General features: G+C 34.8%; 1 protein-coding gene across 6 annotated transcripts; it reads left to right on the top strand.

Annotated features, from left to right (window-relative positions):
- The first annotated feature begins 26,009 nt into the window (after nucleotides 1-26,009).
- Nucleotides 26,010-62,569, top strand: LOC131069023 (protein DETOXIFICATION 42). Of its 6 annotated transcripts, none has more exons than XM_059219931.1 (15): nucleotides 26,010-26,290; nucleotides 27,337-27,630; nucleotides 27,878-27,999; nucleotides 28,391-28,492; nucleotides 33,533-33,748; nucleotides 33,922-34,118; nucleotides 46,067-46,202; nucleotides 49,679-49,775; nucleotides 50,051-50,151; nucleotides 57,704-57,867; nucleotides 58,431-58,502; nucleotides 61,370-61,486; nucleotides 61,576-61,671; nucleotides 61,751-61,872; nucleotides 62,033-62,569. In XM_059219931.1, the coding sequence occupies exons 2-15, from the start codon at nucleotides 27,536-27,538 to the stop codon at nucleotides 62,082-62,084; spliced, it is 1,689 nt and encodes a 562-aa protein (XP_059075914.1). In that variant the 5' UTR covers nucleotides 26,010-26,290; nucleotides 27,337-27,535; the 3' UTR covers nucleotides 62,085-62,569. The 6 variants fall into 6 exon arrangements, with proteins under 6 accessions (XP_059075914.1, XP_059075916.1, XP_059075913.1 ...); XM_059219933.1 differs by lacking the exon at nucleotides 26,010-26,290 and adding an exon at nucleotides 26,315-26,433; XM_059219930.1 differs by lacking the exon at nucleotides 26,010-26,290 and adding an exon at nucleotides 26,440-27,138.
- The last annotated feature ends 9,520 nt before the right edge of the window (nucleotides 62,570-72,089 follow it).

The raw sequence follows: 72,089 nt of genomic DNA, 5'->3' as shown, positions 1-72,089 counted from the left end.
GTCTTCCATTGACTGATCCATCAATGAAGAATTAATCTCTGCTTGACCTTTTATTTCAGGATTTTAGTATGTGTATCCTTCATAGATTCGTCTTGTATTGGATTACAACGTAAAATATAAGCCAAAACAAATACAACATTTGCGCGTTGCAACCTGTTGTTGACGGGCTACAGAAGCAGAGCACCAAACTTAAAAAGTCATACAAATATGGCTATCAACATAATTATAACAAAGACAATCTTCCATAGATTTCTAATGTAAGAGAGTTATGTAAAACATTAATAATTTAAATATTCTATATGTTAGTCTTTTTCAGTTTTAAGATATTTTTTATATATGATAATGTTTGTTTTGGCTTAAGTTATTACTTTGGTTGTTCATAATTCTTGTGGTTCTAGAAAGAATTATTTAGTGAGCAAAATTTTTCAGCATGTCTTAAAGTCACTTATTAGAAATTCAAGCTAAAAAGTAGGAGTTCCTATTTTCTACAATAAGATTTCAGTTTATCCTATAATTTTCAACACTACCCTTAAGGCACTTGTTGGAAATTGAAAGTACTTTATCATCATCTAGTAGTTATATGGGTTGAATTACCTACAATTTGAATAGGGCTATCATTCAACACATCTTATGGTGTTAAGATGATTTTAGAGAATTGATTATTAATCTCCATTGAAGAAAATCAAATAATTAGAATATTTAATCACGTCGTCTTTGACATGAAAAATATATGTATTATATTTAATTTGGTTGGTGAAATAATCATTTCATTTAACTTTTTCAATATCTAGTAGTTATATGGGTTGAATTAACTACAGTTTGAATAGGACTATCATTCAACATGACATCTTATGGTGTTAAGATGACTTTCGAGAATTGATTCTTAATCTCTATAGAGAAAAATCAAATAACTAGAATACTTAATCACATCATCTTTGACATGAAAAATCTATGTATTATATTTAATTTGGTTGGTGAAATAACCATTTCATTTAACTTTTTCAATATGAATTTACAAATAAATTTTATAATATTTAAATTTAAAAACTATCCATCTAAATATGATCATGGGAAAAACTAGATTGAGATTTTCATAAATTATATATTTATTTTCTAGTTATAATTTTTTAAATAATTATATTAAAAAATTTAATAGTTTCAAAGTAAACAATTAAAGTTTTACAAAGAATTCATAACCGAAGAGAAAATTTAAGGTGGGTTCCAGCAAATCTAGATTGAAATAAATTGAACTTTGATAATTCAGATGTCTACGGAGCAAGATTTATTGTCCAAAATAATAAAAGAAGAATAAAGAATAATGTGATATTTATTAGTCTTCCTCTAAGGAGGCTCATTAATATCTCTAGCGAGGAGTCTTTTTGTCTCTCGACCAAATCTTTCTAGAATCAGATTTTGTTTGGGATTTTCCTTGTACTAGGTATAATGACGTTTGAGTCACATGAAATATTGGAATTATTGAAGTCTTTTTTAATATATTTCCTTGTCAATTTGATACAAAAGGATTCTCGAGTGTTATGGAGAGAGTTTTGAGATATTATCAAACATAATATATATCTTTATATTATTTTAAGTTTTTAAGGTTCGTTATTTAAGAATTAAATTCTTACTCACAATTTGTCAAAAAAATTAAAAATTAAAAAATATAATTTTAAGTTATTTTATTATATTGAGAGGTATAATTATAATAAAATAAAGATAAATTATAATAACATATTAAAAAAAAATTAAATTAAATTTTACATTCATTTGCATGTCTAATTATTGATATTTAATAATAAACATATTGTTATTGATCTAGTAAAGACAATTGATAAGTGCAAAGTTTTCAAAGTAAATAATATCTAAAAAAATTAAGCTAGCATTGGCATGATGTGATGGTTAACTTGCAGTGTTGTTGTTCTTGCTATCAAGGTTTAAACCCCATTGGGGTGTTATTGGTGAATGTTTAAATGAGGATGAGGTCCCCCATTTGTGACCTCACCAATTCATAGCTATAGATCAAAGAATTTACCCTTTTTTAATATATCTCTAAAAAATTAAATAAATATATAAAAAAATAGCTTGATTCCTTCATCAAGGACTTCACCCATTTTGTCAGTTCTATTCAAAACAAAAAGGTGGAAGATAACAAGATCCTCTATATCTTTGATGGTGTCCTTATTCTCCTATGTGCTTGTGTGTTGCTCTGTGATATTAATTAAACACAAAATCAATGATGAATATCTTTGTGAAGTCCTCACTTTCCAAGTTTATTACCAAGTGTATATGTACACACACGCAGACATACTCTCTCTCTCTCTCTCTCTCTCTCTCTCTCTCTCTCTCTCTCTCTCTCTCTCTCTCTCTCTCTCTCTCTCTCTCTCTCTCTCTCTCTCTCTCTCTCTCTCTCTCTCTCTCTCTCTTTGTGTGTGTGTGTGTGTGTGTGTGTGTGTAATTTTATGGCTTTAATTTTTTAAATATATGTTGGTTGTGTTTTCATTTATATATAGTCAAACAATGCCTCTTAGCATAGTAACTTTTAATATTTGTCCTTTTACTCTTTTATCTACTACTACTTAATTTGATTTGTTTTACATATAAATTGACTTGAAACTTGAAACTCATTAACCTAGCAACATTTTTTATTTTCAAATGATATGGACAAGTTTTTGAATAAGGGAAAACGGGTTTTGAAGGGCCCCTCAAACCCTTTACAACAATCTTTTACATCAAAATATAAAATAGATATAGCATTGAAAGCCTAGCAAGATAGAACAACCAAGATAGAACAACCAACAAAAACAAGAACTACTCCAAAAGACAGGAGGCAACCCATACAAAGAATGGGCCAGTAAAACCAACCCAAACAACCAACTACAAGGACCCTCAAGATTTGCAATTGGCCTTATGGGAACGAAGAGTCATATCGAAAGAAGGCTTGGACATCTTTGAATGCTTCCCCTTTACAGTAATCCATCCTTCTTCAACTTTAGATGTCGCAACTGTCCAATCTGAAGGGCCCAACACAAATCTTTTCGGACTGGAAAAAAGAGTGTCAACAGAGGGAGCGACAACCGTCATGGGCACAAAATCACAACCAACAGATGGGGCAGAAGTTGTGCCAACACACTGTGAAGCAACTGGTAGGGTAGGAGACAATGAACCATTTTCAGCAGAAGAGACAACAGCAACCTGTTTAACAACACCTTTAATCACAGGAACATCTATAGTGGCATCCAAAGAATTCATTGCCAATAAAGAATCTAAGCCAGCCAAAGTAGAAACCCCAGCACCTAATGACTCAGTCTCTGAAGATTTCTTAACTGTGTAATGCTGGAAAGAAGCCCTCGACCACCATGAGGCAGCATGATTTTTCTTCGCAAGCCCACAATTCCCAACCGCATGACCAGTTTTAAAGCATCTACGACACTTGAAAGGAATACCTTCATAATCCAGAGATTGGACCCAGATTCCAAGAGAGGAATTAATGGCAATCTCCGCTGGCAGTCCCGTAGAAACGTCTAGCATGTGTGCAAGTAGATACTAACACATGTTTTTTGATGATGCAAGACTTTGTCAACCCAAGAGTGCTTCTACATCAGACATGCTTGGTAAAAAGGTTTTGAGCTATGTGCTCAAATGTACAATTACATGAACTACTAATTTGGTCACCCAAGTTAGCTTACTTTGGCTTCAAAATTTGACTAGGATTCCTTAGCCCCTTAACCTTCTAGCAAATACTATATTCCTTATACTCACTCTATAGGGGACTTCTTTCGTATGGATTTGTTCAAGATATAAGTAATTCCTTCTTGCCTATGCCTGTGTCCAAGATCTAAGTAATTCATTCTTTCTAGTTTATTTGTATCCCCTTTCTCCAATTAGGTTGCTTCCACTACCTACATTCCCTTGGAGCCTTCAAGTGCATAGTAGAAGTATGAGTCAAATACATTAAATTTTGATAAGATATCCAAACCTTCTTGTAGCTCCATATCATATGTGTTCTTAGAAAATCTATATATAATATGGCATGGACTAATCTTATTGGACTTGATGTCTTATTTTATGTTCCTATAGGGAACCACATTTTTCTCCAATCCATGATGACTAACTCGCCCCTAGAGATTATTTTTCATTTCATACTAATCTATGTGAAACTCATACTTTGTGTTACTCTCATGTTGTGATTATGTGACTTGTGCATGAATCTCATTTGTGTGGTGTGAATTTCATAGCTTCTACACTTATATTCCCATTGTCTTTTAGTTCTAAAAAATCCATGATACCTTGTGAAGATGTCCATACACCACTTGTAATGAAATCTTCCCTAAATATTTATTCATTTAGTTGTATGCATTTTTTTCTTATGCCAAAATTGGATCCCTCTATGCATACTTCTCCCTACATAAACCTAGTTAGATTTTCAAGACTATAATTGATAAGTTTTATGTGTATGTTCATTTATGGATGATATTCAAAAGTATAATTGAGCTACATTCCCAATTTTCTCTATTGTGAGTGTACCAAAAATGGCTAAGGAAACTTGTGCCCTAATCTATTATAATGCCTTAGTCACTTCATGTTATCATGCACATTACTTTGATGTGGATGGTGTGCAGTAGGATATGTCAAGAGGTATCACTAGCTAGAACACAAGAAATGTCTTGAAAGGACCACTTTGTAAAATTGTGAAGAGATCTATTGTAATCATGTTAAATATATAGGATATTTTGATCCCATTTGTACAAGTTCATGCTACTATAAATGTGTAGTAGATGCATGAGAGTGTAACTAAACACCTTGTTTAGCCTTTTAAATCATGGATGGAAGGTTGTAGACCAATCCAATTGCATATCTAACATGGTACAAAAAGAGTTCTAGAAATGCTTAACAAATTGTGGGTCTTGGTTAACAAGAATAAATGCTATCAAGTTGAAGTGCACCCAAATGTGAGAAAGGAAAAAATGAGAAACATTTTTCATTATGGGGATTTGATTACACATGTTTGTGACAACCATTTTGGAGAATGTTTCTACCACAAAGAACAAAATATCATGTTGGTACTTGGTTATAAATAGGCTGAATATATCCATGTTGATGGATTCACAAGGCCATTTTAGAATTGAGAGGGGTATAGAGCCCAATATTTCTATTTCAAGACTTATCAATTCAATAAGGAATGTAGGACAATATGGGAATCAATGTGTGCATGAATGTAAGGTCAAAAAAATTATTGTTGAAGCGTTACCAATATTTTGGTAATGCTAAAGTGTCTAGTTGTCTTGATATAATGTGCTCTAGAAATGAGCCTTTAGTATGACAAGCCATCTAGAATGAAAATATGTCAAATCTTGTAGAAAATATTGTTAGATATATATTGTTGAAGTCACCACAAAGAGTCACAAGAGTAGTGATATTTTACAATGTCTATTAACCTTTCACACAAAAGCGAGAAGCAACAAAAAATGTTATACTACGAAATAATGATACAAGCTTACAAGAGGATGTAAGATCTAATCTACAAGATGTATAATGTATAAATTAAGCCTTGCTTATAAAGTCAAGGTGATAGATAAGACAATGTAGGATCATGACAAGTATCATAATTATATGACACGAGACACAAAAAATAAATAACCTAAAAGTGTCCTCAACAAACTTAACTAAGAGTGAATAGGACCCAAATGGGAAGCAATTAGGTAATATACCCCATTCACACCAATAACCCCATTAAATGAAACTTATGGATTGAAGGAAAAAATGTAAAAATGCAATGATGGGTCCCAACAACAAGGCCTAATAAGGCACCCATTTGCAAACAATCTCTCAAAAATGAAGAAAAGGAGAAAAATTAGAGGAAAAAGCTTCTCTCCAAAAGAGAGAAAACATCATGTAAAGAAAAATATGAAAAAAAGAAAGGACTTAAGAAGAATCATCAAGGATAACTTCCTTCACCTCAAGCGTTAATCATAATTGAAGATATATGAATAGATGTCAAAATCTTAGTGATGATGTCTTCAACTTGATACAAAGATATCTTCAACTTGATACTTCGAAAGTAATCCAAGTTGTGTGATGTGATTGAAGAGTCATATTACATAGAATTGTTAGAATTGATGATTGCATAGATGTGTTGGAAGCAATTTTCCCATAATCCTTTCTCCATGTACAAAATTTTGTTAGTGGGCAATTATGCACAAAGAACACATTATAGCCATGGAAGGCAATATAGTTGAGTCATTATGTAGAAGTCTACAATGCAAAAGTTATGAATGGATTATTTATCATTTCTTGTAATGTAATGATCACCATTATGTCTAATTTTGATAAACTTAATTGATGCTTGATACGAAGAAACATCACTTGTGTTCATTTATAATGTGGTTTCATCTAGAACACTTTCCAATTTCTAAAGCATCATTCTCATTATGTTAGAAAGCCCTGAGGGTGCATGAGCACAAAAAGAAAGATTGGTTGCATGAACAATCCAAGGCTTGGTGATACATATGTTTATTGATGACTTACAATTGTGGAGCTAGAAATATTTTACAAATCTCAAGAGTCAAGGAAGACTTGAAGTGGTCATACTTCTACCTAAGAACTAATGAAGTTTTGGGGCATGCTAGCATATAGTAGAAATTTAAAATGTAATCTTAACCATGCATGCTTGAACTGATATATAATTTTCAATATAATATGGTGTTTTTATATATAAAAGGTAGAATATAAATCAATATTTAGGAGAAAAATCAAATATCATATTACCTTCTCTAAATGAAGAAGTGGCTCATTGGCACAAACTATTAAACTGGCGTTGTGTAGGTTTATGATATGTGTAAATGAGAAGAAATATAATGTGGTTTTTGTCTAGTGTAGTACAAGTTTGATGTAGTCAAATTGAGAGCTCAATCATCAAAGTGAAAGTATGAAGGTTTCATATAGTCATTATTTTGAGGGGATGCAAACACTTCTTGTATGTACATAAACTTTGTTTGTTGCAATTGTGAATCTATAGAGACTATCCTTTTCTAAACATCTATCTAAGGAAAAGTTGGATATTCTTGCATAGATTATCACAAATTTCATTATTTGTGTGGGTTACCTATTGAGGATATTGTTTCTCTATTCATCACGTGCATCATAAAACTTATCTAATTAAATGTAAGAGATGAAAGAGTGCATAGTTGAAAGGTATAAAAAGGGTGGCATGTTTAGCTATCAAACTTTAGCATTGTTAAAAGCTAGTCCTATAACTAGTATGAGCTTGCATTTATGATCATACACATAATTTAAATGAGTATACTTTTATAGGTATTATATAACCTATAGTTGGAAAGAATGTTTTTTGGACTTCTATGTGTGTCATTGCCTATCTAGGGAGATTGGGAGCTTCATTTTATGTAGAATATTGGCAAGTTTTTTATGCACAAGGTGCTAATGGATGGTGACGGGGTATCTTTTGATGAGTATGATCAATTATATTCTAAAAACTATTCAAACCCCTTGGGATACAAAGTTGAGGTCCAGCATTGTATTGTAGGGTTACTAAGGAGTCACATAAAAGTGATGTCAAAACTCAAACCCATATGAAGACTCCAAAGAATGTGATGGTGGTTGGCTCTATTAGATGTGAGGTTGAATCAATTTACATGTAGGTAATTATATTCATCTAAAGAGGTTGACAATGAACTACAATCATCTAGAGAGGCTAGCAAATGGTGACAATTTTGTTATATTCTTTCTTCTTCTAGGAAATGACATAATGAAAAGAAGAGCTCCGATATTTCTTAAACATGAGTATATTTGTTTGATGACAAGAAACATGAGATCGAGCCTTTATATATTATACTAATTGTCTACTTTTTATTTGAGATTGGAGGATAAACTTTTACTTGGGCAAATTTAAACTTAAGAAAGTGGAAATGGGTTTACTTCTAATAGAAATCTTGAGTCTTAAAAATGTTGTTATATAATTGGATGGTTGGAGCAAAAAAGGACATGACAAATGCATAAATAATATTATCCTTTTGTTGAGTATTTGTTCAATTAATATATAGAGGCTATACTCGGAAGTAAGGTGTTGTGATTAGGAAATGAGAGGATGTGTACACCAAATTTGCCAAAGGTGCTCAATAGTTCAATTAGATCAAGCCATAAAATGTAGCAATTTTTATTTATGAGCAATAAGATTAGATGACATATTATGCAGTGTTGTGTATCTATACAAAAGGTTATCAACTAAGTCTTCTATTTTACAACAAGAAGTTTCATGTGCATGTGGTGTGCTTTTCATGTCGCCTAAGTTGTATTGATTTTCAAAACTATATTGTACCAATTGTTAGATATTGATTCAAGGCTATAATGTAGAAGTACTATTTTTATAGTTAGACAAAGGCCACAATGGAGAAGTATTATTTTTATAGTTACACAAATGTGTGTGTGATTTCTAGAATGGTGTAGAATGTTTCAAGTCATAAAAAAAGGGAGTGGCATAAAACATTGGGGTTGTACAAGCCCCTTATGCATGCCAAATAAAACTTAGAAATAACTATTTGTGGATTTTATCCTAGAATTGTCGCACATGTAGAAAGATAATGAATTAGTATTTCTAACTTTTTGATAAATTATTGAAGATTACACACTTCATTCCTTTCTATAAGATGAATAAAGAAATAAAGAATGATTTTTTTATGGTCCGTGATGTCGAATGGTTTGTATATGGGTCTACAGATGGCTTGTAGCAATATGAGACTACTTCATACTCCTTCAGAGAGGTACCTAACTATGCTACAAATGAAACGTACATACATTACTCCCTCTAGAATTTGAACTTGCATGATACATCAAATATAATGGATTTTTTTTCCAAAGAGATTTTATAGTTGAAAGGTTTGTTACAAATAATTACTTAAAAGATCAAGCCATCAAATTTCTTGGCCATTTTTATTGCATTATTTAGAAGAATATTATAGACAAAGTTATAAGCATTATTGGAAGGTGCGTGAGCATATAAGAATGCACGCGTAGCACACGCCAAAGCGTGCATGGCTCGCGCTACGCCCCACGCACACCTATCAAAAGGAAAGCCCACAATAAGGAAAGGTCCTTTTCATTTATCCGTAAGAATCTAAAGAAAATCAAAGAGCATTTTGAGGGTCGATTGAAAAGTAAGAGAACAAAGGCATTAACTAAGTCATGGATGGAAAGTAAGGAAGAATAATGGTCGCTTATCTTAATGAAAAGTGCATGGTTTTGTAAAGGCCATAGTTTTAACAAGACGTGATTGATTATTAAACTTTATATTAAAGATATTGTGGTGGTTGTTAAAGGGAGATTGAGAAAGTTGGTGGTCCAGTTCCAAGGGGAAAATTCTCCACCCAAATGCATTTAGGATGATTTGGATATGTATCATTTAGGTAGTGATATGGATGTTGTAGATATAGTAACAATTCTTTTGATTAAATAGGGTTTTATTTAAAGAAGTGAGTATATTGATTATATTGTCACGTTTATGGATTTGTTTTAATATATTGTTTTGATTTTCTATTAAAGTCTTAATTTATTGTTTTGAATTGTGTATTTATTGTGTCAATTTGTCATTTGATAGAGTTGTTCAAAGTTAATAGGAGATTTATACCTAAGGAATATGACACGATTAATTTTTATATAAACTAGGTGTGAACAAACTCTAGGTTGTGCTAAAGGGATCTTCGACCTATAGGATGATTGGAACCTAACATAAATGTGAGGTTGAATGATCTAATCCTGAAAGTGTAAAATGTGTATTGTTGTAGTGTTAAAGTTTTGAGGAAAGAGGTTCCCAAGACTCTATCCATTTGGATAATAGTTAGGTTCTAAAGATATCATCTCTTATACTAATATATATCTTCCATATAAACATATTCGGTATAAACTTTAATAAGGATGATCTTAGGGAACTAATACTTGAGCTTGAAGATGTTTGTGTAACATGGAAGAAAAATCTCTTTCAATTTAGTTTTAGTTACCTCTCTTGAGGTAAGACCTCTAACTACGAGCATAGAATAATAGGTGTAACAACTAAGTGAAAGAGGAAAATCGTAGTTTGGATATCCTAAAACTAAAGTTGGGAGCATTGTTTATTGGGAGAGAGAAACATACCCTCTACTTAGTTTAAACTTAGTAACTAGTTACAAAATAAAGTATGACATAGAGAAAAGGATACCTAGATATACATGTAAAGAGAATATATCGACCCTTAAATGTTTATATGTGATGAAAACTTGTTTAGGAGTATGTCTTTAAGTGTTTTTTTAATATATACCTACTATATCATTTTAATTAATTAGATGTTATACAATAAAAAAATCCTACTAAAAAATTAAAGTTTATATCAATATTATACCACCACAAAACATGCCACATAAGACAACTAGATATGTATTGACTAGGAGACTAGAATGGAGAAAAGGCAATGACTTGAGAAACCTAGAAAGTGCATAGCTTGTTAATAAAACTAACACAATCCATAGAAACGTAAACACAAAAAATAGTCGAATATCACCCAAGCTAATATTTGAGACAAATTATCAATCACCTCTAACTTTTAAGACTAGACCCAAGTGGAGGGGACTTCCTACACTTATATCCTCTAGAATGAACTTGGGCATCAAACATAATGATTGGTTCAACCAAAAACATTTTAAGTCCATATGCAACCTCCAAGCCATGGAAGTTTATAGCTATGAATAGTTCCTCCTAAACCAAGGTTTGGATAATCCTTTAATACTTTAGAAATTAAGATACAACCACTAGCTACTTTAGGCAACCCATTATGAAGTGTGATAACTATATTTTCAGCACTAGGTTTACCACTTTATGAAAATCATCTAATAATATCAAATCTTTCATAAGAGCTAGTAAATGACCATTCATGATTCTAATACCAATATCCTCATTTCACACTTCCTAAAATACTTCGCCATGTTTACAGGGGATCATATTGTGTATCATATACATTTTTTAATCCCGGTTTATATTAATTAGAAGATCCTCAAAACAATCCCCGACCTCTAAATTCTCTGCATCTTCTTTCAAAGTTTACCAAAAATGTGCCTTTGTTGATCCCCTTGACCTCACATTACCATTATCATTGATCATGATCAACCTTAGCACAACCTTGATCACCTATAATGCCCAAGATGCAGATCAATTAAATATAATCTTATATATATGATCTAGTCCAAGACTATAACTAATCAACCCCTAGTGAATCCTCCTCCAACCATTTTGCCACAAGCATAAAATATTGATGAACCAAGACACAACTCTAGAGGTAGACTATACACAATCAACATGGAAATACAAGAGAAATAGCATCACTTACCATATAACTTGCATCCTATTATCCAATACAAAACACTAATCTAAGCTTAGGGAGATCAAGATATACCATGATTTTCTTGGGCTGTTATATCAATTTATTAGTCAAAATAACTAGCCACCTTCAAATGAGTATAAAACATGTTTATTACTACTTGAATTTTCATTCTAAGGTTTGATCCTATTGAGCATATATTTTAACTTTCCTAGTCACTCGCATTACTATTGTAGATACCTAAAATTGACTCCAGCTTAATGACTAGTCTAAAATCATCACTTTTTGATACCATACTAATCATGTTGTAACCACACCTACATCCCTTTCAACACTGATCAATTAAATAAATTTATATTTACTAAATTGATCAAGATTATCCTTTTAACATTCCCTCCATCATAAAATTAATCAAATATATTATATTTACTAAATCAAACTAATTTACTTCATCTCTCTACTAATCAATTAAATAGTGTTATTATATATTTAATTAGTATAACATCCCAGATCCTAACCTAATCCCCACTCAAGAAAAAACATGAGCCATTCAAAATTCAAAATTAAAATAAATCTCTAATATTTATCTTAAATCAAACTAATCTTCAATCCTATTCATAAATCTAATCAACCAAATCCTAGCAATTCATCCATTTAAACTTTGAATCTTGGGCATCCACTTAATCCAATCAATCTTATCCCTTCATTCTCTAACTACCTGCATTTCTTTCTTTCTCCCTCCCAAATTCAAATTAAAAAATTCTCACATTTAATCCCAACCATTCATTTCAAATGAATTTCAACTCTCCATTCTCATCATCTCCAATATATAATCAATCTCCTTCCTCAATCAATGAGAAAAGGAAGAAAAACCCATTGGAGAAAGTACATTTTGCAACATGGAGGACTCCCAAAAGCAACCCAACATCCAAGCACATCAAATCACCCTAGTTTGTGTTGGTGTTAGTTTGTATTTGGATTTGTATTCCTACTTTTACTCAAATGGAGCTAATGATGAGATTTGAAGTTAGATTCAATTCTATCTTTATTTACTTGAATTTCCCTTCATTTTCCCCATCCACAACTACTCTCCATTGATTTAAAATCATTTTAAAGCACACCTTCATTAGCTTTATAGTCAGGTACCACATTTTTCTCTATATAATAATACATTAATGACACTTGATCATCTTTTCCTAATCACATTACTATAATCACATTACTATCTCTTCAAGGACACCTCTACATTTCCCATTTAGAAAAATCTCTTTTGGGATGCTTATATTACCATTTTGATTTTTTTTAATCTCAATCTATGTAAATCAAACATATCACTGCTTTTAAACCTACTTCAAGAGCTTCTAATTCTACTTCATTATTGGTTTTACACAAAGATTTTTATAACCTACCATAATCATAACACCATGTATATTATGGAAAACAAAACAAATGATCCCTAATTTTCTCAATTTTCCTTTGGAAGAACCATCAAAATTTAATTTTTCTTATTGAGTTGATTCTGAATTATCCTTTCTATTTTTTCTTAGTTACTAACCCATGAATAGAAGGTATGTTTTGAAGTGTTAAAAATTATACCTTTTTTCTTAGGATTTTACCTAATGACCATGTGTGTCATAAAAGGATACTAGGATATATATTTGTCTATAGATACCTTCATCTAAGTGGGATAGTAAAAATGACATTGCTTGTAAATAGAAGAATAACAACATAAAATTTGTAGAACAAGCAATCATTTGTGATCTAGCAAATAAAAATGATTTCCTTGAACTCATTTATTAACAAACCATAGAGTGGACAACCCTATTTAATCACTTTGGTGTTTTATACCCCCATGTCTCACCAATGCTCGCATGCACTATACAAATAATGGACTTGAAGAGTCTCATAATTAATGATATCACCAACTCTAGAAGACATAAAGTCTCAAGCTTGCCAATGAGTGAATGTAAAAGAATAAAATCTTAGGTTTGCTAAAGTTTTAAATCAATGATATAGGGGAAAGGATTCAGTAGTTGAGCATGTATCAATTGTTGTGAGGGTTGTTGATACCTTTTGTTCCAAAAATTGAACAAATAAAACCTATTGTTTGAAACAAAAAATATCAATTTTTGTTAGGAAATGTACCAACATTTGTTAGGAAATGTACCAATAGTTGTTAAGAAATGTACTAATATTGTAAAAAGTAACCAATCAGGTGATGCCATGTCAGCTGCACAACTATTGGGGTCTCTTTTGCACGCCTATTGGTCTCACTTTTTTGGGGGGCTGCTTTGAACACCTTGGCAAAAAGCATGCTGATGTGGCATCATATTTGATGATGTGGCCTTGAAACCTTAGTTATAAGCAGGGGACTTGCCAAGTAAGCTGCTGTAAAAAAATTGGAGTGATTTGAAATTTCCAAGTAGGATTTTGAGAAGCGCAAAGTTAGGGTGCTCAACTACTGGGTCCTTTCCCCTATTTTTTTGTTATTTACTTAATCTCCTCAATTATAGAGGTGAATGTGAAAATGCGATCAAATGTGATGATTCCTCTTGAAACTTTCTTGACCCCTTAGTTCTCAACTTTATAGTTTCAAACCATCTAGAAATATGGATGTCTTTAAAGTAGTAGAAAATATTTGTTCAAAGTAATGGCTAATAATTATGTTTTTGATTATATAAGCAGTGTTAACCAGTGCATTGACCATTAACATAGTCCAAGGACTATCAACAACACTTTAACAACATCTTAATAGCGCAAAACAAAACAAAACATAGATCGAGAGTCTAGTAGTAGTAAAGAGAGCAGTAAGGGTAAACCTCATAAGTCCAAAGAAACATAAACCAACATCAAAATAAAAAACCAACACACAGACCTAGACCTACGGGTTTGGCTTACGAAGCTCACCATATCAATAACATTGCCCCAGTCCTTAGTTAGGAACCTATAAAGCTCCTTGCAGGCCTCTTTGTCTGCATCATTATTAGTAGTCTTGCCTTGAAGGAGGCAAAGGGTCGTTACCGAGTTGTGCATGATTCTTATGCAAAATTTGTTGATGTTGGCCAATTGCTTGTCTTTGATGTCCCATTTGCACTTCATCTCCCTTAGTTCCTCCTTCAAATTATAGATTTCCTTGTCCATTCCAATGGTTTTCAAGTGATCTCGCAGCTTACGAACCTTGCATTTGAGGGCTAGAATCTCATCATCCCTAGGGTGGTCAGTGGGCTCCATTTTCTCATCTATCTGCATTTCTTGTTGGTCCTCTTCCACAGGAGAGCATCTCTTGTCTTTTTTCTTCCCCTTTTTCTTGTCACTTTTCTTACCCTTGTCCATACCTTCCACAACAACCTCGAGCCCTTCATCCAAATCAGAAGCCCTCAAAATGACTAGGTCCACATTCTGTATAATTTTCGTCAGGGCTGCATTATCAAAATTCTCAACGGGGAGCTCATTTGTTGCATTTGGATCTTGAGGGCCCAGTGGGGGACCAAATTCATCCATGTTGCCAATAGTGCCAATCTCTTCCCCCTTAGGTTCATTTAAATTGCCTCCACCCTCGCCCGGTCCAGGATCATCTTCATCATTAACGACAATTTGATGCTTGTCCTTCTTCTCACTAGCACCCTTGGTGGCAAGCCTTCAATATCTTCTCCTTCCCTCAATTTTGAGGATAGGATTATCTTCATCAATATCCTCCAAGCTAGACTTATCAATCACAATTCATTTTTTCTTGCTCACAGATTTACCCTTACCCTTAGGGCAAAGGGGTTTCCACTCCCTAGCAGTAGAAGAGGAAGGGAAGGTAGGGGGCTCAACTCAGTGATGGTAACCGAAGAAGAAGGGAGTGGGGAAGAAACAAAAGCTTCATTGGAAAGCTGGAAAATCTAGAAGGGGCCACTCCACTCGCAAACACCATCCAAGGGTGAGAGGCATGCAAAGGGGGTTGAACTTGCATAACATTATGGGGGGTATAAGGCCAAATGGTAGTAGTATAGCCTATAAATCAAACCCTCTGGAGGGGGATAGGTTGTTTATCTTCATTCTTTGGATCTAGGGCTTCCTTGATAGAGCATTCCAGAGAATGTCACAGATAGAAAGACAAACATAAAAGATCATGGATCCCAAAATGATATAGCAATGGCAAATGATAATAATAATAAACTTTGTGGAAACCTTCAAGAGTGAAATATTTTATTATCATTAAACATACCATGTCCCATGGATGTTTATGTTCTTCTTTGGAAAAAACCACCTTGTAGTTTGGCAGGGGCCTCATTCCCCTTGAAGAATTTGTTGAGGTTGTCGTTGTTTGCCACATGACTTGCTCGCTTCCATCTCCCTCAATCCAAAGAAAGGCTAGTTGCACGAGCAATAACTTCTTCAGAAACCTCAAAGGAGATTTTCCCAACAACAACTCTGTGATTATTCTAGGAAACGACGAATTGAATAGAGAGTTGTTCAACGTATCCATGCAGGTTTTCCATGAACTTCACCACCCCATCTTCAATGCAATAGTTCCAAAACATCGGGTCTTTCTTGAAATCATCAGGTTTATCTAGATCAAAGTGAGACTAATAATTATGTTGTGATAATTACTAGGATATTTTTTGTCTCTATATTTGTATTGCAAATGGATGATGTGGTTTTTCCAAGACGTTAGGAATCCAAAAGATACAATATATTTAAATAAGTTAACTAGGTAAACAACTAGAACTTCTAGATAGCGGTTGCCCTAGTAACTCTCTAGTTGAAGACTAACATTTTTTTAAGGATAGGCATTAATTTGATCCAATCATATTTTTCTTTCTCAATCTTTAATGAAATAAAAATTCAAGAAGTACAAAAATTTAAAAGAGAGTATTATCTTTATTTATTTATTGCAAAATGTATTTACCCTTCAATGAGTTAAATTTATTAGGAATGAAACTAAATTGAAATCTCAAATAAATTTGATAGATTATTTATTCCTTAATCCTCAACACCAAGTTAATGAAGATTTATTAAATTGAGATAAAAAAATCTTCAAGTAAAATGTCTCTAAAAAATCCGTACTCTATGGAAATGCACTTCTCATACTTACAATTAGTATTAAAGAGTGCCCTTGTAAATTTTAATTTGTTTTTGATAATAAAAGCAGCCAAAAACGAGGGGGCTGACCCATAGGAACAATTAAGAGAACAGTGGCAGGACCATTGTTCGCACACAATCAGCAAAGTAGCAGCCTTTTACCTCTATCAAAAACATAAACCATACTATGAAAGTTTATCAGCAATAAAAAACTACCAGTCAGAGTATAATTCATATGCCACATAGGGCTATAACCAGCAAAATATAAACATAAGCCTAAATTGGGCTTATCCGACCCGCAACTACACAGCATAAACAAAAAACTCCACCACATGCAAAAAATTATTTCTTTTTCCCTTGGCTCTTCTTAGGGAGCAGTTTTCGAGCCCATTCCTTCATGAGGAACTTGAACAAGCCTTTGTAGTCGTCGTCCTCCTTGCCTTTCCCTTTGGTCGTGGTATCTTGCAACAGGCATAGCGTAGTCGCCGAGCATCTCATGACATTCAGCACGAACTTGGACACATCGTGCATCTTGGACTCCGTCGCCTCCAGTCTGCTGGTGATCACCTGCACAGTGTCAGAGAGGGCCTCTATGTTTTTTTCAAGCTCAGTCAGGTTGGGCTCTTCTTCCTTCAAGCTACTGGCCTCTTCAACAACCAACATTTTTTCAATCCCGAAGGTCGGGGAAGGGAAATTGGTAGGCTCCGGATTCATTGGAAGGGAAATTTTAATTTGTTGTTTATAATTGGACTATTTTTTATTTATTTTTCCTTGGCAACCTATTTGTTGCTCTTATTTGCATCTACTTTGCTTTGCTTCAATAAAAAAGAGAAGTGAATTTGTCAAAGTTTTCAACATTCCTTTTAGATGATAGATAGTGATATAGGAGCATCTAAGAGATTGAGTAATCTTGTATCAACCAATAAGATTTTTTTATTCTTTTATTGTCTTAGTGTTTTACATGGTTTCAAGTTATAAATAGAATTATAATTTGTGGTTATATTTATATACATTTACAATCTTGAATAAAATTCTATGAAAATATGAAGTCTATTGACTAAAGAGGAGTTGTTGCATGATGCATAATTGGTTAAGAGTAATTTTAACACTTATGTTGCAATTTAATATTGTGTTCATAGCTAAATAGTTGCATGTTATTGCAATAGATTTTATAGAGCATGGATTGCTTTGAGCATTCGTAGGAGACCCAAATCTATTGGGGTGTTCATCAAGTTCTTCAATATTTCATTTATTAGCATGGTGTAATGTTGAAATCAATCAAACTCGTGCTACCATTAGAATTCAAGGACACAACAACATGTTTGGACCAAGCATAAGGTCATTTGAGTATTTGTATTACATTTCAAGGAAGAAAATGTAGAGACTTAACTAGTGAGAAGTGTCAACTTCCTTGAAACAAGGAATTTAGATAGCCTAATATATTTTTACACACGAGAGAAATATGCATAAGAAATTTTTGTACTTGCAATCAAATGAATCTAAGCTATACCCAAAACCCAACTAGTGTCTGATTAAAGTATGAAAAAAATTGATTATGAGTTATTAATTTTAATTAAAATAAATGATATGCAAAGTTATGTAAATTAACTATCTTTAATATGCAATTATATGTCTAGTGAGAGGAAAATAAACAACCCCAAGGTCTAATGTGATTCCATGCAAATCAAATAAATGCATATACATATACAAAATTAGCTTAAACTAAACATAAATCTTTAGAACCACACAAATCATTAACAATAGTACAATGTAACATATACAATATCTCGAATCTTAAAATATTTCATTGTCTTGCAATAAGAAAAATACAAATTGCATGGAATAATATTTCTATTATTTAATACATTGTATGAGACAATACATAACTCTATTATTTAACTTGTTGTATGGACTAGTACCTAACCCTATTATTTAACACATTCCATAAAATAATAGCTCTATTTATTATTATTATTATATTTAATTTAAACAACTTATTATTATTATAAATATTGTCAAAATAGAATAAGATCCCACAATCATTTTTTCAACATTACAAAACAAATTTTAATTATTATAATACTTAAAATTCTAATTATTAACCACAATAAATAAGTTCCCCAACCGTAGGTTTGACCTTTCATATGCAAAGGAAACTATATTATAACATTTATTTCCTTTGAATTAAATTGACATACTTAATATGTACGGTGTCATTCAAATGGAATATTAATTTTGTATACAATAACTTTCCTTTATTTTGGCTCACTTGGACCTTTCCATAAAGAAGTTAATTAATATACTTACAAACTTCATTTTCATTTTCCTTGACTTCTTGTCTAGTACGGTGGTTTGTATTATATTTAAGGTGTTGTTTTTACTATTATGCTTAATATTATGTATTTGAGGGGGAAAACTTGTACTTTTCTTTATCTTTTCTTTTCATAGTTTCTATTTTATCATAAATATATTATTTTAATATTTAATTTAATTTATTTTGTATATAAATTATTTTAAAATTTGAAGTCTATTAGTTTTTTAGTATTTCTTTGTCTTAAATGATATGAATTAATCTCTTGTATAATTATTTTTATATTCTAGATTAGATCATTAATGTAGATATGTTTTCTAATATGACAGATCACAATCTTGTCATTTTAATTCAAACTTTTTTTCTTACTCTCCCAAATCCACCCTCTCAAATAATTTTGCCAATAGCTTTGACTAGCAAAGTAAAACACTCTCAGGTTAGCATCAAGGGTCTTGGTTTTAAAGGCAACACATAGATCATCAGTACATCATCATAATCTTGTTCACATTACATATGATATAAGGACTCAACACTTTTAGCAGATACTACACTTAAACGTATCTTCTCAACATCTTGCATATTTATTTTATGTGTCTTCTATTTATGTTAATCAATTATAAGGATTGACTAGTCATCAAGGAAGCTATCATGCTCTTCCATTACATGCTAGCAATCTCCTCAAGGTACTTCTCAACCACACCTATCTTTAGACACATAAACAATCATGTCTTAAATATATTCATAAGTCTAGAGAATAATTTTACACCACCATAATAAACCATAACAAGAGGACCATGCTATAAGAGCAGATTCATATAGGATATTTTTTTTTCATACAAAACCATGATAGTTAAAATAATATTAAATGGATAACATAAATCAAAATTTGATTATCGATTACCTTCTACAACTAATCATTCTTCATTTACTACTCAAAATTAATCAGAGCAAAAGTAAATTATTCTAATATTTTAATTTTACTTAGTAAACTACAAGTCTTAGCTCTAATTATAACTATTTTATATTAGGTTTCAAATATAACTAATATATCTACCTGAAAAGATGTTAGATATTGTAGACGTATAAAAATGACCATATTCCTAAATGAATATTTTATGTTCATTTCTCTATTTAATTAAATCCAATTTAATTGAATAATCCACATTCCTCTATTTAATTAAGTAAATTACTCAATTTATTTAAATTAAATTCACTGGGTCTCTTTTTACCATTTAAATGAATAAATCATTTTATTCAATTAAATCCCCTATCCACTTTTTAATTAAATTCAATTTTAATTAAATAGTTATCCTAAATTGAATAAATCTAATTTATTTAATTTCCCCAATTACAACCAAATTGAATTAAATTCATTTTATTTCAATTAAATCCTATTATCCCTCCATCCACTTGCAAAATCCTACATCTCCCACTTGCCTCCTAAAACCTATTTCTAACCCCCTTCTAGACTCTTCTAAACACTTCTAATTAGCCTAACCCATCTCCTAAACTTTGTCACATCCCTAAGCAAGGGGAGGTCACTTCTCAAACCTTCAAAGTCTTTGAAAACCCTTAAAGGCTTCAACCACTTAATTTTCCAAGTCTCCCAAACCATTAATGGTTAACTCAACCCTCTAGCATGATTAAAGAATTTCCCTAAACTCAACCTCCATGTAACCCAAGGGTCTCATCAAGCATTCATTGCTTTGACCATGGTTATCCCTTAATCATTTGCACAAGAGTTTATCCTTTCAATTAAAACTTAATCCAATGGGTAACCCTAACTTAAGCTTAACCCTTACCCCCTAAGATAACCATGAGGTCTTCTCAGGCATTTAATGTCTCCAACCCCTTCTCTCAACCAACCTTATGTTGACAATTGTCACCATTTCATTGGTGCCAATTACAAACATGGATTCCCAACTTTCAAACTTGACCCTTGATTAAACCTTTCAATCCTGGTCATCCATTGCCCTATTTTTGCTATAAATAGAGCTCTCATTCCTCCATTTTCATATCGAAGTCTTTAGTATCGTACTTATGCTCAAATACATTCAAGCTTTCATATTTCATATATGCTCATCATTTAGCCTCTCTTTTAACTAGGAATGAGTCTAAATATGCATGTTTAGAATACTTTCTTTATCATTTAGCTCAATCATAGACTAATATATCATGTTAGGATAGTATTTATACTAACCTTGTCATCTTATAATCTAGTTTATTGCATTTTTTAGATCATGCATAGATTAGGATGCATTTCATCTTAAAATCAACAAAAACATCCCTCGTTCTTGCATTTGTCATCCCTAAACCACTTTGCTTAGTGATCTGAGAGCAAAGACATTGGTTTGAGGGACCCTGTGAGATAGAGAACCATGGAACCAACCTTGGGAAGCTGAGCCATACTTCATGACTCCATAGCTTGCACCAAGAAGTCTTGTGGGTGTGTGGACAAGTCTCCCTAAAGCTCCATTTTTCACATTTTTAGTTCTATCGACCCGCTTTTCCCACATACAGATATATTTCTTAATGTTTGGTATATTTTAAAAAGATGTAATTGAATATATATATATATATATATATTTTTATCTAAATAATTATAATAAAACAATACAATATTATCAAAATCTTATTAAAAAATGTTCAAAATAGTTTTATTTGTTAGAATATATAACTTTTCCAATATGTGAGAATTCAGATTAAATGATAAATCAAACAATCTAATTAAATTTTAGACGATTAAATGAAGAATAATAAATAATAAAATAATTAAAGTAAGTAGGGTATTTAATTTTTTTTGTTTTGATTATAGTAGTTAGTGATAGATAAATTTTGTTATATGTGCTGCTCAATAAATTTATTTTTTATTTTTGGATAGTGAATCAAAGGTAAAAATAATTATATATTTATTTTTAAATTATTTTTTATCAATGGATCATTCATGTGTACTTTAATTTTGAGCAACATTCTTTTATCCTCTTTGGTATATTTTTGTCCTCTATCAATGTATACTTTTGAAACCTACTTGATTATGGATATATTTGATTTTAAAATTTGAATATGTGAATAAACACAATTAAGAGCTTAATATTGGCCAATGGAGATCATATCGATTTCCTTGATGTCAATCAAGCTCCAATAGTTAATTATACAAGCTTAAGAAACACAAGACATAATATATAGAATGGATAGGTGATACCAAGTTTAGTATTCATAATGTAAGATGTTGATGGAATAATAATGATTTATAATGCAATTTGGATGTCTATCTTTAATGAAATCTAATGATCTCTAGACGATGAGTAGTGTCCCTTAAAAAAGATGTCTTGGGTGCTCAATTCAAAATAAATCACTTGCAAGGTAATGGGTAATGATCAAATTAGATGAAAGGGTCATCTTGGGAAAAGTGAAATATTTGAATTTGAAGGACAATATACAATAATTATAGCCATAATACATTGTTTTCACATAATCCCACAAAAAGAAAAATGTGTAAGCAAGTATTCATATTCCACAATAAAAGCCAAGAAAACCCTCATGAGGGAAAAACCTAACTTCCAAAAGAACTCACACACTCAATGTATAATTATCTCATGAACAAAAATTATAATACACTTACAAAGTCTCCATGCAAGGTTTTTAAAATATTAAGCTCCCTAATTGCACTTCATGTGAACAAGAAAATGAGAACCATGTAGCCACACATCCCAATCCATGCCTCCTCTCCTCACTTATGAAACTTACAAGAGATGCTTAATCAACCTTATCTAAAAAGCCAAAATTTATATTATCATACCTCAACAACAACTCATATGTTTTCTTTAATAGAAATGATCTTCCACGAAACCACCAAGTGGTATTACATAAACTATGTTTCTAATACCACGAGCTTACAAAACCATGTCCCCATCATTTACTTTTTAGTACTAAGTTTTCTCAATATAGAATATGTTTCCAATGTATAGTCCACATTAAATATTTATCCCAATGTTACATATAGAATGCAAAGTAGCCCCAAGAATGTCTAACCCATATGATGCATGTACATATATAGATTCTTTGAGTTCACCTTTTCCCAATGTACAAGGTCAAAGGAGAAGTTACATTGATTAGTTCCCTCATGGTAATTCAAGCATGGATCCATATGACATAATGATAGCAAAAGTATACTAAAATCAAATCTAAAATACTTTCTATTTGAAATGAAAAATGCAAACCCTAATGTGCTTATCAAGGGGAAACAAGAAGAAGGGAAACTAGGGCTTGGTGGGGGAAGGGAATGCAAGGTAGGATGGGAAAAAAAGGAAACAAAAATGATATAGATTCAAAGAGGGATAGAATGAGAAGGAGAAAATAAGAAATAATAAGGTGATTAGTGAATAGATTAGGGGCAAGAGGGAGAAGGGATATGATAGGAAGAAAGAGAGGAATGCAGACATAAAAAGCTATGCCATGGGTCTAAAATGCTATGTATGGTCTCCATGGCTCAATGAAAATGCTCCAATTGTATACCATTGCTCCAAAATTGTATGAAGAATTACTTGTGCGCTATGAATGAAGTATGAATGTAGTGTATAGGTGGCCTAAAATGGGAGAAAAGAGCCTTTGTTTATAAATTTTAGAGGTTAGATTACATTTTTAAAGATAAAACAAATTGAAATGATGTTATTCAATTGGGGTGGTTGTCATAATATCTATAACCAAAGGAATGTAGAAAAATGTGCTAGTATTAGGGCAGGTGCACATCTATCCCTAACATAGAAAATGAGATAAAATGAAGAAGAAAAGTGGGTGGAAATAAGACAATTAGAGGTGTTTTAAACTCATTTGAAGTTCCAATGCGTGGATTATAAGATAAATGGTGAAATAATAAGCTAGTCATGAGAGTGGATAAGTCCACATTTATTTTTTGGAACAATCACCTTGGGAATGGAAACATGGGAGGCTTGAGGGTGAAGGAACAAATACTTGAGAGGAGATAAGACATGTGGATTGGGGCAATAAATGATATGGAGAAAATAAATAAGATTTAGTAAGGGGTCAAGATACATGGATGATGGAAAGGAGAGTGAAAATAAGGCTACGAAGGGGTAAAAAAGGGTAGACTTGGGAAAACACTAGAATGAGTGCAAAACAAAACAAAATAATCACAAGGTATATTTTGTACTATTAGAATATTAAAGGTCTTCTCAAAAAGAAAATTAAGGAATTATTTGGAATGAAAAATAATAATAGTTGATGTCCCTAAGTGGAGAAACCAAATAAGATGGTGTAAATATTAGGCAACTTAAGTGCAAAAGAGATTAAAATAAAGCATGAAGCTGAAGTCAAGAATCATAATGAACATGAAACAAGGAAAAGTTAAAATTATATCACGTAACAAGATAATATAAAGGAGAAGGATAAGCACAACAATTGTCACTCTATAAAAAGGCTAGTAATAAAACTAAGAGGCAATAATAATTATGTTTTTGGTTAACACAAAGAAAGTACCTAGAGGACACTTCCTTTCTTTACATAATTCAAAATCTATGTACAAAAACATGAATGAGAACATAGAAAAGAAAGATGAGGTTTTGAAAAAGAAGAAAATTCCATTGCCACTTGTGTCAAGATATACCATAAGAGGTAGCTATGCATCATCAACACATAAACCGCAAACCTGTAAGACAAAGGAACTCCAAAAAATGAGTAAAACATGATATCATAGGTAAGGAGTAGGCCTAGAATTCAACGGCCACCCCTACCTTTCATATGAAAATTTTATGATAGCTTAGTCATTTCAATGCCTTTCATTTGAAGTTTTAGGAAACTATTAGTTGTCTAAAAATATAAATAAAAGGAATGTAAAATTGGGAAACAATGATAAATTAGTGATATATGCAAAAATCTTAAATTTACTAAATTTCTAAATTCATACCAAAAAAATATTCAAGATAATCTCGTTAACAATTATATTCTATTTTGGAAAGATTCTAAATTACTATATATTCATAATAAACATTATAGAATCATAATAATTACTAAATGTCAGAATATTAAATTTTATTTATTATGACAAGTTTTTAAATTCATATAAAAAATATAAACTATTCTAAAAATTCATATTAAAACATTTTGAAAATTAAAACCAATTATACCTTATCTTTTCAAAATATTCAAAATTACTTTGTATTTTATAATAAATATTATACAATAATATATTATTATAAATTAAAATATTATAATATATTATTATAAATTAAAATATTATATTATATTTATCTATAACAAATTTAACGACTTATTAATAACTTAAAGTGCCATATATACAGTTTAATGAAAATATAACATGCCAATCCACATAGTCTAATAAAATTTGACGTTGTCATATACAGTTCAAAAGTGTAAAAACGATCAAATTTAGACATGGTAAAAAGGGAGTAGCAAGTATATCCTCTTTTTATATTTCCTCTTGGTCTGCACTCACTCAATCTTTTGCTTCTTGTGCTCTCATTCACCTTGATGATGGATCACAAAATGTGATATGAAACGTTGATCAAAAAACTTGCACACAATCAATTTCATAAGTTTGCTCACATTAATATTCTATAGATTGCGGGAATCTCATATCACCAAACAAATATATCGTTCACTTTGATGACCTGTTTAGATTTCTTAATAGATGAGCTAATTAGAAAGTTCACACACTTGAAAAAAGATCATTAGAACACATTGGATCCACTCTCATACAAGTGTAATTAAAAAAAAAATCATTATCACAAACATAGGAACACCTTTGAGATCACTATTGACATAAAGTGAATAACACCCTTAATTTCTAATTGCTTGTAAGAAATTCCAAATCTAGGGATTATTTTAGAGATATAATATATCTATCATCATTAATTTAAAAAATGTTGACTGCGCAAAATATAAATATTTAACTTTAACTTCTAATTGAACAAGAAAAGTATTTAATATTAATTGATTAGACAAGATTCATTGCTTAAGAGCAAGTACTAAAGCGACTGAGAGATCTGTTCCAAACTGTTAGGAACAAATTTGCACTGTTCGATACCTCAGTTTTGTTCTTCTGTGGTTTTAGAAGTATTAAATGGCGAAGGAAGGTATTGGCGCGTAAGGAACAATTGTTGGTCTTCGAGACAAAGGGTCCCACTTTGCTGTTATAGTTTAGCCAGGCTTTAACCTTCCCCAGGCACCAGCATCTGCCTCCCCTTCTTCACAACGTTACTACCCTAATAAATTTGAAGAAGGCATTATTTTATTCAACACGTAACAAAGTAGAACATGATTTGTTTCGCTCAACTGACTCCAACATTGAACACGAAATTGCACATCTTACATGAAGACCAATGAATGGTTTATAGCCCAAAACAACTTGCTTTTTCATTCTTTAACGCACATCTTCGCCTGTTATTAGGCCTTCGATTGATAACCTGCACAAATTCCTCACTTTTCTAACGCCCGTGAATCAAATACCCACGCTTCTGATCCCTCACGAGTTATTCCTGTGGGTCTACCCACATGGAATGATTTAATGTCTAACCCAGGTTTGAGAATCTTTTCCATATCTATGTGTTTATGAGAGATGATCACCTCATTCCATTTTTAGAGTCTCGTGTATGTTTGTTCCATCTTCATTCCTGGGCATGGTCACAGACGTTATAAGTGTATTCCACAATTGCTCCATAAGGTTAACACATTAGGATTTCAGATTTTCTTTTTGTTCGTATTGAAAAGCCTTATATGTCATGTCAAGAAGATTCTTTGCCTATTTCATCTTAAGCATGTACCCTATACTCAACAAGCATATATACAGCGTTCATGTATGATTTCTCATAAACCCAACTGTATATGCTATGTTCAGAAGCTAGCTTACCCATGTCAAGCACAAGCACATACAGAACACCAACATATGGCCAAATATAGCCACGTATCCTGTATATATGTATGATTTTAAGGTTGCTCACAAACAAACAAACATTTGTTTAGGCATCATAAGTGGGCTTGCCTGATTGCATACAATTGTGTGTGGGCGTATGCTACAATACCCACATACAGGCGAATGCACATGTGTATATGTTTGCTTGAATTTAGTCGTGTGTGAGGGGTGTGTGGTGTGAGAGACATACAGGCACACGTTTATATGCAGTCCTGTGTGCTGTTATAGATATGTGGGGGAGAGAGTGAGACGAGGTCAGCGGAGAAACCTGCAGGCCATTAGGGGCCTATATATGACGACTTCTTGCAAACTATGATGAGAAAATGTTTGGTTACAAGTGTAGAGCATTGTAGACGGTTTTTTATGAGAACTTGGGAAGTGAGTAGACATGGATTTGTGCCTTTGGGGTTCACTTAAGGTGTTCATTGTTTCATCCATGGGGTCCCAAAATTGCAGGTCTTTTTTTCTTACTGTTGAATGATGGGCTTTATGTTTAGCAGCGTTTACTGTTGTAGGTTGATCCGATGATACAGTTATGTTCAACAGTATATGTCTGCGAAAGCATATGTTTTGAATTCACCTTAAACTGAGCATAAAGGACAGTTTATGTAAATGCTGACCCGGGCTTGTTTGTTGATGATATTGCTGCTGCAGGTCGAGTCATTTAATCTCGCTTATTGCTGCTTGCTGATAAACGCGGACTCATATTATCTATGAACTTGGTTTTTATCACACAGACAGGTTTCTTTTGGGTTCTCAGAGTTCAATCTGACCAGTACAAGGGTGTGCTAATGTACAAACAACAGAAGCCAGAATTTTCTTTTATTCATCTTTGACATTTGTTCTTGCAAAAATGGCTTTCGAATTGAATTCAGAGAAGGTGAATCTATATCCATCAAGACATAGGAACCGCTGGAACCCACTCAGAATTTTCTTTCAGGATTGCAGGTGAGTAATTTCTGAGACACTGAATGTTTTCCTCCAGTTACTTCGTTGATATTGTGTCAAATATAAGTTTAATAAATCTGGACAATGGAGCATGTATTTCTATCCAAGTTTTGAGAAGTTCTCTTTGGAGTCTGCATGCCATTTGTAGAACATCATTTACAGATACTAGATTGTATTGTGGCTTTTCTAGCCGGTTCTATGTTTAGAATCTTAGAGACTTGCTTTAAGTGATACTCTGGTTTTTCAGGAGTGTTCTGAAACCGGATAATCTTGGCCGGGAGATTGCACAAATTGCATTTCCAGCAGCATTGGCATTAACAGCTGATCCTCTTGCTTCCCTCATAGACACAGCATTCATTGGAAGGATAGGTAAATTCTGAATTTTTATGCTGGAATGTAATCTTTCCAGTTATACTACACTGGTTAAACCCTCCATCGGGGGAAGTTTTAAATTCGTTGTACGATGGCTTATCTAGCATTTTGTTTTGTCTATTAAAGATACTTTAAGCACCGATTATGACTGGCCCATCAATCTGCGAAATAGCTGCTTTCCGCTACAGTACATTTAGTACATCATTTTTTTTTGCATCTTCCAAGTTCAAAATGGTTATCATTTGGACAAAACAGTTTGATCTTAAACAATGCTCGAATGGGCTCCCAGTTTGCTGTAAATGGTCCTTCTCTGTCTGCTTTTATTCAGTAAATGATTTAGTTTTTTCAGTCTTTGTTTTACGGAATTTGATGCTAAAAAAATGGTCAGGCACCATTGGAGGACCTCTTGAGAGAGGGTCACATTCACCAAATACTTTAATGTTTACGGAAGACAGTTTGGCTGAATTTGAGTTGAAAGGTTGGCTCTCAGGTATAAAATTTACTATTCAGACGGGTTGCTCATGTAGATCTTGCAAAGATATTTATCTATTACTTGGTAAAATAGATATACAATCATCAAAAGAAATGGAAGCAGAAATGTTGAATTTCCCTTTGAGATATAGCAACTGAAATTAGTTTGGCTCATCACAGGGGAGTTTAATTAGAAAGATGGCAATCAAAATGCTGATAATCAGTTGGGAAATCTTTCAGAATTCAGCTTTGTATTGAACCCACAATATAGGAAATTAAAAAATTTCAATCCTTTTGAGGATAATGAAGCATTTATATCTGTATGAGTGAGATTGCCACGATTTTTTAAGCTTCTAAAATGTTGAAGGTTCTGTTTAATGGTTCTTCTTTGTTTCACTTCGTGAATTTAATTTTGCAACTGTTAGTTTTTTTGGATGTGTACAAGTGGCATACCTTAGTGCAGAAAAATAAACTCACCTATCTTGATTCTTATCAAGTCATCATCTCTTACTCCTTGATCGAACTCAATATATCTTTGAGGAGTAGCACACGTCTCAAGCAGCTAGGTGATACATTAATTTTACATGTTTGTGAAGTTTTTTCTCAAGGAAGTTGGTGCCTCATTTATTATGTTTTTGGTAATAACATCCTACATGAGGAAATTGCTTAAGGCATTACTAAGGTAAATAGAAAAACACAAATGTTAGAAGAAAACGAGAGAAATGTGTACTGTACAATGCAAAATGTGTACAATTGCAAATGAATACAGAAGACATAATCTCATATGTTAATATCAAGTCAATCAAGGATGTTCGAAGAGGAGTTTATTGGTAAGGGTTTGGTTATGTGCAATCTCAATTGGAAAAATATACACCAATTCTACATATTTGCGAATATTTTTACATGGAAGTTGGTATCTCATTTATTGTGTTTGTGGTAATAACATCCTACCTAAAGGGATTGCTTGAGGCATTGCCAAGGTAAATAGAAAGGCATATATGTTAGAAGAAAAAGAGAGAAATATGTTCTTTACAATTCAAAATGTTGTACAATTGTAAATGAATAAAAAAGCATCATCTTATCTATTAATATTCAGTTAATCTAAAGATATTCGAAGAAGAGTTTTTGCTATGGGTTGATTATGTCCAATCTCGATTGGAAATGTGGCAGCTTCTAGAGAATATGTATTTCATTTGTCACACTTTCCTATGGTATTTGTAGAAGCACAAAAGCTAGTTAAACACCCTCACATCGAAATCCTATTACATGTCCAAGTGATCATTGATCTTAATCAAGGGACCCTCATATGCCAAGTCTATGTATGTCTATCCTTGTTGTTTTGACACCTTGATCATAATGAACCTATGGATTTTACAAATATTTTCATCTCAACTGTAGAGAAGGCTAAGACATTCAAATGTTTATAGGAAATGTGGTTTAAGAAACAAATTGTTCTCTGATAAAATGCCTGAGTTCATATGATGCTTATATGTAAAGAAATTGGATAGTGAAATGCTATTTCCATTAGAAGGGCTATTGTATTGACCTAATTGTAACAAACTGTTCATTGGAAGAAAGAATTAATCTCAATGTACAGAGAACAAAGCCTATACATACATGTATGCTAGGTAATGCAATCTTCCACCTCAATCTATGTTGATGCTTACTGATTCTAATTTTACCCAAGCAATTAATGAGAACATGTGATCATTGTTGGATATTTGAAAGGGATATGGAGTCGGATTACACCTAGGAGATGGATAAAGTAGTTACGGGTGTCAAAAGGTTTAGGTAACTCCAAAAAAGAATTACAGACATGATCAGTAAACATTAATCAAACAAAAATATCATTAATCGTCAGTAATAACTAATATAGGCTAATGGGACTGGTTAACACTGAACAGGCTTAATAGCTTGCAACAGCACAAAGATAGTAGCCCGTAGACCATCTGAGAATTACTTTCAAATTAACATATTCAACATCAATATATGCTGGTAAATCATATGAAGCGGACAATAAAGAGGAAAGAAATAATCTCTCACATTTTACAAGATTAGATTTGTAAATTAAATAGCAAGTGCCTTCCAAAGAATATTCTCTAAGGAACAACTTGGGCTAACATTGGAGAATAATACTTGTTAATATCGGAATATTTCCTCTAGGAGCAAGGTGGGTAAAGGGAAACTTATCTTAACATCCAATGCCATAGAACTCATGATACTACTAGAAAAGGTGGTAATACACCTGTTGATTGGAACCTTGTATTGATGGTCAACTATAGCAGATCCAGACACAATATGTGTCTGTTGTTGAGAAGTGCTGTTTGATTACCAATGCCATGCATTTGTAACTGTCAACAAAGGTAGAATCTTTTGGGTGTGTTTCCCTATCAATTCTTGTAATAGGATGGAAGAAGACTATTCAAGTTCTTGTCACTAGAGAACTCTAAACCAAGCACACCTTGGAGGAGTAGAAGTGTGATCATCCAACTCATTCAATGTTGATAATCTGTATAAGGAGCAATGAATATGGATAAATAGCCCTTATTCCTAATTTTTCTGTCATGGATTGAATGTTGTGCAAGTCAAATATAAGAAGAAAATCACCACTAGGAAGTTTACACAACAAATTCCACCTGAAACATCTTGCTGGGTTTCTAAAATATGTTGTCGAATTACACATTTTAAAATCATTTAATGGGATTGTTTTCTTAGCCTTTCCTCCCTTGTTGCTACTCCCCTTTCATCCCATTTGCAAATCAGGGGACAGCTCAGACATGTATAACTGCAAAGCTATTATGATTGAGAACATATTTACCAAACATTTTTACAATCTTGACCATGCAATATTTTGAGAAGTTTGAGCGTTGTAATTTTAGAATACGGGGAGAAAAAGGTTCTTGAGAGATTTTTAATTCCATCGATCACATTTTCACTCTTTGAGCTATCCTTGAGGGGGCTCATTAACAACCTTCTGAAGTCCATTGTTTCTTTGTAGACCTTTTTTTCTTTTGAATTTAGTACCCAAGCATCTAGTTTTTCATAGGTTACATGCTATTGGTTTTTCAAAGCTATTCAATTGCTACTACTATGAGGCTCTATCAGACATCTGTGACTTGTGATGGACTTATCAGAAGTACTATTGGAGATAAACAAGAATACCTGCTTCCGAAGACACTCTTTGGGATCTACATAGATGAGCTTGAGTTAAGATGGTTGAACCTTACATCATGACTTGATCGCTTAACTGCTTTTTGGTCAATTATATTGTTTTTCACATTCATTCTCTTGAGGGTTTGTTTGTAGAAACACAGAAGCTTATTTACTTGAACTATCTATGTGGTGCTAAAATCCTAAAACCTAATGCCCAAATGTCCAACATAGAGAGATTTCCCTAAGAAGGTTGCATTCTAAATGGTCCATGGAATGATAAGCCGGACAAACTTTTTCATCTGTTAAAGTGAGAAGACCTTAAATAAGTTTCAAGCAATATGTAACTTGAGATTTGAGAACCTTTCAAAGTGCAGTGAGTTATAAGCTCTTGTGAAGTTGCAAATGGTGTTATGTTCATTGAAAAGAAAATGTGGAGAATATGTACATCCATAAAGCTTCCAATATATCTGAATTTATCTGTATGTGTTGTCTTTGAGTTGAACTTGTATGATATAAAAACTGTAAGAGTTTTGGTTCAACATGTCAATATAAAAATTGGAATTTTTATTGTTTAATGCTATTTCATTTGCCCAAACAGCAATTATATGGTGAAGTTAATTCAAAAGTGGAAAATTGATAGGTTCCATTTGGTATGCTAGTTGAACTTCGTAAATAGAGATCTGGGCACTTGAAAGTTGAATGGCTATAAAATTCTACGAAACTCGGGGACGCGTCCCCTACCTGAAAACCCCCGTCCCAGTCCCGGGGACGTTTCGGGGACTTGGGGACGGCCAGGGGACGTCCCCCCCCCCCGTCCCCAAATTGTCAAAATTTTGAGGGGACGTCCCCGAAACGGGGGGACGGCTTCCCTAGCTGTGGGGGACGTCCGTACGTCCCGGGGACGGCTGGGGACGGATTGGGGACGTCCCAGCCGTCCCGGGGACGGCCAGACATCCCCCACATCTAGGGCAAGGGAAAAATATTAAAATAAAAAAAGTCGTATTTTCAAATTTTTTTTAATGATGTTTTTTGCGTAATTGAGGGAGTGAAATATCTCATGAAGGGTTTTTTGCCAATAGAAAAATAACACCCGATGCCTATATAAAATAATAAAAGTATTTTTGGCCTCGCGGGGCGCTGCCCCTCGACCCCGCCCTGTATCGCGACAGGGAACGCGCAAGGGGCGCTGCCCCTTGACCCCGCAAGGGGCGATGCCCCTTGACCCCAAGTTGGGGGCGCTGCCCCCAAACCCCCGTCAAAAAATATAGGGGGGAACTGCGCTGATGGAAGTAGTGAAAATTTAACCTCTGAGTCTGATTAGGCTCCATTATGTATTTTATTTCTTTAATATCTATTATGATATGCATATTGACAATGTGAATGAATTGAAATTCTGAATTATGAGTGCATATTGAGTATTGAGTCTATTGATAATGTTGTATGTTCGATGTTTGCATTCTAAAATGTTTTCATAGTATCATACACATGCTATCTCCATGTTTTCATATGAATATAATGTATAGATGCATGCTTTATCCATGTTTTCATATGAACATTTAGAATTTTCCTATATATTTTAAATTTTCCCTATATTTTATACAACCGTCCCCTTTGCCGTCCCCCCCCGTCCCCAAATTTGGCAAAAAAATTTGCCGTCCCGGAAACTCGTCCCCCCGTCCCCCCGTCCCCCCGTCCCCCCGTCCCGGAAACTTGGGGTAACGTAGCTATAAATTGATCCAATGTCTCATAAACTTGTTAAAACTGCTATATTGAAAACTGCTATATTGAAAAAGGCTTCAGAAATGAAGTTCAACCAGGAGTATAAAAAGGCTACTATTTGCATTGTTTCTTTTGCTTTTGTAGGCAGTTTGGAATTTCATTTAACTTCCAGTTTGTTTGATTTCAGGACCCGTGGAGCTTGCTGCTGTGGGTGTTTCTATTGCAATTTTCAATCAAGTTTCAAAAGTATTTAATTTTCCCCTTGTAAGTGTCACAACATCTCTAGTGGCTGAAGAAGATGCTACTATTGAGATGTTTGCTCTGGAGTCTCCGTTGGATATTGAGAAGCCTATAAAGGAATCTCTAACTACCGATGAGAAAGAAGTACAAATTTCTACTACTTGTAAGTATTTCTAATTTAAGCTTAATTCAAGTTACATTTTAATTGCAATGACTAAATTTAGTTAAATTTTTTTCTGTATCTTTGTTGGTATATTTAAAGATTTTGAATTGTGTTTAAAATTAAAGGATCAAATATTTTCAAATTGATTCCTCCTCTATTTTTCACCATCTCAGATGGCTCGGAATCAAAAGGAAACACTGCAAAGGTGAATATGACCTTGGGTTCAACAGTAACTGAATCAAGTATTGAAAAGAGAGTTCTCCCATCAGTTTCCTCAGCATTGGTAATTGGTGGAGCTCTCGGTATTCTACAGGCTTTTATCCTGATTCTTGGAGCAAATCCCATCTTGAACATTATGGGTGTAAGCGCAGTAAGTGTGCTAGAGATAACTACCTTTTGACTAAATTCTCAATTATGTGACATTGTTTGGATATATCTTTCTTAACGATGTTTTCTTTTGTGTGTATAATTTTGAATTCAAACTAGACTTTTAATCTGGTGAATTGTTCTATAAGAAAGTGAGAAGGGTATACATGTGAAAGAATGAAATAAATTAATGCACTACTTGTTATGAATAACAAAAAGTGGCTCACCTCCACAGAATTGACATCAGCAAACAAAAATGGGATCTATATTACTAGGTTGTCTTTATGCTGCCAATACTACACTCTACAAATTATTTATGGTCATGGAATACTAGCCCGTGTACTCCACAGGGCTATGAATCCTTCACATTAGATTGTCTCATTGCATGAGAGTTGCTAATCAAGGGGATCTTGTTAGTTCTAATGTTTTAATTGTGTACAAGTTTAATAGTTGGAAAAATAAGGATTACAGTCCATTCAATGCTTCTTAATCAAATTCCCTTGTTTGTGGTCCAAGGCTGTGACTTGGGATTAAGGACATATAATAGGCATAAAGGCTGTTTCATGGTACCAATCAAAGTGCTAAAGTCTTAGTCTAAATCAAATTGACAAGTACCAGGTATGGGTATAAGAATTCACAACTATTCCATGACAGCATCTGGACAACCTTTACATAAGAAAAGGAAGTCAGCAAATGTTGATAGCACGACTGCATATTGATTACTTTTGAATTTGGGACCTCATGTAGTGGTAATTTCTTGCAGCTACATTAGGGAGATAAGATCTATAAGAAGAATGGGTAGCAATATGCCTGGGATTGGAGTCAAATTTCTGGGCAGATAAGTTTAGTAGGATAACGTGAAATGGAAGCAAGACCAGTCAAGTGGAATAAACCAAATCCCAAACATGACAAGGGTGTATTTGATGCCTTCTAAGTCCTAACCATTAGAGCTGGTCATAAATCTTGCTCTAAAAAATGGAAGTCCTTGAGGGGGGAACTAATATAACCATAGGTCTTTCTAGAAAAAAATGAGGAAATTAATGACAACCAATGTTAAATTAACCCTCAAGGGAAAATAGAATGTCTTCAAATACATACGCCCCTCAAAATAAATTATAATTGAAAAAAACCAGGCAACAAATCTAGAACTGAGGAAAACAGTTTTTTGGTGGAGCAATTAAATATTACAGGGCAATAAGACACCCTACTAAAAAGGACACAGATTGGAACTAACAAGTTCTTATAAACTAATACTGTAGAAACAAGTAGGAGAAAAGAAGATAAGGAAAAAATAATCATGAATGATAAAATAGATATGAAAGAGAGTAAGTGTTGGAGTTGTTATTCTATAATAGTCATCTTTAAATATTTGAAAATTATGAGCTTATAGAAATTCTCTTTATGTAGAATTTAGTTGCTCTCACAAGTCTCTATTACAAGATTTGAGCAGGAAGAAGGGTCAAGAACATATAGTTGAAGGAAGTTCCATTTTTTTGACTAAGTATATCGTATCATCAAGTGATAACCAGACAAAAACAGTTTCTCATTTTGATGTTTGTTTGCAACATATAAGGAGGTTGTCTGTCAACTTTGTCAAAATATTTGGAAATAGTTGATAATAGCAGTTTAGTTTCTTTAAAGCCCTGATAAAGTTGCTAAGAAGAATGTGAGTAAGATTAGATGGTATACCTGTGATATTACTTAGGTTAAAATTAATATCAATGAGGCCTTCAGTGGGAACCTGGTGCTGCATGGGCTAGAGGTGTGTGTTGGGACACAGACGTGTTGACGTGTATTTTGTACACAACCAAACACAGAATAAAATACCCAAATAGTACCTTATCCTCTCTTGAGTAAAGTCTCTGAATGCTGAAGATATTGCGAAAAGGATCAATCAGGGTGACTTCAAGGTTCTTTGTTGTAGGTTCTCTACGTGTGGATAAGCACCAGTGGTCGTTGTGAATGCTGTTTTTTCAAGGGGCCTTACGTATTCCCGATTTACAGGAACATGATTTTCCCAAATGCTAACAGGTTCTCAAAAAATAGCAAAAGATAGGGTTTCAAGAGATGGATACTAATCTAATCCTAAGAATGACTCAATGTAGGCTAGACTTGGTAAGATTCTACCAATTTCAGTATTGCCAAGGAATTACAACTCTGCTGGAATTGATGCGATCTTCTAAGGTGATTAATGGTTTTCCAATCATCAAGAATTATAGATACTACCATAAAGATACATATCAATATTTCAATAACGATTGAAGGTTCAAGCAATCTCAATATCTCCAGTTGACCACGCAAGGCGTCCTTACAATCAGTAAGAAGCTAGTGGTTTGGAACGTGAATCTCACCAAAGATCAAGCACAACACTTAGTCCTTCAAAACTTAAATACTACTTCGACTAAGAATGATTCAAGAAAGTAAACAACCATGAAGATAGCCACAAGAATTGCAATAAAACACCATAACTTCAATATTTTATTGATCTCAAAGCCAAAATAGACAACAATTGTTCGAAATTCTTTCTTCACTACTCAATCTTGCTACAAAATAACTTTCTTCTCTCCAAAGCTCTAACTATTATCTATCTCCTTAATATCTAATTTCTAATGACAAAATGAAAATGAGTGAGGGTATATATAGCATCCTCAATTACAATGAACGGCCCAGATCAAAAGAAGATCAATGGTTGAGATTTTGACACCTAAACCCTAATTAGGGTTTGTTACAAAAAGTTCCCTTTTTAGATGAACATTATTAAATGCATAGCCAAATATTTAATTGGCACAAAAGTCGAGGAAACATAGACCAATGATAATTAAGATGCCACATCATCCTATAACAACCTTTCTTCTAGAACCTTGTTCCCTTTCCAATGCTCTTTCTTAGCATATGCAACGAATCTGGACACAATTCCTTCAACCTCAACAATGGGAATCTCAGGAAGATTCCTCATTCGTTCCTCCAAGTGGATAACCTGATCAAAGGCAGTGAGAAGAGCCGTTTCCCATCCAGGTTCAAGTTCTTTGATCTTCTCAATCAGGAGCATAGTAGCGAACATTAGATCCCGTTGCTCATCTGTGATGACATTCTCATCTTTGCAAAAGATGACTTTGACTCTTTCTTCCAACTCTTGGAGGTCCACATCCGTCTCAACTTCGATCCGCCTGCCAAGAATGGTACACAACACTTCAAACACCTTATCCTCAATTGGATGGATGACACCTTCAACTTGATTGCATTTGGTGCTGATGTCTTCGAAAAGAACTTCTTTCATCTGGAGTAGAGTTGACCACTGAAGTAGGTTATGAGCTCCTCCATCCATTATCTTTTCTTGTGCTAGGATCTTCCCTGGTGTTTACCTGATTACTTGCAGAACAGGAATGATAACATCTCTAGTGTGAGCAAAAGCGGCTACAGTTATCATTAGATTGTGGACAATCTCAAGGACCTGGATAGCTCGGTGGATTGTCTTCATCATTCTTGTTGTAAATTCAACAGCTACCGTGTGGGATTTGTCAATCCAAGAGTTCATAAGCTGAACCAAGCTCTTGACTCTTTCTGCCTCGCCAACTGATTCAAGGGGAAGTGTTTGCACAGGAGATACAACTGGATCTTGACGTCTTAAAGGCTGATTGAGATGACTAAAGTAGCCTCTCCAAGCACCTCTCTCTCTCTCAAGCTTCCTATTCTTTTCCATTTCTTCTCTAAGTTTGCCCTTAAGTGCTTCAAATGAATCAGTTGCCTCATCCATTGCCTGTTTAGTAGTGAGTGGACCAAGCTCAAATGTTTCTACATCATACTCATCTGCAAGAATTTCACCTTCATACTTGTCCACTACTGGTGTAGCTATCTGCAATTTCCTGGATCCTGTCTCATCTCTGATCACCTTGGACATCTTGGTGGCCTTCTTCTTCTCCGTTACTTCTTGAGAATTTCCTATAAGGCTCTCTAAGTCAATCACATCCTCTTCTTCTTCAATCACAATCACCCTTGTCAGTTTCTCCTTCAACCAATCTGGAATGACAGATCTTGTCTCTCTCACTTGTATTTCTTTAGGTAGTGGTTCATCTTCTCGAAGAGGAGATGTCGCTTCATCATCATTTCCCTGATCCTCTTGTAGCTCATCAATTTGTAGAGGTTGGCTTGATGAATGTTGAGGTGTTTGTCCCTTCTTTGGCTTATCATTCTGTACCATGGATTCCATAGATTCATCAATCTCAGGTACCATCTTCTCCTGACCTTCAGCTTGACTTGCCTTCTTTCCATGTCGAGAAGATGTGCCTAATGGGCGATCTCGATTGGCCTCTTGCTTCTTCATGGAGGATTCTCTTTTCTCAGGTCTTTCTTTCCTCTTTGCGCCTCTAGGATGAGAATTGTCTTCACTTACGCTTGCTCCTCCTTCTTCTGGTCTTTCCTCCAAAGTAAAAGTCATTGGTACGTTCTGCTCTCTTAACTTCTGATGTTGTACATCCACCCATCTGCGAGTACATGACAAAACTGGAGCCATCAAAGCTCTCAAGTCCAAAATCTCAGGCTCGCTCCAATCTATCTTTACTCTCTTATCTTCTTTGTCATAGGATGACTGGAGATGTCTGCCATTGTCCTGAGCTTGATCGGCTACTCTGTAAACTTTGCATTTCTTGATGAAATCTAAAGGTAATCTGGAATGCATCTTTCTTTTCACTTCTAAATCACTTGAGAGATTCATCCAAAAGTCTTCCACCTAAAACTCATGTCCGTACTTCCTAGCAACTGTCTCCTCCATATAACCATAAGGATCAAAATTCTCCCGTGGGGCAAAGAATGTGAAAGAATACAAGGCTAATTCCTTCTCTGCATCCTCCGAAGCTTGAGTATTAGGACATACCTCAATTGAATTCCCCAATATGATAGGTACGGGAATTCCATTTCCATGCTTGAGTCTGGATACCTTTGCACAAGCTACCAACTGCCTGGTTACCTCAAGTAGCACTATCCTGTCTGTCGGATACCTCGGCAACATGTAGGGAGGTGAAGGACACCCCTGAACTCTAATATATGTAAACTTTTGAAACTGGATGAACCATGCACCATACCTCTTCACAAGCTCTTGTGCATCCAGAGATAGTCGATTGTGAATCCGGCCTTGCAATATCCTAGTGATGTTCATCGTGAAGGTATCATTCACTAACTTGTAGTCACTTCCAGGTGGATGATGTAAATGAACATAAGAGTCACAAACTCTCACTTCTCCGGGTCCTCTTCCGATCACTCCTCTGTGAGGTAGCCCTGCATACTCAAAACTCCTGATCAAGGCATATATGACATATGAGCTCATGTGGAACGACTTGGTAGGCCTTAGTCTTCTCAACTGCACATCCAGGCTATTGCTAATAATTTTGGCCCAATGAATCGTTCCTTTCCCTTGGACAATCACTTGAATGAAGTAGAACATCCATTTCTCGAAGTAGAAGGCTTGGGGAGCCCCCGTAACTCGATTGAGCAAAGTTATCAAATCTCTGTACTCCTCCTGGAAATCAATCCTATGCGGTGTATTAGGAATCTTGTTCAGGCGAGGACGACTTTTGAGCAACCAATTCTTGTTGATGAGATTCAGGCAAGTGTCGGGATCATCTTCATACATTGACCTGGCTCCTTCTAGGCTTTTGTAAATCATATCTTTATGCTCTGGAAGATGGAGAGCCTCACTTATAGACTCCTTTGAAAGGTAAGCCAAAGTGTTTCCTTCCTTGGATATGATCGATCTCGATTGTGAGTCATAATGGCGGGCACACTCGATCATCAGCTCATGACACTGGACTGCTGGAGGGAAACCGGCCGCCTTGATGATGCCACTTTCAATTATTCTCTTCGCGACAGGTGATGGCTTGCCAATGTAGGGGACCTCTCGAAACTTCTTCACACTGAAGTTTCCCAAGTTGGTATCTCCTATATTGCTCCATTTGGACACGATCTTGGTCTCCAATTCTTCGTTCTTATGATCTTCCTTCATGAGAGTCGGGCGACTAGTAGATGTTCACGCCTTTGGAGTCGCCATCTTGACACCTACACAACATTTCACAATTAGTAATATATCTTGAAGCATAGAAATATAGAGTAGAAAGGAAGATTTTAATTAGGAAACTTCATAATAAATCGTGAGTTATCATTTCCTAATTAACTATGCCAAACTTAAAATTTTCAAAACAAAAGTTCAAAATCCAAATCTTCAACAATGGTGTCAAGATGATTTCGCCATACCTCCACCTGAATTAAACTCTAAGAAATGATGCAAAAATAGATGAATTTTGCTAGGCAAAATGTAGATCAAAGCTCTCCCTTGAATAAAATGTGCCTCCTTTAGCCTTCACAAGAATCAATTCCACTTCCTTCTAGTCTCCAACACTTGAAATAAATTCGCTCCAAGCAAACTAGATTTCGCACCTCCACTTAGCCTTCCAAATTCGCACTTGAAGCAATGATTGAATGATTTGAATTGTGAAAAAAAAAAAAACACCTCCAATATATAGAGTGCTCACCCCTTTGCTCCCTCTAGGCCGACTTGGCAAAAAGAGGTTAAAAAATAAATAAAATTCCAAAAAAGGGAGGCCGACTTGGCAAAATAAGTGAAAATAAGGCCTTGTGCGCTCTACATTTAATTTTAATGTAATAAAAATCAATTTTAAATGCCTCCAAGATAGAAGTTCGATTTTTTAAGGCTTAAAATTAATTTATTAAATGCCGATGTCTTTTATTAAATGCCAATTTAATTTTAATTTTTTCAAATGCCTCAAAATTGGCAATTCTGGTGATCAAATGCAATTTGGAGAATATTAATTTTTAAATCAAGGCTTAATGAAACTTCCTGAGGATTTCGCCCTAGACCTTCACTGAGGGTCAGGAGCGATTTTTTGAATTTTAGCCTTGAATATTTCATATTTTGACGTGAGAATCTCCTGGAGGGTAAATCGATATCTAGTTGATGCATTGCACTTCAAATTTGGCATTTTTTTGTGAGGAAAATAGGTGGAATTGTCAATTTCGCCCTAGGCCTTCACTGAGGGTCGAGAGCGATTTTTCATTTTTTGCTCGAATTTAGCACTTTTCCACCTCCAAAATTTCTTCAAGACATTTCAACTAGGTCCTTTCACTGAATTGCAAACTTAACTCAATCCAATTTTGGAGAAAAGGCGTGATTTTGAAGTTTCTCGCTGTGGGCCCTCTTTGAGGGTCCGTAGCAATTTTTGCAATTTAGGCTTGATTCTTCATCATTTTTCATTAAAACTTCATTCATCATTTGGCAATGCCTTCCTTTAATCCACTCCAACCAAATTTGCTTTGTTGTTGTAAGGTAAAACGAGGATTTTCAACAATATCGCTATGGACCCTCTCTGAGGGTCCGTAGTGATTTTTTGCTGTGGGCCTTCACTGAGGGTCCATAGCGATTTTTCATTTTCTGACCAAAATCATCAAGTTTCAAAGGTAAAATAATATTCATCCTGTTGTTGGAGGTCTTTTCTCATTGTCCAAACCTTACCTTAGCACCATTTTGAAGAAAACATACAATTTTTGAAAATCTCGCTGTGGGCCTTCACTGAGGGTTCGTAGCAATTTTTTGGTTCTAGGCAAATTTCTTCATCTTTTAATCTTCAAATCACCTCCAAGGCATGACACATCACGTCCTCCTCCTGTCCAAGCAAGATTTTATCTCAATTCTTCAAACCAAGGAGAGAAAACTGGAAAATCGCTATGGGCCCTCTCTGAGGGGTCCGTAGCGATTTTTTGAATTGCCTTCAAAATATTGATTCTCAACGATTTCTTTCACTTCAAGGCTTTTCAAACATCGTTTCTAACCCATGCCTAACCTTAGCTTTCCTCAAACTTGGATGAAAATCTCCCATTTTAGGTTTCTTGCTATGGGCCTTCTCTGAGGGTCCAGAGCGATTTCTCGCTGTGGGCCTTCAGTGAGGGTCCGTAGCGATTTTTCATTTTGGGTTGATTTCTTCTTGTGTTGATCTTCCAAATTATATTCAATGGATAGAACATGCTTTCCTCCATCCCCTCCAATCATGAAATCACTTTGATCCTGCAAGAATAATGCATTTTTGAAAATCTCGCTATGGGCCCTCTCTGAGGGTCCGTAGCGATTTTTGCTACCTGGACCAAAATGCTTCAATTTTCGCCTAAAAATCACTTTGCCAAGGAAGATATCATCTTGTTCTTTGCTATGAATAAAAATTCATGTCCAAGAAAGGTCCAAAAATGTGCACACAAAGAAAATCGCCGTGGGCCCTCTCTGAGGGTCTGTAGCAATTTTTCCTTTCCTGGGCAAAACTCCTTCAATTCATCATTTCTGATCAAGTCTGGATACTTCATTATGTTCATTCTATCCTTCATCATGCTCTTGACCTCTCAAATCGACCAAATAAAGCTTGCAATGATCCTTATAAGATTTCTCGTTGTGGGCCCTCTCTGAGGGTCCGTAGCGATTTCTCTGTTTTCAACAAGGTCCTTCATCATTTCTAGCCAAAACTTCCTTAGGTGGGTGGAGAAGGTCATTTATTTTCCATTTATGATCAAAACTTGGTCTCTTTTTATTGCAAAATGAAGGAAACCAAAATCTCGCTGTAGGCCCTCTCTGAGGGTCCATAGCGATTTTTTCATTAGTTTCCAAAATTCACCATCTTTCACGTCTCCAAACCGTCCAAAGCATCAAGTCACGTTGAATCATTCTTCCAGGAGGCCCTGCACAAAGCAATTTAGAAAAGTCAGTGACAAATATGACTTAAACAACATTTTCGCTGTGGGCCCTCTCTGAGGGTCAGGAGCGATTTTACCCTTTTCGGCCAAATTGCATCAAATTTAAGTCTCAAACTTGCTTCACAAGGCAAAGTTAGGTCATTTTCAAGGTTAGGAACCAGTTAGCAAGCCCATCAAAAACAAGAAATTGCACTTAGGATAAATTTCGCCCTCGGCCCTTAGCAAGGGTCAGGAGCGATTTCTCTGTTTCAGGCATCATCTTACTTCCAAAAATTTGATCAAAACTCACCTAGGCAAGAACACACAATTTCCTTCAAAAATGCTAACACTTAGTCAAAATTGGATTTCACCCTAAAAACCTTGATTAGACCTAACTTGAGACCTATTTGACTCTCCTAAAAGTCTTACCTAATTTCAATCATTTCAAATCTTCAGGAGGACACTTAACAACTTTCTCTGTTTCAGGCATCATCTTACTTCCAAAAATTTGATCAAAACTCACCTAGGCAAGAACACACAATTTCCTTCAAAAATGCTAACACTTAGTCAAAATTGGATTTCACCCTAAAAACCCTGATTAGACCTAACCTGAGACCTATTTGACTCTCCTAAAAGTCTTACCTAATTTCAATCATTTCAAATCTTCAGGAGGACACTTAACAACTTTCAAAATTTGACTGGACTCAGCTTGAATAACATCCAAAAGAAACCCCTAAGGTTTAGCCCTAGTCCAGACAGACAACTCTCTCACTCAAAACCCTAAAAGCAGAGAGAAGAACAAGCAAAACAAAAGCGGAAAAGAGGGGGGGTCCCCATTCTAATGGGGCGATGTGTGATATGGTCACAACAAGACGGCAATCTCATTGATTGTTTTTGATGGGCTCTTGTTGAAACTACTGACAATGTGGCTGAGGCACTAACCATTTTGTGAGGGTTAGCTTTGATCATGTTCCATAATCTCTGAAAGGTAAAATTTAAAATTGGACTTTCAAAACTGAGCTGCTTCCCATTTCTCTGGTAAGAATTGGAGAATCTGGAAGGGAAAATAGGTGATTGTTGATATCCTCTGCCTTCTTGAAAAATTTCAGGAGCATCACATTCGATATATCCCCTCATGAAGCTAAAAATGCAGAATGCTTCATAGTTAAGAAAGATGCCACTCTCACTGAGGGTCAAGAATGGGTTGGCAAATTGGAGGATGTTCTTTAGCCTAAGCGTAGAGTTGGCCTTATGCCAATTATTTTTGATGATACGAACTAATAATGAAAATTGTTTTGAGGATGACCTTTCTTTCTGATGACTTGCTGGTTATTCCTAGTGTGGGCTTTTTGGATGTTTGGTTCATGACATTTTAGGATCCCATCATTGTGCTTTCTCTTCTATTGCTAACTTGAGGCATATAACCCATCCATTCATTAGTATTTTTGCTTCTAGTCTTTTCTGATTGTGAGATCACTCTACTGAATACCTAAAGATGGAAAGTACAGAACTTGGCAAAGATTGCCATTGAATCTCCTCTATCCTCTTTGTCAGTTTTAGTGGTGATTGTTTTTGCTACTTTTGGAAACCCAGGTTTGTTTCAGATTGTTTTCTGCCTCACTCTCATTTTGTTTTATTTTTGTTGGGTTCTCTGACCTGCACATCTTTCTGGGACAGCTTCAGCTGCATTAGCTCCTCCAGCCTTTTTTCACATTTCAATAATGGGAAAGGCTACTACCTGAGATTCCAAGGGATCAAGTATATTTAGGTCAAGACCCTAGACTTCTGCTAGGTGCTCAGCTAAAGTTCTTGTTGCTAAACCAGGTGAAAAGCTCAAACTTGATACCAAGAATCGATTTCATGTCTAGCTAGCAACCTATCATTCCTCTCCTTTAACTAGCAGCAAGGTTACAAAAGCATGGAAGTTCTTGGTTTGATTAAGGATTCTTGAAGTTCTGCTGTTCTTCAACCTTCAACCCCAACCCCATGGTTACCATTCCAATATTTTCTGACCCCATGGACACCTTGGGCAGACATAATCGATTTCAAGAATGCCATTGCCATTCCTTAGTTTAATTAAGCCCGGATAACAGAGAGTATAAGGGCAAATTGGTTGAATGTCAAGAATTGCATTCACGAGGAACTTGAACTGGTCGTTGAGGTTCTCTCCATCCTGAAGGAGCACATTGTTTCTGCTATGTGTAAATCTCATTCTTTCCTGGACCTTCCTCTGCTGCCTTATGGGTGATGGTCAGGCTGCCAGTATGGCCTTTGAGTATTTTTTTTGTCTGTAAAGAAGTGCAGAAAATCAAAGAAATGGTATTTTAACAGCAAGAACAAATTAGAGCTTTATCTTCTAAAATTACAGAAAATAAGAAAGCTCCTATTTATGAGTTTGAGCCTCATAGATATGCTGCTGAATTTGATGACTTTAGACTGGATGTTGGTATTTCTGTGCAAATGGATTATTGTCTAGTTGAGGATATATGTAGGCTATTGTAATTGTCATCATTGTTAGGTTTATTCCTGCTGTATAATAACCATGGTCATACAATTCTGAATTTCTCTGTGCTACTATTTGATTAGTTCTGTGATCACTGGGCCACTTATTTATGTGGTAGTTATATTTGTCACATTAGCAGGAAAATATTATTGTCTCAAAATTGTTTTGGGCTTTATGATTTATTGTTTAGCTATCCCTTGTGAAAAGTGAAGGTTATTTTGGTTTCTTTCACTTACTGCTTAAAATTTGAAACTGAAAATTTACAGGCTATAGTTACTGCTTTGTTTTCAGACTCTTTGTAATATGTTATCCTGTTTAATTGCATAACCTGATTTTTGAAATTTATGATTAATATATATTCTTCTAAACAATGTGTTATGTGGATTGCAATGGCTGTTGGATCTCTGGAAGGTCTCTCTGAATCAATAATCACATTTCTTACAGCTGCACATGAGATGGTTGTATGAAATTTATCATTGAAATAGAAAGAAAGAAATCTCAGGGATTAAACTCACATATTGAGATCAGTCAGAACTCTCTCAATTTCTTTTCTCTAAATAGGAAACACGTGGTGTTTGTGAGAACCGAAAAAAAAATGCAATGGTTACATTTTTGTAAATGATTTTTACCTATAATAGAGGAATAATACAAATATTTCAGGAGTCTACACAATATTATGCATGATAAACATAATAAAAGACCAGCAGAATAACTCTTTGCATTGACAGGAATCACCAATGCAATCTCCTGCTGTGAAGTATTTGAAATTGCGTGCACTTGGTGCTCCAGCAGTAGTCATATCACTTGCAACACAGGGTGTTTTTCGAGGGTTTAAGGACACAATGACTCCTTTGTATGCAACAGGTATGCAGAAGTCTAATTACTTTCAAACAATCTTTTTTGGGTATTTGTCTGCAATCATTTATAGGTAATTATTTAATTTCAGCTTTTTCATTGTGTTTACAATTAGTATTGTTAATGCATTCTTTGAGGGCAAACAATAGTTTCTCGAACATGACTATTCTGTTATGTACTCTTACCTAATCATGACATCCAAATTGATCTGAAAAATATGCAAAGTGCAACTCAAGTTTATCTGTGAAATTGATGAATATATTGTTTATCACTAACCTGTTTTAATGTAAGATGATAATACTCTTTATATTGTTAATTAGTATTGTTAATGCATTCTTTGAGGGCAAACAATAGTTTCTTGAACATGACTACTCTGTTATTTATTCTCACCTACTAATGACATCCAAATTGATTGGAAAAATATGCAAAGTGCAACTCACAAATTTATCTGTGAAATTGATGAATATATTGTTTATCAGTAACCTGCTTTAATGTAAGAATGATAATACCCTTTATATTGTTAGAGAACGTCAGGCTCCAATATATGATCCTTGCAAATGAATAACTCGTTAGAGCATTCATCAAGTTGTCTTTGGTGCTAAACATCTTCATCTTGAGAGTGTCTTTAGGATTGTCCTCTATCTTCATAGGTCTAAGTCTTTTAGTGTTTCAGCTTTAGGTCATGGGAGGTACTCATTTTTAGCTCTATGTTCCTTGGAGGGGTTTGCCTTCTTGGCCAAGGACAATGTTGTTATTACTGTTTCCATTTCGATACCAGTTTAGTTCTTCAATTTGTGTATACTTGTAGGTGTTCTTTGGTCCCAAATCTCTTTAATCCTATGTTCCTTGGGGATGCATCCCTGGGGTTTTTCTTGTTCCCATTTTGGGGATGCCTTGATAATGTCCTTGAGCTAGCTCCAAATTTTCAAAATTTGCCCTAGCCGTTTGGAAAATGTTCCTAAGATGGGGGACATTGAGGGGATGGCTGAACATCCCTTTGGCAACTCAGCCATTAAAAAAAGGTTCTAAAATGAAAAAATGATTCTCTTATTATGATTTTTTGTGCATCCTCACACCACACTTAGCCCTAAATGAACAAAAAAAACCCTCCCTATCTCATTCTAGCTCATTTTTACGTGTCAAACAAAATTTGTAGCCAAGTTGGAGGAAAAAATAATTTTGAATAGGGTTTGAAGGTGCAGCTAGAGAAATAAGCATTAGTGAGCAGTGAGGTGTGCAATAGCAAGAGAAGTGGAAGAGGTAAGTGATTTTTTGATCGGTTTTCTTTCCTCTTTATAAACATCACCACTACATTAGCAACCATGGAGGGCATAGGTATAGCTGATTGTGCTGGCACTGACACACCCTTTGACTTTGTTTCTACCTCCATATGCAATCTATGAACCTTTACCTTTTCATCTTTCTTTATATCAGTCCACACCTTAACCCCATGTCTTGTAAAGCCCAAGAAATGATGAGAATATACTCTAGTGTAGCTCTCTCTAAAATCTGTTTTGCAAATGTGACACAACCACACTCTACTACCCCCCGTTTCTTTCTATCTTTTTCTAGGGTTGTCACAAATCGGATAGATAATTTTTGGAAATAAAAGGGACCTTTTGCATAAAGTTTTAAAATGGTGGAAAGGCACTCAAATGGATTTTGTGGCTATTCTCCTTCACCTACAACATTTCCACACCTTGATGAATCTTCAAGTAAGGTTGAAACTCTCACACTTCTTTCTTTCATCTCATCTTCATTACTCTCACTGCTGCTGGTCATGTTGTTTTGTGAAACAATAATGCAAGTGCAAATTGAAAATAGAAAAAAGAAATCATACGCTTCTTTCTTAAAACTGTGAAAACAAAAACAAATGGAAGAATCACTTGCCTCTTCCACTTCTCTAGCTATTTCACTCTTCATTGGTCACTAATGCCGATTTATCCAGCTGCAACTTCAAACTTTGTTCAAAATAATCCTTTTTCTTCCAACTTGGCTGCAATTTTTTTGACATGTAAAAATGAGTTTGACTGAGATCAGGAGTTCTTTTTTTGTTGATTTAGGGCTAAGTGTGGTGTGGAGGCCCACAAAAAATAAGAACAAAAGAATATTTTTTTTATTCTGGACTTAAGAAAAAAGGTTGAATCATTGTGGAGGTGACCAGTTGTCCTTGGGATGATCAAGGGACGTCTAAAATGTTCCCAGCTGTCTCAAGGACATTTGGCCATCCCATCAGCATCCCCCCATCTTGGGAATGTTCTTGGGATGGCTAGGACGATTTTCGGAAAATTGGGGGTGGTTTGGGTATGCTTTTGAAGCATCCCTAAAATGCCCTTGGAATGTTGGAAACAAAAGGAACTCAAAGATGTGTCCTTGGGGAACATACAAAATAACTTGTAAATATAGAAAGATGAACCCATTTTCAAAAATATGCTTATAGGTGTCAATGACACAGAAAGTGGCAGACCCGTGGCGTGCAAGCCTAGGGTTGACTGGAGTATGCTTCTTAGCCATCCCTCATCCTTGTTATCTGCGGGAACTTGGAAACATTTCCCCAACAGTTATGAATAAATTTTGAGATAAGAGAATTTTACACTCACTTCTTGTGAAAAAGTACTTTCATGTAAAAGACTTGGTAAGTAGCATAGAGCTATTTAATAACATTTATGCAAAAATACCTCCAACTCTTACTAAAATATGCTTTGAAATTGAAATGCTTTCACTTTAGCACACCCCTGCTATGATTTGAAACTGACCTTATAGTGGGTTTGGCAAATTTCATCCTTATATTTTCATTGTTAGAAGTGGAAATGAATAATGTTTGTTTTTGCTGAAGTCTCACAAGAATAGTAGTATGAACTTTTGCCTTTTGGATATTTATCTTAATCAAAGGTAGATTTGCAATACTTACTGAACTGATTGCAATATTGGAATAAGGCAAATGAAGCTTGGAAGATGATGTCAAATTTATCATTTAAAAATGGATGCTATCAACCTATAACCTGATTCATGATGAATTGTTAAAAATATATATTGAAAAGATAATCTATAAATGTCAAAGTATGAAGCTATTGTAAAAAATATGGCAATATGTGTTAATGCCAAAGGGAGCAGAATCTCAGTTGTATTTCAGAATTCAAACTGAAAATGGGGTAACCTAACAATTTTAACCATTGACTATAGAATCATAGTTTTAAACTTTTATAATAACACAAAAAGAATTTCAGAGGTTGCTAAGGTGAGATGCTTATGATGTTATGTTTTTAAAACAGAAATACAAATAATACCAGAATGAAATATTAAGAAGGTTGCTAATCATAAGTGTTAGTCTGCAAAGTCCTTATTCACTGCCTATGTCCAGTTAGGAAGTCAAAACGTAATATTACTGTCCTGGTGCTTTATTTCTCTATTTCTATCATTCATTTATCTGATTTGTATTTTTAAGCCTGCATTTTATGTTCTGATGCATGGATCCATATTTTCAGTTGCAGGTGATATATCTAATATTGCCTTGGACCCAATTCTTATATTTCTTCTTTCACTCGGAGTTACTGGTGCAGCTATTGCTCATGTTGTATCTCAGTGAGTGAAATGTGTATCTGTGCTCCAATTTTATTAAAAATTAATTCCAGAGGCGGCAACATGGCTAGATTGTGTGTAGACTCTAAAATATAGTTTATGCAGAAAAAAATGTCATTGAAATTTCATTGTTAGCCATTACTATCATCTGTAAAAATCAACATTCTAGGATCTTTAACACATAATAAGTTTCTGTGTTGATTGACGAGAAGATGGTAAACTAACATATTTGTATTCTGCAATCTGAGATATTGATAATTGTATCCTCTGAATTGTAGGTATCTTATTGCTTTTATTCTTTTATGGAGTTTGCACAAGCGAGTTGTTCTTTTGCCACCTAAAATCTCTGACCTGCAATTTGATCGGTTTTTTAAAAATGGTATGATGCTATCTGATTGTGACCTTGAGTAAAGATTATCTTGTCCGGTTTACGCAACTTAATTAGAACTTTAGTAACTGTCCCATGAATGCTATTTTTATAATTTTTGATTCTATTATGAACTTAAAAGAAATTTCCATTCATCTGTTTTTTGAACATTTTTAACTGGAGTCTGCTGCTCTAAAGAGTTTTACAAGAAGACAAGTGCAGTTCTCAACATACAGAAGTTAAGAAATTATTACGCTAGATCTAAGATCTAATGCTTACAAGAGGTTACCAAGGCAGTTCTGCAGCCACCTATATAGTTAGTAGATAGCAGCAAAAAAAGTTCTCTGGAATAAATCAGAAAAACAAAAGAAAAGTTTTCAAAAAACTGTGATTTAATCAGGAAGAAATCAGGAAAATATATACTTAGATTTAGGGTTCTTGAAAAAAAAGAAAATTTGCCAGAAAGTCAAAAATTGCAAGAATAACATAAAAGAAGTCTATTTTATTAAAAAAAAAAGTTAAAACAAGTTTTTTTTGGCATTGAAATCTGGATAAATTGTGAAAAATCTACAACAAAATTGTTTTATCCAATTTACTGAACAAACCACGAGTTTTTAGTGTAATTATGTGCCCTAGATTAGTAATCAGATTCATGTCCTTTAATTATGCCCTAGTTTGTTAATCAGATTTGTAACATTTTAGTAAATCATAATTCAGTAAACTCAGAAATGAAGGAAGTAAACAAGAGACAAACACAAATACCCTGGGAAAACCTCCAAGGAGAAAAAATCCAGCATTAAAGATCCACAGGTCAGATTATATATTCTCCCTTAATATCACAAGTACAATACTTATCTTCCTTGTCAGATCTGATTCCTTCTTGTATGACAGATCTGCACTTCTAAGCTCTTCAAGTCTGCACCAAAGATTGCCTTTGTCCTCTTGGACAAGTTCGCACAAGTTCGCACCCTCCTAGTGTAAATTCGCACTTTTCATGCAGAGCTGATTTGCTGAATGCTTGAGAATTAATGATTGTTTTGACTTGTGAAATGTCTTTTATTTATATGCACCTTTAACCCTTATTTGCAAGTCGGCCTCCTTTAAGTTTTGGCGCCAATATTATTATGGCGTGTGTATTTAGGATAGAGTGAGGAATAGGGCAGGGCCTAGACTTGGGGTACGTTACCCTTTAGGGCCCAGACCTAAAAGGGTTCGGATGTTGCCTTAAGGCAATCCGAACCCTATATAGCTCTAGTTACAAACAACATTTAGGTTAAAAAATTGGCATGGAGGCTAAGTCCTGATTTCTCATGATTTATTGTTGATTTCTTCAACTAATTTTGCCTCGACTTAGTACTTAATCTTTGAAAATTGAAATTGCATCAATTGAGAAACATTCTTATGAAGCAAATGATAAAGATGGTAATTAACTAAGCCATAAAGACAGTAAAAATCTATCTTGCATGACCATTAAAAACAAGTTCTTCAACTAATTTTGCCTCAACTTAGTACTTAATCTTTGAAAATTGAGATTGCATCAATTGAGAAACATTCTTATGAAGCAAATGATAAAGATGGTAATTAACTAAGCCATAAAGACAGTAAAAATCTATCTTGCATGACCATTAAAAACGAGGGTGATGAATTTCTAAAACTGATTTCCCTTTAAGTGCTCAATAAAGAACATTTATCCCTATTTTGAAATACCTAGATAAGCGAATTCTACTACTGGGAAGTTGCAAAGGATTTCAGTGGAACTGCATATGCAAGTGAGCCAGTTGAATTAAATGCTTGCAAACTGCAAAAGTTTTGTACATGCGATTGCTCCTGTTAACAACCTGTTTAACCACTTAATCTTACTGCAATCAATTTTTTCTTATCACAATCACTAATCCACAGAAGAAAATCACATGGCAAAATATTGACAGTTCTGTTCAAATTTATGCAATTAAGATTGTGGAATACCCTTTCAGACGAGTTAGGTTCAATCATGCTTCAATTGTATGCCATCACATTTGGTTTACATTACGAGAAAAATGAACTATATAGACTTGAAACACATCAAAGGAAATATTTTTGTGGTATTTGTGTAACCCTTAAGGCCTTCGGTAGATGTGAAAATAGCTTTGTTACTGTTAAAGAAAAATGTAGATTGGTTTTGAAGACTAAAGGACAGAAGAGTTGAGAATGTTGAACTTTTTTTGTATTTTCAGAGAAGACTGAGAAGACTGTGTGGTGACTAAGCTTCAAAGTAGAATCCAATACATTTCAAAGGACTGAACTATCTTCATGTCCCAAAGAAACTATAAATAAATTAAACAATACTTCAAAAGCTATCAATAATCATTATATGTGGTTGATTCAGAGAAATATAAGTCTTTTGTCATTATGTAACTTACAAGCTAATAAGCATAAAATCAAAAAGTTAAAAAAGAGCTTTGAGAACAAATACTAGTCAAACACACATACATAGATTAACCAGAAAACCTGAAGCATAGTGGGACGTATAGAGTGTACTGAGCCAATTTCCAAGCCATATATCGATCAAGTGTTTTTTGCATTGGTTGTTTGTAGCATAGTTGAAAAACTTGGACTCAACAATTACTTGGCTGACCCAATTTTTTTAAAGAGCTTGACAAATTTATCATACATAAAAAATACAAATATTACTCAAAAACACATATTACTGAATTTTTTTGTAACATATTACTAATTCCTTTCACATATAGATCAAAATTAGAGTTCAACACAAGTCGGACGTCACAGACCAAAACCATTTTTAAAAATGACTTTTAATACGTATGAACTCAAATATCAATATCAATAAAAATTGCAAATCATGAATTTCTTTTGACTAAAAATCAGAAAATTTTGCGGCTACCTTGTGGGTGTCTCGGAAGTGGGCGGTATAGCTTTAGTATCCTTAACAAGATCCTCAGGCATAGGATCAAGTTGTGTATGTGATGAAACTCACCCTAATGGCTCAACAACCTTGCTTTCTGCGTCCTCATGCTGCCACATCTGCCTACCATTTGGCTGCGTCCTTCTCCAAATCAACTATTTCATTAGTAGTAAACAGTGGATCCACATTGACATTCTCAGCAATCTAATCCAAAAATGGATCAGTGTCATTGAGTTCAATTGCATGATGTGTATCCTGCCCTATACCTTCTTTACATACAATTGAATGTTGTAGTGCACAAAGACAAGGTCATTCAAGTGCATATGTTGTATTTCTTTGTTTGAATGGCCTAAAAACCCTCCAGTTGTACATACAACCAGAAACGCTATAGGGCTGGGATAGGCTTTTGAAAGATTAGTTGTTTTGACAAGGAAATCAAGTGTTGGGTAATTACTTGTTGAGTTGCTTGCTGAATAATAATACTCTCCTTGGACATAAAATTATCTGAACACAAATATGCAAGGACAGCATTCATGACTTTGTAAGGATTTTAAAAGTTAAATAATAAACTAACATTAAACATATATATTTTTTAAGTAAACTTGGAATGCATGAAGCTGAAGAAAATAGAGCCCCCTCCACTCTCTTATAACCTTGTATCTCATGATGTATGAAGTCTCAAAGTTTGTTGTTGGGGACCAACTCCTCAATACACGTGTTAAGGCCAAATATAACCTTTGCATCTACTTTTAATGAAGGGAGGGAAAAACTTGGAGTTCAGATTGTTGATATGTTGGTAGAGTTGTCAGTTCCACCTCCAACCAAGATTGCACCATATGGGTTCATATATGGTTTTAACATCGAATTGTGTCTTTCACCCTATCTGTGACCTCATATGGGTACTCCATGAGCTTTTTATCCCAATTGACCAGCCATAGAACCCTGACCAACAATTTTGACACCAAAATCAATTGAATGGATGAAAATGAAATTAGAAAATTATACTAAATAAGAAATTTTAAAAATGAATAAATCAGCAAATAAAAATATCAAATTTTTATGAAATCAACAAATTGTGAATATTATAAAATAAAAAATAAGTGAAATTTTTTGATTGAAAATTTACCTTGGTCTCCTCCATGGCCTTGGACCATACAAAATATTCTCAACACTCTTTGCTTAAACCTTCTTGGGTGATGTAGTTGCTATACTCTACAAGTTGAGGAGATTAGTGGTAAAGCATGTGACTCATGATCGCATGATCTCCTTGCCATCAGTGTACTTTGTCATGAGATTTAGGATTCATATAGTTGTACATCTATGCCTATGTTGATTGAATGTTCTTTAGCCAAACATATTTTCCCTGTGTCCTCAAGTAGTAGGTCAAGGTAGTGATATGCACAAGGGCTCCAAAATAATGTAGGGCGTCTTGCCTCAAGAAGTCTACTGATTGCTACATATCTAGTTACATTGTTGGTTAGTATTTGGATGGCATTTTCCACTCCCACCTCCATTAGCTCCTCATCCAACAAGCTACACAAGGTTGCCACATTTTTTATTTCTTTTGAGGCATCAATTGACTTAAAAAAGACTGATTGTTCTCTTCAAGCCACTAAAAAGTTAATAAGTGTCCTACTGCTGCCATTCATCCGTCTATTAGATAAAACAATGCAACCTTTTCTTTTCCAACTTTATTTTGTTCCTAAGTAGCTAATATATGTTTTGGACCTCATTTGACAATAATGCACCACTCAACTCATGATGGATTGGGTCCTTGAACTCCTTATTTGCCACAGTCAATGCATTGACCAACTGCTCCTAATAAGGACTTGATCAACATTAAATAGAATATTGTTGTAGTACCAAAATTTTGCACATGCCAGCTTTGCCTCATGATGCATGTAGTACCTTCCAATGAAGGTTGTACATTAGGAGAGTAAAAATGAACAAAAAAGTTGGAACTTCAGCTACCCACATTGCTTGATCATTGTATCCATGGCCCAATAGAAGAAAAGCCCTCTATATCTACCTTTGACCCTATATAACTAAAAATTGGGGGTGAGGCTGCCATTACCTTTGCTGGCCTCTTTTTCTTTGCTTTCCTGTGCTCAAATAATGCAAAGAGAGCTTTAGCCTTCTTCGCAACTGTTAGAATAACTTTTGAACATGCTACAACCTCATGGTACAATATCATTGTGCAAGTTGATTTTGGAGGTGATTTATGTCTCTTATATTATTTGTGCAATAGTTACAAATAACCACATCTTGCATTAAACTTTCTGTCCCGTGTTTTTAGCAAGGGTTCTTAAGTTTGCCACTAGTTCTCCTACTTGCAGAAGCCATATTCTTTTTGGAAAAATGAAAATAAAACCTAGCAAATGGGAGATAACATAAAAAAATCATTGATACTGATGTTCCTCAGGACATGTCCCCATATTGGGGACATTTATGGGATGTGGGGAGGTCTTGAAAATGTACCTTTGCCATCCTGTTCAATTTTGTTTGGTCTTAATGTCCCAAAAGCATCTTGGAAATGTGGGGACTTCGTGGGGATGGCTAGGGATGTCAATGACGTCCCTTAACTGTCCTCAGGACAGCCAAACATACACCTGTAGTTATACAATACATACAATTAGAAAAAAGAAGGCTCAAAATGGATTAAAAATTATTTTATTGTTCTTTTGTGGCCCCCACACCACTCTCAGCCCTAAATTATTAATGTTTATGTAATACTAAATTCTATTATGTATAATGTGTAACGAGTATAGAGGGTAACATGCCTGTGATGTGGTTTTAAACAGACCCAGGATGCTATTTTAAAATTTTGCTACAGTTGTTGAGCAGTAGCGCTGTAGACTCATGGAGTTTCAAGTTTCAACGCACCTTAGAAATATAAAGAAAAACAAACCCCCAAAAATAACTCTAAAATCGGTCATGAAATTGTTTTTAATTGGCTGAGCTTTTGTCCTAGTTGTGAGTTGGGACGATTTTTTGTGTGTTTTTGGTGAGTCATGCCAAAAACTCATGGCAAGGTAGACCTATTAATTGGGTTGAGTTTTTCTGGGAGTTATTTTCCTGCGTTTTCAGCTTGCAGTTACTTGAGTCCTGTGAGTAATTGCAGTTCTTTGCAATTATGATTTGTAGCTTATGATCTGGTGAACGACATGTGCCCATGAGAATATAGGTGAGATTTATGCTTTTATCTTAGTTCATTATTATGTTCTACAAGAAAAGCTAATATAATTGTTTGGATCTGCAGCAACTGTGTTGTACATAGTACAATAGTCTGAATGGATTGCACTTTAAATGGCTTGAATTCGAATCCAAGTTTTAAGTATAATATCCCTTATTGAGGTAATGACTGAAATGCAGTCTGCAAGTCTTCTGCAGTGCCTCAGGACATTACTCTTATTATTGATTGTTGCTGCTGATATTGGTCACAGGGCCATCTGCATCTTCCATTCTCCTCCGTTCACATGAAGTTATACAAAAACTCACAACTCATGGAACCACTTTATGTCAAAAATTCTTAGGCAACTTCAAAACATTTTAGTCACTATTTCATATTACTCACTTAGGTGATACTGAGAGATCATGAACTGATCCAGCTACTTTGTATCCAAAGGTGTGAGATTTCTTACCAGATCCAAACCCTATCTTGTGCTTTCACTGCCAACTTGCAAGCCTCATAACAATGACCTCGCTGATTAAAAATACTTGATAGCCACTTTTTGATACAAAGCTGTGACTGAGAGAAAATTCAAGTTCAGAAGATACAATCACACATATCCTTGGGCTGTGCCATGCAAAAAGTTCTTGAATGGTCACTAGCTATGCTGGATTGAAGATCAATATGCATTGCAGGCTGGTATTACGGTGAAATCTAGTCTAGTTAAATGTTTCTTGATTCTTGGAGTTTCTTGTGGATTTTCTAAATCCAAAATTGAAATCTGGTTTGTAACACCTGCCAGAATAATATCTAGAAATCAATGAACTGGTCATGTTAAGATTTTGATGTTATATAAAATTTCAACACTTTTCAATACAAAACTTATATACTTCCTTGTTGATGGAGCTCTTGGAGTTGGAAGTCCTTTTTTAATAAATATGAGCTCGTTGGCCCTTGAGACTCTATCATACAACAATGATAGAATCATATAACACATTATAGTTACTTTTACATTACCATCCTTCCGTTTTTGCTATATTCGGTGCATACAGCATCTGTAAGAGATTCATTTTTTCTTTATGCAAAATGTATGTATATGTATAAGAGGTTCTCTTTCTTGGCACTTAATTATTGTTACAATCACATTAGTATATCTCTTTAACTTGCAATAACAATGGAAGGACATGTTTTATGGCAAAATAAAATTTATAGCTATATTTGACACAATCATTAGTCTTGTGTTGGAACAATATCTTTTAAGGCCACTCACCATCAAGTATTGAAGAGCATATTCCTTCAAATAGAATTTTACAACCCAATTTATATTGCATATGGTGCTTGAGGCATATTCTACCATCTTTGACAATACATTTAGTTTCATATTTGACTTCCTCAATGTACAATGTCAGAGTAGTGGCATCTATGCTTCATAAGGATCAATTATTTTTACTTTCAAATATCACTCCTTGATGTTATGCTTGATCTCTGCACAGGTCTTCTACTACTTGCAAGAGTTACCGCTGTAACATTTTGTTTGACTTTGGCAGCCTCCATGGCTGCACGACAAGGGCCAGTTCCAATGGCAGCATTTCAGATTTGCATGCAGATTTGGATGGCAACTTCTCTTCTTGCAGATGCTTTAGCTCTTGCTGGACAGGTGAGATTAATCAAATTAACCACGTGATTATAACAATAATTAATCACCCATCAAGCAGGAGATAAGATGTTTCTACGAATCATATGGAGATGAACAATTTCAAGATTAGTTTCCAATCTCACGGAAGTGATCATTTTGGTCTTTCAAACTTGCACGACAGTGATAGAGCCCTTTGTCTTACAAGCAAGGATTCAATGAAGATTTGCCTAATCGCTAATTAGCAAATTACTGAGTCCTTTTCATTCAGGTCCCTTGATCACATTAGTCCCTTGCAGTGTATGAAATGTCTAACTCCACCAAGAAAATGATAAGTTATAAATTTTGAGTATATTCTATAGAGTTCACTCATGCTTCTGCAAATTAGCTGCTTCTTGAATTGCCTGAAATTATGGAGGCTAAAAGTCATTTATCAACATTTGACATCACAAAGTGTACAGATTCCCAATGTGTTTTAGTGGAACATTCACGTTTTTAATCATATGAATGGTTTGTACTCGAGAATGATTCCATAATTAAATAATAGGCATTTTTATGTGCTAATCATTTTCTTGTTTTTCACTCAGGCTATCCTGGCAACTGCTTTTGCAAAAGCTGACCTCGAGAAAGCAAGGAGCACTGCTGCCAGGACATTGCAGGTAGTTTCATATTCTTGTTACAACCATGCCCTTCCTTCCACGAGCACCATAATTCACTCTTTTTACTTCTAGTTACTCGTATAAGTTTATAACGTTTATAACTATGTTATGTTACAAACTTACATGTTATCTTTTTGTTCCTTATATGGTTTTTAAAATCTTTTGCAATATATTTTTAGCAGATAGTTCACCATGCTGCCAAGCATGGGTTTCTTTGATGGTTCCCAATAATCCGTTTTGACACCTTATGTGCTTCATTATTGTTGAATGTTGTTTTCATTGACACCATGCTCAACATTTTGGCTTTGACCGGCCTATCTGTATAATGGCACTGTCTCCAGAACATAATATTTTCTGGTATATTAGAATGCATAATCTCTTGTATTTGTGCACGTTTCCCACTGATTCTGATGTCAAAACATGCTATTATCTTCCATTCATATTTTCATTATTTGCAAATATTATAAATTCCAAACTCATTCTTAATTCTGGGTATGAGGGCATTGTGTATTATGCATATACTCTAAGGGATTCACTGTGTTTAGAACACGTTGATCTGTTCTGTAATTTGAAATCAATTTTTATATGCAATTTCAGAGGCAACAACAACATTGCCATTCAGCCGGCAAAAGTAAAAAATGCTTCTGGAAAAAACTGTGCATCCAACTTTTGCATCTCATGGACTGTGAAAACCTTATGTTCGTTATTCATCTAGCCTGTCAAAAATTTCAACTGCTTTTTCAATTATATACTAAAAATGGCCATTACTATATAAATTTAAAATTACTAAAGATACTAGAGGCCTCATCAAAACCCTCATCCCATCAACCAAAGATCCCGGAGATTTTCTTCTCAACTCAGGGTTCTGTAAAATGTTGTGCACTAGTGGGATCGTGTACATTGGTAAGACAGGTTATTCCATCAGCACTAGAATGGCCAAAGATCCCAGAGACTTTCTTGTCAACTTTTCCCTTCAACCCTACACTACCATCAGAAACCTACACTATATTGTGATTAGAAACCTAATCCCATCAATCAAAGATCCCATAGCTTTTATTCTCAACTTGGGCATCTGTAAGATTGAGTGCTTTTGTGGGAGCCCATACATTGGTGAGACATCATGTTCCATCAGCACTAGAATCAAAGAGCATAGTGCTGACATTAGGCATGAGTGGATCACAAATTCTGGCACTGAAGAACACTCATCCACCACTACGCACTACATTTGTCTTTTGGATGTGCAAGCCCTTACTAAAGATAACTTTTTCAAGAGAAAACTCAAGGAAGCTATTTTCATCAATAACCATCTGTCCAACCTGAATTGATATGAAGGGTAGAAGTTGAGCCTTGTGTGGCATCCTCTATTAAACTCCATCCATTCCAACCTCCTTTGTGTGCTTCCTCATCCTCATTCACTCCCCCAAGTTTCCTCATCCTCTTTGACATTAGGCATGAGTGGATCACAAAATCTACCCTTGTGAAACACTCATCCACCAATAAGCATCACATTTGACTTGTGGATGTGCAAGTGCCTAGTGAAAAGGGTGATTATTTCAAGAGAAAACTCAAGGAAGCCATTTTCATCAACGGCCACCCATCCAACCTTTAAGTGAGATGGTGGGTGGAACTTGAGCCTTGTGCGGCATTCTCTCTCTTTCTCTCTCTCTCTCTCTCCCCCTCTCTCCCTCTCTCTCCCCCACTTTACACCACCTCTACCTCCACTCTTACCCTTGCTTTCTACTTCCCTTTTTGAACACATCCCTCTCTCAACCTAACTCGTGGCTTCCTTTCTCCTGTTCCCTTCTTAGTGTCTCAATTCTTCCTAGTTCTTAGATTTGTCACTTCCCTCGGCATCAGTTATATTCATTCCTCTCTACTTGTCATAGCCAGTCTTCCTGGTTTTGATCTTGTTTTAGAGTCCTCTTTTTTCATTCTAAATTCCTTTGAAGCTCCATCTATTTATATGGGTCTTTGGATGGAAAGCATTAATGGGTGTTGATTTTAAAAGCATTGGCCCCTTAAGTCGTTGAAGCTTGTGTGGTTAGGAAATCACCGCAGGGGATAATCAATCCATGCTGTCATGCTGGCATAATTGAATCCTCAATCTTTGTTCCTTAGAAGCCTGCTGGTCAACGGTGAGCATGCTTCAAACCAGCCTTAACATTTTTGAAGGCAAAAAATCATTTTTCAAAGGCCAAGTTCTCCTCAAAGCCTAAGCTTTACAATGTGGTATTTAAATATTACACTAGTCTACATTGAGAATCATTCTCATTTATTCACAGGTATGCCCAAGAGTTCAAGACTTTTGTAATTCTCTAGAGGATGGGTTATAAACTTATAGGAGAATGTTTTTGGAAGTTTTCTTTCGTCTCAGAGCTGTAAAGATATTATTTCAATTAGGCTTTAAAAGATCCCCTCTGTCTCTTATTTGCTTCATATATTTACAATAAGCGTTGAGCTATTCAGATTTATTATTTATCTACATGTCCAAATGTTATTGCAAATTATCTTGCATTTCAAACCAGCCCCAAACTTTATGGAGATTAGAAATGTCCTTACAAATTTTTATTTCTGAGAGAGAGAGAGAGAGAGAGAGAGAGAGAATTGTTTACAAGGTCAGGTGTTTAAACTTTATGTATATAACACCTGACCTTGCATACAGTTACAGAACACATATAGTTATATATATATAAACACCTGACCTTGTAAACAATGTGTTCTGTAACTGTATGCCTTCAATCTACCATGTCTCCAAATTTAGCAGAATCCATTGGAAATAAAATAATGTATTTCTCATTTCTGTCACAATTATAGTCATGTATATAGACTGATCTGCATTACCATTTGCAAAAATTGTTATGTTACAGATGGGGATGGTTCTTGGAATTTTCCTGGCTATGGTCCTTGGAGGGAGCTTGCATTTTTTATCCAAATTGTTCACTAAAGATATAGATGTCTTAAAGATGACCCAAATTGGGATTCCTGTGAGTATTTCTTTTTCAATTGGGATTAGCTATTGTTTGACTGTGGGAATCTGTGTATATTTATTGATGTCATTATTCTCTGCATACAGTTTGTTGCAGCAACTCAACCACTCAACGCTATGGCATTTGTTTTTGATGGCATTAATTTTGGAGCTTCCGACTTTGCTTATGCAGCATATACAATGGTGATATTTCTGGTCTAATGGTCAAGGTTCTCTTGGATTGAATCGTCTATCTTTGGTTTCTTACTTATAATTTTTGCAGGTTTCCGTATCAATATTTACCATTCTATGCTTATTGGTATTGTCTCCACTTTGGGGCTTTGTTGGCATATGGGTTGGGTTGACAATTTTGATGACGTTGCGGATGTTAGCCGGCGTATGGAGGTAGGTCCTTTATTCTCCGTGTTTTTAGCTAAGGATCACCATCACTAGTGTTATTTAAAGCAGGTACTGTGGATGGCTCATATACCAACTAGAGGATGTTGGATATCTTCGTAAATACAATGTTAGCTCTTGAACCTTAGGCATTGCATCCATGTTGCAGGATAGGAACTGCAACTGGACCTTGGAGGTTTCTCAAAAATTGGGAAATTTAAAAGCTGAAATAAAGCCTTTAATTTCTTAGCCAGGCGATCTTCCTTCATTTTTGTGCTGCCTTGCTGACATAATAACAAGGAAGGACTTGAAGATTAATGTCGATTGAGTCTGGAGACTTGAGGCCACTTGTATGCAATGTTTACTTATGATATTTGGACTCTCTTTCAAGCAGGTTCTCAAGAATCTTGTATCCTTCAACATGTATAGTACGAATGTTTGCGTCTCTGTCACTTTTTTAATTCTCATGTAGCTACAAACAAAAAGGTATCATAGAATTAGGGAGGTTGTCAATCATGGTCTGTTTCAAAATACCAGATATGAGGGTAGGTAGATGAGAATAAACTGATATATGTCAGAAGACAAATTTCATATATTTTGGCTATTGCCAGAGTTGCATACAAATCAGGGAATTGGAGCACTTACTCATGGGATATAAGGTCACCTCCTCCTGATCTTTTGATATGAATAAAAAAGATTAAGCATATTTCTGAGGCTTTCTTTTTTCTCTGAAATTTTTTCGAGTTAAACCTGAGTTGATGATGACAACTCACCATGTAATGCATTTTAAAAATTCAAAATAACCAGCTTATCAGTCTACTAATGGCACTTGTTCTGCATGGTTATTAAAAATTTGATCATTTTATGCATTCTTCAAAGATTACAACATCTGCATTAGATTGAAGTTCAACATTATAGGGATTCATCATTCAAACCATTTCTCAATCTTCTTGAAGATCTCAGGAAGAAGCAATATTGTAATTTTAAGCCATAAACTGAGACAAATACAAATCAGTCTACTAGTAGGAGATAAATACAAATCAGTCTACTAGTAGGAGATAAATACAAATCTTATAACCACTGAATTAAATAAGTAATAGTTCTCTTTTGTAGAATTATTCTAATCCATGACTGCCTAAATAGTCCACTCATTCATGTTGCACTCTCTGGGGATAATGTTGCATGCTTCCCAGTGGCCTCCCAAGCTTATTTTAATGTACTTATTTGTAGTGGAGTGTTTATCTCTATTGACAGCTAATTATAAAAGTGATCAGTGTTTCTATGGGTTTCTGGGATGGGGGAATATGGTGACATGAGGATGGCAAAATTTTGGGGACAGCTCGGGAACGGTGGGGGATGGCTATTTAAATAATTTAAACAAAGTAAGAGCAGCAAATTTAAAAAAACACACATAACAATATGCTGAATTTACAAGGACAATTCTCCTCTTACCTTTTTAGAGGATCTTAGCCTTTTGCTGTAAAGTATTTTTATTTTTGTTTTTCATTCACCAAATGGAGCAGGCTGTTCAGTTCTTAAAGAAATATTAAATGAAATAAAGGAAAGTATTAATCGAAGAGCAATCGTTTGATGGGAAAGATTACCATTGAAGATGAGAATCTAGAGAACCAAGAGTATGTACACCAAATATTCAAGAGAAGACACAAGATTTTGTAAGGGAAAAAACACAGAAAGAGCCCCCAATATTATGAAGATGGCAATGAGAAAGAGAGAAAGCTCAAGCATTGAATGCTTCATATGAAGAATAAGAGAAGCACCTCAAATAAATAGAGGTGAAAAAAGAGTTGCATAAGAACTCCCACTCCATGCATGCCACCTTTCATCTTATGTGTCTCCAAGATGTCAAGATCCTCATAGGGAGGCATAATAGTCCACTAAATAGGAATAATAAAAATGAGTCATTCTCACACAAGTCTTGATACTCAAATAAGACAAAAGAATCTTAGGAATTCCTTTGAAATATTCCTACAAGTAACAAGTAAAAGGGTCCTACAAGTAACAAGTAAAATAATTACCTTTACTTAAATAAAGATTAATTCCTAACAAATTGTGAAAAAAGGGTCCATCCCACCAAGTCTCCGAGTCCCTAGGACATCAGGGATGATCCCTGAACCCCTGGGGACACATCCCCACGAAAACATTGGAAGTGACTGAGATTTCTGTTGGAAGATGTTTCTATGTGTTTTTAATATCTACCTAGCTCCGTCCAAAAAAACTGATATCAAGATTATGGACAAGCATACACCCTCTGCCATTCACTTTGTATACAGCACCAGAGGGTTAGTCTTAAAATAAATGGAACCCAGGAAATTGAAAGGGGTACTCGAGCACTGTACTCAGATTACAAGCCCATTTGACAATATGGTATACGTTTGGCACTGAAGAGGCACTGCTGGAATAAATGGTGTTTAATATGACCGTTAAAGAAGCCCTCAAATGTGTTGATGGAATTTATATCAAGTTTGTAGCTGTCTTAAACGTTGTAGTTTTTCAGCCTAGGTACACTTAGGGGCAGACCTTGGCTTGAATTGAACCCATGGGAATCTAGCTATTGAGAAAATATGATCAATAAGGAAAGTCACATCAATATTCATCCTCTGATTATGCTCTCTGGTTATGCTTTTCTTTAGAAGAAAGTAGGCTTTTCAAGTTTCGAGTACTTGCAATCTTTCCGCCATGCGAGCCACAAAAAACAATCTTGGGAGACACTTTGTGGGCACTGGCTATCCCGACAGCAGAGCGCCAGTGCCCACATGTTGTACCCTATTTTTCACATGTACGTGCCAAAGATGACAGCTGAAAACATCAAAATTATACTGTTTGGGATGAAGTAATGCGTGGTGCATTTTTTTAAGTGACGAGGACAACTGTATTAATGTGACATTCCACATTATAAATGAGCAATGTTTTCGATAAAGTTTATCTCATGATTGCCAAAGTTCCACAATAGCCATGTCACCATCTGAGTAGTTATTAGACAAATTGACCTAAGCGGGTCAATTCATATTTGAAGATCTCAAATGACACTACTAATTTGCCCTCAAGGTTTGTAAATTTGTCTTTCATGGAATGCCAAAATTAATCATTGCAGATAAGTTTTCCCTTCTGGTATTTGGGTTTCCATGAATACATTGTATGGTATGAAAAACTTTCGTTCGGCTTACCACCTAGGGGAAAGGACCCACTAGTTGAGCATGTACCAATTGTTGTGAGGGTGGTTGATACCTTTTGTTCCAAAAATTGAACAAATAAAACCTATTGTTTGAAACAAAAAATATCAATTTTTGTTAGAAAATGTACCAACAGTTGTTAGGAAATGTATCAATAGTTGTTAAGAAATGTACTAATATTGTAAAAAGTAATCAATCAGGTGATGCCATATAGCTGCACAACTGTTGGGGTCTCTTTTGCATGCCTATTGGTTTCACTTTTTTTGGGGGCTGTTTTGGACACCTTGGCAAAAAGCATGCTGATGTGGCATCATATTTGATGATGTGGCCCTGAAACCTTAGTTATAAGCAGGGGACTTGCCAAGTAAGCTGCTGTAAAAAAATTAGAGTGATTTGAAATTTCCAAGTAGGATTTTGAGAAGCGTGAAGTTAGGGTGCACAACTACTGGGTCCTTTCCCCTAGTAGTCCCATATTTGACATATTTCAGCATCCACAATAGCACATGAAAACTTGGAGCGTATGAGCTCCTATGTGAGGTGCTAGAGTGGTGGGAAGAGATTTGAGAACCTAAGAATCGAACCTCTTTCGATGATCTCTACACTAATGTGGTTTGTGCAAGTGAGTGAAGGATAAGTAGGAGATGAAAATGCTTACAAGATCTGCAAGGGAGAAGGCTAGGGAGATGAAGGGTAAAAGCTTGAGATTTGAAATGGGAAAATAATGGGTAAAAGGTTTTGAAAAGAAGAAGTGTTAATGGATTACTCAGAGACCAAACAATTAAAGTCATGCAATTAGGATGACAGGGAGATGTTAATCTATGGAGAAATGGTGGAGAGAAGGAAGGAATATTAATGGAGATGGTGTTGGATGAGGTCAAGTGGAGCTCTAAATTTTAATATTCAATGGTGTAGTTGCTTGTCTCTACAACAAAGGTGTCTTCTAGAAAACTTAGTATCAACATATGTGCATCAAGAGAGGAAGAATGTAAGAAGAAAAACATGAGAGTTTAAACCAGGTTTATAGGAAGATCCTGATCTAATTGAATATGACGACTAGCTTTGAACATGGACATGAATTCTTAGGGTTGTTGGTGTTCTATTAGGAACAAGTCTCCATATTTCATGGGATAGAGGACAAGATCTTAAGGCTTTTCATCCAATTTTTGCATATTTTGTGATAGGTATTCATATTGGAAATTGGCTTTTCGTTCAATTTTTGCATATTCGTGATAGGTATTCATATTGGAAATGGGGTTGAATGATGCTAAAATAAAACAATAGGAATGGAGACTAAAATGCATGTAGAAATGTAAGATGAAAATTATAAAGTAGACAATTTCAGATATTTATATTTTAACCTCATTTTAGTGGGTTGATGACTTTAAATGAAGTATGATAAATTAAAGTACATTGCATAATTTTTTAAAAAGCTATAAAGAGTATTGTGAAAAGTGTATGCTCCAAACCTACAATGCATCCAAGTAAGAAAAATAATAATTACTGTTTGTTAAGAGGAATCATGTTGAAAGAAACATCAACAATGCTAAAAGAAACTACAAACACATTTAAATTATTCCATGTATCTAATGCATTAGAAATGAAAGAGGAAGAAACATTAGAATATTAGGATAAGGTGACATTAACTTTGTAATCCTAAGCCTAAGTCATTTTCATGTGTTCCCATGATCCCTGGAATGCGTTGGATGTCTAGGGATGAGAGGCTAAAACATTTAATATTTAATCACCTATAACATATAGTAATTGCATTCATAAAGGTGGATCCAATCATTGGTGGCGGTTACACAGTATAAGGGAGGAATATTCTATTTAAGCACCCACTTCGAGAGTGGGGTATATGTGTATTTGTATGTTGACATTTTTTTATTTGCATGTCTTCTAGAGTTGGCCGCCCAAGTTTGTATGTTGTTGCATGCCCTATTTTGTAGCCATTAGAGTCCTCAGAGAGTTATGGAGCACCTAGGATTGACCAAATTTGATTGGTTGTGGGTTAGGTACCCATGAGCAAGTCATGCGACCATTGATTATTTTGTACTATGTTTATGGGTTGTTAAGGGTTTTTTTCCTTGCTTGCATGGAAGTCTCTTATAATGATACCTACCTAATGCACCTCTTTCCCTCTAGTTTGGGATGTCAAGCTATTGAGTGGTTTTTATATTTATTTTATGGGATAGGGTCCTTTTGTGAGTTGGTAGAAAAATTCATTTCACACTTTGCCACAACTTTGAACATGAAGTTTCTATCAATGACCTATACAACACAAAATAAATAAATGGACAAACATTTGCTTCCTCCTTACAACAATGGAGAAGTCTAGCAATTAATTGTTCTTATCACCTTCTTAAGAAACAACTTGTCAACATATTTGTCCAAAAATTAAATTCAGAAATGTCCTTTCACTTGAAGATCCAATGTGTTGATACATTTAATGCAATCATAGAAAAATGTATCACTATTGAAGAGTCTCTTATTGCTAAAGGTTTTATTAAAATTTATAAAGACAATAAGGACAACCCCTCTACATCTAGTGATAAACTTTGCTTTTGGGCTAAGAACAAGAATGTCATCAATGATGGTGTAACAAACTCAAAAGCTATTCAAACCCCATCCAAATCATCAATAAACATACAAGGTATCACCCTTTCTAAACAAAACAACACATATAGGAAAAACAACAATCCAAGAAGAAAATTCACTCCTTTCAAAGAACCTATTGAAACAACCCTTCAAAAACTTGTTCAAGCTAAGATGACCACTTTACTCAAAGTTAGAATCAAGAACCAACAATAAAACAACTATGGTATAAAGATAATGAGTATTGTGACTATCATAGAATCAAAAGGCATAAAACTTTAGATTGTGTTAAACTGAAACATCTTATCCAAGACCTCATAGATTAGGGTGATGTTACTATTGAAGACACTTTTTCCTCATCAAATAGCGATCTTAAGACATTCGAGGATCCACTCCCTAAACATGGAACAGAAGATACCTCTAACAGGGTAGCAATGTTAAGAATGTTGATTATTTTGTTGTTGTGTATAACTACACTATAGCTCACTTAGGGGGAAGCCAATACTCAGGTCTCTACTTTAGTTACTAAAGATCAAAATATTGAGCGTGCCATTACTACATGCAAGGGTAAGATTACCCTTTAACCATCACGATGTTTATAGAGAAAGACCTTGTTTCTAATGACTCCCCACATAATGAGCCTTTATACCTAGAGGTTTTGATTCATAAACATAAGGTAAGGAGAGTCATGATAGATAATGGAGGATGTTAAAATATTTGCACCCTAGAACTCATGAAACAATTAGGATATTTGAGGGTGTTATTAATCTCGAGAGACATCATAATAAAATCCAATGATGATGTTGAATGTGAATGTGAAGGAACAATAACATTGTCTATTCGAGTCGGTCCCATTATAGTTAAAACTATTTGTCAAGTCTTGGACCTCGATACCCCCCACAACATTCTTCTTGGTCGTCCATGGATACATGCTATGAAAGTCGTACCTTCTACATATAATCAATGCAAAAAATTACCAAGCATGAGAGTACCAAAGTTAATATTTGTGAAGATCCCCACCCTTTTGTTTATTTCAAGACAATTGAAGCCAAACATCATGAAGTCAATTAAATACCTATTAATCAAGAAGCTCCATCCCCATCCTATGTAGATCCCTCCACTTTAGCCTCATCATATAATGCCATCATTCCCTAGACCAAGGTTCAAGTAGATGACAAAGGTTGTGGAGAATATTGCATGTACCAATATTTTTATGTGGGACAACTTCCAATTTCACCTAAAACATATGGCAAACCTAAACATGAACAAGACTTATCAACAATAGTTATCAAAGCTAAACCTACCACATTTGTGTGTTGGGATGAGTTGGGAAAAGAAAACATAGAAGAAGACATTTCAACCTAGTTATACAAGGATGGTGAAGAAGATTTACCTATCATACTTGTTGAAAAATATCCTAAGGGTATTCTCATAATTAAGAACAACATTTTCAAGGTAATGGTTTACATTGTTAAGGACAAGGAATCATAGAGTCTATATCCACAAAGAAGAGTACAATGATGAAGGACTCAAATTTAGGACTCCCTAAAAAGTCACCTTTGAGCTTGTGAATATCCTCATGGAAGAAGCTAGGTCTTTTCTTGTTGGTGAAACTACTAATCCTGATACCTTCAAAGACTCCTTTATGCACATTGTCAAGTTATTATGAGACTATAGAGTTTTCATCTTATTAGCTATATCCTTCACATCTCAACCTAAAGAACTTAAATTTGTTTATCCTTAGCTTATAGATTGGGAACAACAAGGACTGCCAATCCTAGACACTTTTCAAAATGATGAAGCTATTATTGAATTCATGAGACTATGACAAAGCATGCCATTAGAAGATCATAAAGTTGGTTTTGCCATAAAAGTCGATGAGAGAGCATACTTTGGTACACAAGTTAACTCCTTCAACAAGAATCAAGACTTAAACATAGTAAAATGATCCTTTAGTGTGAACATCAATGATGCATCACCTGCAAATGAAAGCACTCTTGAAATAACTAGCCTTGATCTTCCCAAATATTAAGAAAGGTGTTGTATCTTAGTGGAAGAATCACAAGAGATAAATCTAGGAACCTAGATCATATTTGTTGTAGCGTCCCTATCACCCCAAGAAAAAGAAAACTTCATAACATTTAAACAAAATAAGAGTGAAATTTGTGTGCTCTTATGTGAATAGTCCCTGTCTTGACCCCTCATGAGTGGTTCATCACTTGACAATTTTTCTTAATGCAAAACATGTGAAACAAAAATGCATTATATACACCCCTCAAGTAGCCTTATTGGTGAAAGTGAAGCTTCAAAAACTACTAGACATTGGGTTCATTAGACCTATTAATTTTTTAGAGTGGGTTTCTAATCTTGTCCTAGTCACTAAACTCACAGGGGCATCTGCATATTTATAGATTTCAAAGACTTAAACAAAGCTTGTTCTAAAGATGACTTCCCTTTGCCCAACATACACATGATAGTGGACTTAACATATGGTCATGAAATGGTTTCTTTAATGGATGGATTTTTTAGGATATAATCAAATCCATATTGCCACTGAAGATCAACGTAAAATAAATTTCACGTACCTTGGGGAAACCTTTTGTTGGAATGTTACGCCTCGGTTTAAAGAACACAAGGGCCACCTATCAAAAGAAATGATAATAATATTTCATGACCTTTTCCACAATATCATGGAAGAAAATGTAGATGACTTACTAGGAAAATTGATCACAAGAGACACTCACTTAAATATTCTTGCAATTATTTTTGATAGACTAGAAAAGTATCAAGTGAGATCAAACTCCAAAAAATGTGTCTTTGGTGTCACTTCTGAGAAGTTGCTTGGATATATTGTTTCCTGTAGAGGCATTGAAGTGGATTTTGCTAAAGTCAAAGCTATAATCTACATGCCTCCTCCAACCAATCTAAAACAATTATGTATCCTTCAATGAAAACATCAAGCAGTCTGACATTTCATAACTCAACAAGCAGACAAGTTCCATCCTTTTACACATCTTGACGTAGTGAAGGTAGGGAGATCCAATGAAGGACAACCCAACCTTGTAGCTAAACACATAAATCATGCAAAACATATCGGTAACCGGTAACAAGATGTCGGAAACAACAGAAAGAACAACCGATAACAACACAAAACACATAATCGGTAAACAATGTGAATGAATCTTATTACAATCTGAAGAATTATACATGCCACATGCTGGATCATAGTCTAGGATACAAACAATGCTTATAATGCAATACGAGATCCGCATATCATCCTGATATCAAATCAACTTCCAGGAATAGTCTGCCGGTTCTACCATAATCCGGACCTCAGCCTTCCGGCCTCAGTCCTACCGAATTAGGATCTCGCCGATTCTACATCTTCACTCAATCTCAAAGCTCTGTCTTCAATCTTCTAACTTCTCTCTGTCCTCAAATGATTCACCAACTTCCATTTATACCATCTGCAAATAATTACAACTCAATCAAGTCGACCCAAAGACCAACCGGTTCATGAAACATGCAATGGTAACATGTCGGCTCAAATCACTAAGATCAAATCCAAAACATAAAACGATGCGCAGACCTCCGGGAATATCGGCCAAGGCCCAAAGAAACACCTCTAACGATCCGCAAGTCACGGAGATCAACCGCAACTTGAAAACATACAACCAGGCTAATTGGTAAGAACATATCAACCGGGACAATACCGAAATCCACATCTCACTGGAAACAAAGCCTAATGCTATGAAACTTGAACATGGTAAAGACCATGAACACAAGGGAATAAAACCAAAACCACAATGCTAAACACTCAAACATGAAGAAATGCCACGCTCTCAAGCTATTCCACTGAAAACTACCCAACCGGTAAGAACTAGACTGGTGCTCCTGCATCACATCTCTTACACAATAATGCCACATTTAAATGATATGAGAAGTGCCAACAAGCCTTTCAACAACCAAAAGACTATCTAGCTTCATCTCCAATGTTGATGTCAACTATTCAAGGAAAACCTTTACTATTATACATATTGGCCGCTACAACTTAGGTGCTCTTCTTGTGCAACACAATGATACATGAAAAGAGGGCCATCTATTATATTAGTTGTATCTAAGTAGGGTATGAGCTTAATTACACTCCAATTGAACAAGCATGTTTAGCCCTTGGTTTTGCATAATAAAACTTCAATGTTATATGCTTAATCATCAAACAAAGCTCATTTCTAAAGTTGATCTTTTGAAATATCTCTTATCCAAGGATACCATTATTGGTCATATGGCAAAATAGGTCATGATATTGAGAGTGGATTTGACATTGAATATATGGATCATAGAGCTATCAAGGGCTAAGCTATTTTTGACCAATTAGCAGATACACCTATAGATGTAGATCACCCCCTTATTTTAGAATTCCTCAACGAAGTTTTTCGTAACTAG

This window comes from Cryptomeria japonica, chromosome 4 (genome assembly GCF_030272615.1).
Source record: "Cryptomeria japonica chromosome 4, Sugi_1.0, whole genome shotgun sequence".
Classification (NCBI taxonomy): Eukaryota; Viridiplantae; Streptophyta; class Pinopsida; order Cupressales; family Cupressaceae; genus Cryptomeria; species Cryptomeria japonica.
The sequence above is the reverse complement of the archived record's forward strand: the minus strand, read 5'-3'. Positions and strand labels throughout refer to the sequence as shown.

Bases quoted from the DNA above. Each gene is read 5' to 3' on its own strand.
- LOC131069023 (XM_059219931.1), top strand. From the start codon at position 27,536: ATGGCTTTCGAATTGAATTCAGAGAAGGTGAATCTATATCCATCAAGA. The intron at 34,119-46,066 runs GTAAGTGTGCTA...TTGCATTGACAG, and splicing joins ACATTATGGGTGTAAGCGCA to GAATCACCAATGCAATCTCC. The intron at 58,503-61,369 runs GTAGTTTCATAT...GTTATGTTACAG, and splicing joins CTGCTGCCAGGACATTGCAG to ATGGGGATGGTTCTTGGAAT.